Here is a 72,089-nt window from a genome sequence, read left to right as displayed (position 1 = left end):
ACTTTGTTCGGGATGGGCAAAGAAATGCATTCCAACTGTGGCTCTTTAAAAGTGTTATATTTTGAAGCAAAATAGTCCAAGAGGACTTGGGAGGCACACAGTTCCAATCCTAGATTAGGAATTTTCAGAAAAATCGGTTTGACAATATGGGTACAAACCAAATCTAGGTTGGGTGGAAGGCCATCAGATTGTGACTTAGGTAGAATAATAGGCATATCATTATCAATCAAATCAAAATCTTCTAACTCATCTACACATGTCACATCATGCTCACAATCATCAATCAAATTGGCAAGATCACAATCAGAATTATCAACATCATCAACAGATTGAATTTCATGCATCGGCAAATCAGGGGAAACATCACATGGAATACTAGAAGAAATATCATGCATTAAGGTCGGGGCAGAGAAGCCTAATGTATTTGAACCCAAAGGTTCCATAACATTTTCAGTATAGACATTTTCTTCTAACATAACATCATAATCATCGTCATCATCATGATAGGAATTTTGCAATCTAGGATAATTTTCAATCCTAAGGTCGGAGCTATTACAAGAATAAAACTCTAATTCATGGGGGTGACTCATATCATGTGGTGTTGTTCCTGTTTCCCTAACGGATTCCCATTGATGGGTTTTCTCTGCAATCTCGGCTAAAAAATTCCATGCATCATCCACAGATTTATCAATAAACTCACCATTACACATAGACTCAACCATGGTTCGAGATTTAAAGTCTAGTCCCTCATAGAGGATGACGACAAGTCTCCACTTCTCAATTCCATGGTGCGTACATTCACTCAACAAATCATTAAAACGTTCAAAATAGTGAAAAACAGTTTCCTCATCCAATTGGACAAAACAATTGATACTTTGACGAATAGCGATGGTCCTATGATGTGGAAAAAATCTTTGGAAAAATTGATTAGTGAGTTGTTCCCAAGTGGTGATTGATTGTGGTCTCAAACCGTAAAACCATGTTTTGGCCCTTTCCTTTAAAGAAAATGTAAACAAACGCAATTTCAGAGAGTCTTCGGACATATGATCAGGTTGCATAGTCCGACAAATTTGTTCAAACTCTCTTACATGAGTATAGGGGTTCTCAGAATCGAACCCTCGAAATATAGGAAGTATTTGTATCATGTTTGCATTTATTTTAAAAGGGTTATTGGTTTGAGGTAATACAATACATGATAATGGAATTTGTATTGATGGATACATGTATTCATAGAGAGCACGAGGTTGGCCCATTTTGAAATGACACAAAGCCCACTATTTGGTTTTAATGGGTTTTCAAAAAATTTGGTTTTTTTATGGGAAAATTTTGGTTTTTGATGGGAGACATTTGAAAAAGAAAATTTGGTTTTGAAATGGGAGTAAAATAAAACTTTTGGATTAAGATGGGATAAAGAAGAAAAAATTTGGTTTAAAATGGGAGCAAGTAAAATTTTTTTTTTTTTTTTTTTTTTTTTTTTTTTTTTTTTTTAAAAAGAATAAAATTAAGAAAATAAAATTGTTTTTTTTTTTTTGAAATGGGAGCAAGCCCACTGTGCAAGCCTCTAATGAAATGGAAGGAAGGCTGCGGCCTACGAAAATCCAAGTTTTAATTTTGAAAGTTTAATTTGGCCCAGTTGGTTAAGGCCCGACGTTTGTTTTAAAACTTTGGTTTCGAGGTCCACTTTCGAGTGGAATATAAGTCCACAATCAGTTATAAGCTCAGCTGGGTTTAAAAACCCAGAATACAAATTACAAGTCCAAATTAAACAAGCTCACAAAAATTAAATACAAGCCCACAAATTAAACAAACAAGCCCACAAATAAATTAATACAAACCCAACAGAAAATAAGAGAAGCCCAAAAATTGGCTTTAATATTACATGCCCACAATTAAAAAAAATTGGAAGCCCACAATTCGGGTTCTCTTAAATGGGTTACCTTTTAAGCACAGCCCAGCTGCTCTGATATTGTTGCAAAAACCCAGTTGGGTTTTGGTTCTTTTCCTTGGTGGCGTCCCAGCAAAGGAAAAACAGGTTCAGAACAGCAGGTCCAACAGCAAATGAAGTGAAGCAGATGCAGATGCAAATGCTATGCAGTGAAATGCAAAAATAGCTAACAAAACAACAAGAAAAACACAGCACCAATCCCCGGCAGCGGCGCCAAAAACTTGGCAGGCCTTGAAAGGGTATAAAATTATGCGCAGAAAAACGGGGGCCTACAGTAATACCGCAAGTGCACGGTCGTCAGTTGTAGCTCGTGCAAGTACGGGTCGATCCACAGAGATCGGGTGTGTTTGGAGTTTTCTAGCTAATTGGGTTCCTAAATTTGCTATTGTTGGGCTTTGGGTACCAATGGATTTTGGTAACCAATGGGTTATGATTGTGCTTTGGGCCTTTGAATGATTTTGAATTGGATTGAACTGAGCTTGGGCTCAGAAATGTGGACTATGGGCTTTGGTTTCAGTGAACTGATTTGAGCTTTGGGCTCAACAGTTCAACTGTGAATTGGGCTTAACAGTTCACTTGTGACTTGGGTTTGGTAGTGAACTAGGCTTTGGCCTTAACTGGGCTTCAGAGGCTTTTGGAAGTGAACTGAGCTTTGGGCTCAGCAGCAGCAGGCAGGAAAAGGAAGGCAGCAGCAGGGGAAGCAAAGCAGCACAAGTGCTGCAGCAGCAATTGCAGCAGTAGTAGAAGAAAAAGGCAGCAATGCAGCAAGGGTTACAGCAGCAGTACTGCAGCTGCTCAAGCAGTGAAGAAAATGCAAAACAGAAAAGCAACAGAGTTGCAGGGCAGGGAAGAAACAACAAGGCAAAAGCAATACAAAACAAGAAAACAAAGCTAAACAGTTGAAGATGGAATTGTGGATGAGAATGAAGTAGATTATGGATGGGAACTAGGGTTTGAATTCACTCTAACTTCTACTATGTATTCTCCTATAGAAAGTTAAACTCAACTATGTTCTATTATTTCCAAAGCACTAATTGTCTTTCTACAGCACAACTAGTCAAAGGATTATGAATTCAGCTTGAGTTGCAGCTTATCAACAGCTCATGAACCTAACTACAAAGTATACTTGGCATACATTGTGAAAGTGAGGTGATGATGAACTAAGTTCAAGTCTTTCCTAAACTTGTTTAACCTTCTAAAGCAATATGATCAATGTACTACACAATAAGAATTTAGGGATTCATCAAGTCCCTAGCATGATGGTTTAGAACATGACAAACATTACACTAACATTACATGGCAGTGAGCATGACAGTGAACAACATGGTGAACTAACATGACAACAACAGTGAACAATATGGTGAACTAACAGTGAACATTCATATAAACAGAGAATTAAAACCAAGAACAAGAACAAGTGCAATTAAAAGTAAAAGTGCAACTAACAGGAGCAATTAAAAGTGCAGGAACAATTGAGATTAACCTAACCCAAATTGGGTGGAAACTTGGCTAGTCCAAGAACCAGTTTTAACAGTGATACCCAACCCTCAATTTATACCCAGACAATAACATTAGGGTTTCCCCCAAATTACAAATTAGGGTTTTCTTAAATTAAACAAAATTTAACTTACAAACTCCCAAAATCTGCTCGACCCATGCCTCCTCTAGTCCTTGATGCTCTTCCTCTGCTCCTATTGTCCCCTAATTTCGAGTTATTTTACTCACCCCAAAACCTAGGGTTTCAGAGGTTGTGAGATGAAGAAAATAACTAGGCTAGGGATATGGGGGTGTTGTCGGTATGGAGGTAGTAGTGGCAGTGATGGAACTGGTGGTGGTGACGGAAGTGACAGCGGCAGAGAGGGGAGGTGGTGGAGTTGCAGAGCTCTGCAACTGTCGGGTGAAGGAGATGAAGTTTTGGGGCGATGGGTTGTTTGGGTGGATAATAGGATTCGGTGCTAGGGTGTGAAGCGGGAGCATCTGGTTCGATGTTTGGCGAGCTGAGACGCTGGATATGGAGATGGTAGGTAGATCGGACGGCTAAGAGAGAAGCAGTTTGTAGCGACCGTTGGATGTGGAACACAACGAAGTCAACGGTGCTAGATTAGGTTAGGTGTTGTAGTGTTGGGCGGAATCATCGGGATTTGATGCACAGTGATGAGGTGACCGTTGGATGACAAGATGGATCCAATCTGACGGCTCTCATGGAAATGGGTATGGATAAAGGAAATGGATTTGGGTAAGGGTTTTGGGCCTTGGGTATGCCAAGCCCATATCTTCTTTAAGAACAATTCTTCCTTCTTGAGCCCATTCCTAGCTTTTTGGTCTTGTGCGCAACATTCTTCGCGGCTTCCTTGCGTAATTCCTCCCGGCTTTTCACTACTTTTCTGCTCTTTTTGCTCCGCAATTCATCCAGACTTTATTTATTACCTAAAAATGCAAAATTAAGTAAGAAAAAATATTTATTCTTGAAAACAATGAAAATACAGAATATGGGATAAAATGTAGAATTAATGCGCAAAAGATGAGTTAAATGCCAACAAAAATATATATAAATATGCACTATTTAGCACTCATCACTTATCGGTTCACACTTCGTGTGATCGTCTATGGATACGAGATCGAGACAATACAACAACGAAGTATGTTACTTGATAAAAAGGTTCGGACTTAACCGAACACAATAGGATTCACTTATCAAGTAAATAGGAATTAAGGTTTGTGTAATTTAATTTAATTATAATAAAACAATTATAATGCGGAAAATAAAAGTAAATGACACAGCAAGATTTTGTTAACGAGGAAACCGCAAATGCAGAAAAACCCCGGGACCTTGTCTATAATTGAATACTCTCAGGATTAAGCCACTACACAAAATTACACCTAACTTCGTATAACTGAGACCAAGCAACTAAACCTATAGTTCACCTAGTTCCGTCTGTATTCCCACGCCTCCAACTTATAAATAAGTCATGTACTTGGAACAATTCCTTTGGTTCGTATTCCAAGCAGTAAAGGAACAACAAATATGTTTGGTATCAACTCTCTTCAACCAAGTGATATGAGTCAAACAAAGGCTCTTCCGTTTATCTTAACATAAACTCCTTCGTCAGGTCCTTAGATCTATCTTATGTTCAATTACCGAAATAATCGTTTAAGATTAAGCCAACAACACTCTTAATCCAAAGAATTGTGTTGATGCCGATCTACTCAATTAATCAATCCAATCTACCACAAGGATAAACCGATTATTAATTGGATCCTATTTTACCAAAAGAAGTATTGTGCACACCAAAGATTATAAAACCCAAGGCAGATCTTCAATATTTTTTTTTTGTCTTCAAATCTTCTTAAATCTTCAATAAAAACCTGCACACAATCACTTAAATCTCTTGTGATCAATCACGCACAGAACGGAGTCTGTTAACAATGGATTATCACAAGATCGTCTTTAGAACTCACAACAGTCTAAAGATCCATGTCGAAACTCTGAACTAGTTTGAGTAAATCTTATATCAGAAGAGAAGATTCTTAAGAATAAACAAACTAGGTGCAATCATATTTCAACCACCGTTAGTCAATCAAATCAATCGAAAACAAAAGATAAACCACAATTATCTAGTTTCCCACCAACGGTACGCGCTAGAGCTTCTCAATCACAAAGAAGACTTTAAACTGAGCGACCGTAAGAGATTTCACCTAATTAGGTTACTCTCCTCTCCGAATAGGCGGCTACACCGGTAACAACAACAAAATAGGAAGTCTGTTGTTACGAAGGATTAGTTTGCTAGAAAGGAAAACTTCAATTATTTATAAACAGGGAAGTTTGGACACCAAGGAATTTCCAAAATCGAAAATATTCTCAAGATATTCATTAAAGTACAAATTCAATTTTCATAATTCGTGGAAATGCTCTGTCCAAAAATAATGATCGAAATCTCTCGGAAAATCTAATTAGTAAATGCACATTACTAATTCTGGAATTTCCCTACAAAATGAAATTAATAACCTTAATTAAAAGATTCTTAACTTACTTATGTTTCGATCCTGGGATTCTCTTCCCTTAGCCGTTAAGGAATATCTTTGAACAATTAAAGAAATAAACATTTATAACACGTGTTCAAAGTATGTCGACATCCTTACTTTTTAAGTTCTCTTTCACACTTACAACCTTGAAACCGATTTGCCACATTTCCAAACAACTTTAGAATTGGTTCATCTGACTTTCAAGAACTATGTGATTGATCAAACCAACATTCAATCACAATCATGGGTTTAACGGTTTTACCAAAACAAGTTTCGGTTATACCTCAATGTGAGTATTGTGCATAGTCACACTAGCTTTCCAAAATTCGGTTGACTAGGTACTAGGATCGGTTCCACACATATATATGGTATCTAACTTATATGTGTTGCACATGTCCATAGGATCGGTTCCCCTCTGCCTAAAAACGTGTTGCACATGTCCATAAGATCGCTTCCCCTTTCTGCTATAAACCTTGATGCACCCCATACAAGGATCGGTTCCCCTTTGTAATGTACTGCACCTATCCTGGATCTTCCCGGATTATGTAAAACTTGGCTTCAGTACAAACCGAGTTTTCTCTGACCTTAAGAGTGATGTAGCCATACGCATCTCTGAGTGTCCCTTCGTGATCCCTGATTGACATGGGAGAATGAGTAGCTTACTTGTCGAGTAATGCCAGCGGCTCTGAGAGTTTTCAAAGGAATGATGTTGATGGAAGTGCCAACATCAACAAATGTTCTCTTGAATTTGTTTCCTTTAATATGCACTATGGTGAGCAGTCCCCAGTCATACATTTCTTTGTCAGTGGCTGGAGGTTCAGGAGGTACTTTTTGAATTGGTAGACGCTTCCCAGATACTATGTGGCTCAAAGACATGAACATGTCTCCCCTTTGTGCCTTTGACAGATAGAGCAATTCGCAGACATGCTCGATCAATGATTGAACTGCTTCTTTGACTGGTTGCTCAGAGATGAAGAAAGTTCTGACTGGGAGAGGATCTCTGTGTACTCATTCAGTCCCCAGGTTAAGCTCCCCAGATTTAACCTTTTCTCTGAATATACATTTCAGAACTCTGCAGTTGCTTGTGGGATGGTTGACGAACCTGTGGAAGCGACAGTAACGAGAACTCTCCATGTCTTCTTCAGTTGGTTCTTTCTTGATATATGGCAACTTGATTGCACCATCTTGTATCCAGGCATCCAGGAGTTCAATCACCTCTTTAATGGGAAAGGGAAAGTCAGGTGCATCTTGATCAAGAGCCTCTGTGCGTTGGTCAGGATCTTGCGCATCTTGCTTATCTTTCCTTTGTGTTTTTGCAGGAGCTGAGGTATGTTTGCATGGAGGTTCAGCTTTCCGTTTGCTCCCTTCTGCAACAGCGTTTTTGGAAGGATGAAGGTTGTACTGCTTGTTGATCAGACGTCTGCTACCTCGAGTGTCTTTAGGTTCTTCAGCCTTTGTAGTTTTTTCTCTTTCTAATAGAGCAGGCGCAGTAGTTGTCGATCTCTTCGCCGCTTCATGAAGCTCTGAGAAAGTCTGGAAACGAAGATTTTCCAATATAGCTCTGTATACCGGGATCATGTCGTTGATGCACAAGTCCACCAGTTGTTGCTCCGTGACATTTGGGTCATGGCAGTCCAGGGCTTGAACTCTGAATATTTTCACGTAGTCATTGGAATGTTCATTGACCCTCTGAAACATTCTTCTAAGATCAGAGAGAGTACTTTCTCTGACACAAAGAAGTACTTTCTGTAGAAGGCATTGATCATTTCTCCCCAATTGCTGATAGTTCCTGCTGCGATGTTGTTGTACAAGGTGTATGCCTTGCCTTTCAAGGATTTTGAAAATTCCTTGAGGCGACAACATGGTTGTGTTCATGTTCTCCCAAGGCCTTCAAAAAACGAGAGACGTGTTCTCGAGCATTGCCTGTTCCATCGTACAACGTGAAGGTTGGAGAGATATACCCTTTTGGGAGGGGAATCTTTTGCGTAGTAGCAGGGTATGGAGGCTGGTGACGATGGACATGTGTTATCTTGTCTTTTCCATGATTCTCCAAGAGGCGTTCCAAATCTTCTCGAGTAATAAAATTTGATGATTCTTTCGCTGATGGGTCGTTTGCAGCTTTGCGGACTTCACTGTCATCCACTGTATAAATTGGAACTACTTCAGGATCAGCATCTGAGGATGTTTCTTTTTCTTTTCCTTTTCCTTGAGTCATCTCTGACATGTTGTCAATGAGAGTCTTGAGATAATTGAATAGCTCTTTCTGTGTTGCAGCCATGTCAGTTTGATTCTTTGCAAGAGTCTCTTGCACTGAGATCATCCATGGTAGGTGGTGTATTTCCCCTGACTTCCTCAGGGTGTCGGCCGAACAGGGGATGACCTTCCATGTTAGCGTGAGGAGGAATAACATCACCACCATCAGTGTTAGAGGCCAGAATGGTTTCCGGGATATCCTCATTGTTGTTGTTGCTAGTGCTAGCGTCGTTTGTGTTGGAACCTGTAACTAACCCAGACCTAAGACCAGCTATCTTGTGAAATTGTGAGATTGCAACCGAGAGATTAATCTCCCACTGTGGTCGCCAATCTGTAGATGGGGAAAAACGATTTTCTGGTTTTACGGAATTGAGGAGACGTCCGTGTGGAGACTCCTTGAACCGAGCGAAATATTGAACCTCACATAGATGCACTGCAAGAAGGGAGTGCTTTAAGTTCGAAAGATCAATCTGTAAGACCCTGGACTAAATCAAGAACAATGGTCGTTCCAGAGTCAATTTGTTCACAAGAGAGGATGGGTTGATCTATAGGAGGGAAGCTGAGAAATGTGTGGGATCAATGGTGATCTGAGATTGTAGGTGCATTGTGAATTCAGCGTAAGAACGCTCTGAAGGATTGAATTTTACTCAATTGAGAGTGATTGCTCAGACGATGAGTTCATGTAGACGAAAGATTGTCTGTATGAACTTTCCGAGAAATTCCTTTTCCTTTTCAATCATGATTCAGAGGTCTTTTGTATTGCTAAGTTGAAAACACCATGATCCCATGAAGTGTGACAGTTGCTGAAATCAGAGAGCGGAGAAGTGGGAAATCATGTCAAAACCAGTTGCTCATCGTGCGGAGACTTGGTTAACTTTCCACCCACTACTTTGCTGAATCTTCCAACTGATTGCATGACTTGCTCACATTCTCGTCGTGTGTATGAACACACGTGTCATAGACCGCCAGACCAAAACCCTAGTTAATATCCCCCCCATGTGACACGATTGATGTCTCGTGATTGTGGAGTCAGTTGCTGACTTTATGGGACGATGAGTCCATGTATTGCTGAATTGAACATGATTTTCAAATGTTCTGAAACTCATGAATTAAATGTCTGCTGAGACGAGGTATTATTATGTTGATAACCTAAGACGATCAAGTGTTGCTGAATTTTTGAATATTGATAGTTGAACCAATATTCTTTAATCTGAGCAAATATTGCTGGTTTGAGCAAATATTGCTAGTCTGAGCAAATATTGCCGGTTTGAGAAAATATTGCTCGTTTGATGAATTGTTGGTAGCATGACCAAATAAGATATTAATTTAAGATACTGACTGCTAGGTCGAGTATAATAAATAAAAGTGTTGATCATGGGATCAACATAAAATTATCAGTATTTAAATATGCTCAGAATCACGTTTTTGCAGAGCTCTGGATTCAAAAATCCTAATTTTAATTAAATTGATGATTTATTGAAAATCAACTGCACAGAGCGAAGGGACCGACTACCTGGGATGATAAGTCCACCATGTAATGCCCAGATGCTCGAATGAGCAAAATACCCAAGTCTCTTGGGGACCAGTTGGTGAAAGAATGATTAAATGCTGGTTTAATCATTTATTGAAATAGTGCTCGTGTGAGCGTCAGATAATAAAACCTAGTCATGAAAAGATGAGGGACCAACCAAGAGGTCATGAGACCGGCTCTTGGTGGTCGTGGGACCAATTGATAGTCGTTTGAGCAAACCCTCAATTGTTTGAAAAGAGTTTGAACCTAATATGAGCAATTGAGCAAATTAGGTTTAAATCATTAAAACGTGTAGGACCGGATGTTTGCAAGCCTTAGGGCCACCCTTGGTCGGTTAAGGGGATGTGCCCGTGTCACCATAGTGTCCGTGTCTCAGTCCTGAGAGTTTTAATATTTTACGATGCGCGTTTGAGCAACATTTTGAGAAAATATGCAGAATCCAGAGTTTTGCTGAAACTAGGAAAATACATGAGATGATGAAAAATAATAAATAAAACAGGGAATTGCAAGGTGTGGGACCGTCCACGTCTAGGGCATGGCCAGCTGACAACACAGTCCCACACATTTTTCTTAGTTTTATGTAATTTTATGTATTTTCTCTGAATTGGAGAAAATTCCATGAAACTAGAGAGTTTTATGAAATTAGGGAACTTCCATGAGATGAGAGAAATAAAATAATAATAAAATAGGGAATGATGGAGTATGGGACCGGAAATGGCCAAGGGCATGGCCGGCCGGTCAACGGGCACGGTCCCGGGGCACTCTTCCCAATTTTATGTAATTTTCATGATTTTAGGGAATTTTCATAAAATCAAAGAGATTTGTTGAAACCAAGGTATTTTGTTGAAACCAGGGAGTTTTCATGGAATGAGGAAAACAAAACTAGTAAAAATAATAAAATAAGGGGTGCGTGGGACCGGCTAGGGCATGATCGGTCGGCTAGAGCCCAGTCCCACGGTTTCCCTAATTTTACAATAATTTTCATGGGTTTAGGGAAAATTCATGAAATCAGAGAATTTTCATGGGATGACGGAAATAATAAAATAATAAGGAACCGTGAGGTGTGGGACCGGCCACGGCCAGAGCATGGTCGGCCGGCTAGTGGGCTTGGTCCTGCGACACCTTTCCTAATTTTATTATTTCTTTGACATAAGGAAATATCATGAGATTAGGGAATTTCCTTGAAACGAAGGAGATTTGCTCAAATGAAAGGATTTTCATGAGATCAGAGACAAATAATAAAATATGATAAAATATAAAATTGGGCGCGGGACTAGTCACGGTATGACTGGTCGGCTGGTGAGCCCAGTTCCCTGGCGCCTTTGCAAATATTTTATTATTATTATTTTTCTTCCTATTTTGCATAGGTTCATCATTCCTTCGTATTCTGAAATGCTCGTTCGCATTCAGATGTTGGTCTGTGCATTATTGCTAAACACACTTGCACCATTTTAGTTAGGGCTTCTTCGATGCTCAGATGCCCGTACGTTGAATATCTATTACTAACCCGTAGAATTCTGCTGGGAAAACCATAAATTGAAGTAACGAAACATTCGAAGAACCGTAGAATATAGTTGAATATTCAGCTATGATTAGAGATAATTAATTGAGGGATCTATACTAGCAGGGCTTCCTATCTAGGAGCATTAATTATCTGAGAGTTGAGCAATATGAACTTGTTGGAGTGCCATATTTCTCCTGTATAGTCAGGGAAAACCTGGTTGCATCCTGAATATGTTGTTGCTCTATAATAGCAGGCATGCTGTATAGGAGCCATCCAATCTTTTGATTCTATACAGAAATAATTACTGAAATTGCTCAGTATTCATGAGATGTGCCGTGGCCTCAGCTGGGAGACTACAAATCTACATATACTCTGAGAGACGGCCTTCTCAGTCAGAAGTTTTATGGCATGAACTTTCACGCTTTATTGAGAGACATGAGTCTCAATACTCATCCGATTGCCGGATCCGGAGTATGTATAATTATGGTTTTACGATTTTTCCGTTGTCGAAAATCCACCATCTACAATTCTTTCTAGAGAATAAACTAGACAGTCAGACTCAATCTAGAGTAAAGTATATCAAAGAGTTTAATATCTCTAACTCTTAATTCAATTTGCAATCAACAAATAGAAATATGCAAGCCCGATTGAATATAAGAGGAGTTACTTGAACGGTACCAAAGACCAATGTTCAAGTGTAAATCAATGTAAATCAAAAACAAAAGGCTGGATATTCTAATTGATTGATCTTAACGCACAACTTGTGATATTTCAATTATATAACAAAATATAATGCGGAAAAAGAAATAACACAAACACCATAATTTTGTTAACAAGGAAACCACAAATGCAGAAAAACCCCGGGACCTAGTCCAGATTGAACACCACACTCTATTAAGCCGCTACAGACTCTAGCGCACTACATATTAACTTCGGACTGGACTATAGTTGAACCCTAATCACTCTCACACTGATTCAAGGTATAGTTGTGTTCCTTACGGCTATGATCCCAGCAGGATACTACGCACTTGATTCTCTTAGTTGATCTCACCCATAACCAAGAGTTCCTACGACCCAAAGTCGAAGACTTGATAAACAAATCTGTCTCACACAGAAAAGTCTATAGGATTGAATAAATATGTCTCCCACAGAAATACCCAAGAGTTTTTGTTCTGTCTTTTGATAAATCAAGGTGAACAAGAACCAATTGATAAACCGGGCTTATATTCCCGAAGAACAACCTAGTATTATCAATCACCTCACAATAATATTAATCGACTAGCGAAACAAGATATTGTGGAATCACAAACGATGAGATGAAGGTGTTTGTGACTAATTTTATATCTTGCCTATCGAAGATATAAATCTCAAGCTAATCTCACGATTGTACTCAATCACGATAGAAACGGCAAAATCAGATCACACAACTATAGAGAAAATAGTTAGGTCTGGATTCACAATCCCAATGAAGTCTTTCAAGTCGTTAACCTACAGGGTCTCGATAAGAAACCTAAGGTTAAATGAGATTCGACTCTAGTTATGCAACTAGTAACACACAGGAGGTGTGGTGATTAGTTTTCCCAGTTGCTAGAGTTCTCCTTTATATAGTTTTCAAATCAGGGTTTTCAATCCAAGTTACCTTGGTAACAAAGCATCCAATATTCACCGTTAGATGAAAAACCTGATTCAACCAAGCTAATATCTTTCAACTGTTAGATCGAACTTAACTTGTTACACACAAATGAAATGCACGCTCATTTAGGTTTATGTAACTGTACCTAAACGTGTACACCATGTTGGTTCAAAAATAGTTAACCGAGGTTAGCCATATGATTACTATCATATCAACCTTATTCATCTTAACCATAACTAGTTCAAATGACTCAAATGAAACTAGTTAAAGAGTTGTTCAATTGTTATACTCTCATAGAATTATACAAGAACACAATTGAAGCAAAATCGGTTTGATTCACTCGAATTAATACATGAATATTATAGCCGCGGTTTGCAAAGATTGCATTCCTTATTTTATAAATGTTCAAGTTCATGTACACAACCAATTTTAAAAAGCAACGACTTAAGTATGCGTACGGGTATGCGTACTTAAGTAACAGGATTTGAGTTTGGTTTGGTTTTCAAACTCAACAGAAATTCATGGACGTGAACTTTCCGCCAGTACGCATACGGGTACGCGTACTTAGGTGACTGGTTGAGTTGGTTTTGATTTCCAAACTCAGCAGAAGTTCACGTCCCCTTCAACCATTTTGTATACACACAAGTATGCTTACATTTGGTTTCCGGTTTTGGACTTATACACAAATGTGAGAACACACTTATGCTCATATCCAAAGATGGTTACAAGATTCTAAACTCTTTATTTCAATCATTGTAACATTCTTAGAGGATGACAATAGCCGTTTTCACACACTATTAGCATCAAAGCAATTTTCAAGATATTCAAATAATCATTATCGAAACATTCCAAGTCTACACCAAATGATTATATCCCACACAAACCATGTAAGATGTTACTCAGAAATTTTCACATGATATAAGATGAACTTGGTCGAAGCGAAATCTTGCCAACACATATTTCGAGAAATATGTAAGCGAGATATACTCAGCTGGAAATCTCAAATGTGTATATAGAAAACTATATCATAATACGACTTTTGTCTCAATATAGGAGATAGAGTAGAAATAGACTTTCCAAGTGATAGATGAGTTTGAGTCTTCACATACCTTTTGTTGATGAAGTTCCACAAGCTCCCCTTAGTAGTTCTTCGTCTTCAAATGATGAACGCCGTGAAGTCTAAGCTCAACTACACAATCTATGTCCTAGTCCGAGACATCTATAAATAGGCTAGAAATCATGACTTATAGTTTTGATCACTAATATTGACAAACATGCTTGAGATAGCAACGCATGCGAGTTCGACCGAGCAGTACTCTAAAAATCTCCCCCTTTGTCAATTTTAGTGACAAAACTATCAATACATATGGATTACAAAATAACAAAAAAATTATAGCTTCTCATCCACATGCTTGATCTCCTTGGTATCTTCAACACGACTCGAAATCTTCGTCACTTCCAAGTACTCCAATGATTCCAAAGGTTGTAAGTTTAGCATCATCATTGTTGAAGATCTGTGGCGATAACAATGAGAAAACAAATGCTCTCAATCATTGTCATACAATGTCATAGTATTATTACACAGCATCAAAGTTCAATTATATCACAACTCTGACAACAATACTATGGTGATATGTATCACTCCTCCTTAGTCAATACTCCATCTCAACATGAAAATCACTCCTCCTTACATAATGGTTCGTAAACCATATGTTTTTGTAGTATGAAACTACACATTAATTCTCCCCCTTTTTGTCAATATAAATTGGCAAAGGTACGAAAACTAGTGGGATCCTCATGAAATTTTCATAGAGATACTTCACGACCAAAAGAGAATACCATACCAACTTATTTAAATGCCATCTTAAAGCCGAAGCCAAATGCATTCATCAAGGAGTTTATAAAGATACAAGATAACCCCTATAATATTCCACAACAACACTCCCCAAAAAGATTTGGCAATTAAGCACAAGCTCAAAAAGAACTAATCCCCCATTAAATGTCATTCCCGAAAGAAAAACAAAGGCGACCTTACTTTCACAAGAAAAGAAGAATTTCTTTGGACATAATCAAATCACATGAAAACATGAATTTGTATCCAAAATATTCAATTGAATTAACCACAAGAGAACCCATAATTAATTCAATCAGAATACACAACTAAATTAACCACAAGAGAGTGATCAATTCAATTGGTCATGCTCGTCATAAGATAACTTACAGAGCAACACAGTATATGCACAAAAATGTGGATCGGAGAAGACCAATACTGCGGAATAAACAAGGATTCATTCTATTTTTCATCACTATTTGCACAATGACATATAATAGACTTAATCCTTGTACACAAAAGTTCATCCTTTCTTCCATCAAAATAATGACATAAAAGGCTTTAACTTTTGTATGTCAAAATTTCATTCTATCTTTTATCAACACATTCATATCGACATAATAGAGAAAACTTTTGAACAAGTATGGGACAGTCACAGGTTCACGGACGTGAACAATATATCCCATAGCAATTTACAATGTATAAATCATAAAGATTAAAATTGCAAAAATCATCTTCAAAATAACTTAGAATTTAAATAAATAAATCTAAAAAACATGAAGATGAAAACGTTGGACATAGCTATGTGTACTCACAATAATGGCTATTCCAAACCCTAGTTATTCTTCTAAAAACATAAGAAATAAATTCTCATAAGAAGATTTACTAGATAAAATCAAAAACAAATCTAAAAACAAAGAACAACCACAAGCGATAATCAGAGTTCTGGTATGGAAGCTTTGTTGGTTCCAAGACCTTCAAGCTTGTGACTAACTGAATTGGCAGTATCTTCAGACATGGTATTGAGACGATCCCTAAGTCGTGTCTTCATTAGAACAGGTTGGTGTTGAATTTTATCAAATCAGTTCTTAACCCGTCTAGCTCTTTTAGAGTGTTAACAAGAAATAGTTTTGCATCATTAAACTTGTTAATAAAGTTTTGAACAACTTCATTAGAAATCTCTTCATCATCCTCAAAATCTGACAAGTTATTAGGAGATTGAGAAGACGTGTCATCAGTTTCCTCGGGAGTTCCTTTCTTCTTCTCTTCGAGTGAGAGACCAAAACCCTTATCAAGAAAACCTCTTGGAAAATAACAAGTTCCTGAAGGTGATGTCATTTTTGACAGAAAAAGTAGCCTGCAGTATGCGTACTTTTCCACCGATGGGTTTGGTATTTAAATGGTTTCACAGAAACCCTGAAGTAAGGGTTTCCAAGGTCGGTTCGTGACAAGCAACAAGGATACCCGTACGAACACGATCTTGACCCATTATACAAAAAACAACTCGAAAAGAGAAGCACTTAATTACAATACAAAGATAATGTATGCCTATGTGAGAAAACTTAAAGATCTTATCTCAATAAAAATTGTATACATACAGGAGCACAATTTTTAGAGTAAGAGTCGCAATTTTTTGACAAGGAAAAGTAAGAAACCACAATTTGTCAAAAACAAGGTACAAATACTTAAGCAGAAATGTTTATGAATGATCATCTAGCTAAGAACGATAAGAGGATAGCATAGAAAATCAGAAAAACATTTTTGCCATCAAGTATAACTGGAAAAAAAATCTCACTCTATCAGGATTTTTATTGAGAGTGAGGTTTCAACCTTGTGATTAATTAGCACAAGTATGAGCTTTGAGCTCATCAAATGAATGTTGTTTCTGGTTAACCCTCTTTTTCATGATCGTTGGAAGAAAACCAATATGATGTGAAAAGTTATCATAAAACTTTCTATCATCAAGATATGACGCCTAGTTTTGATTCTTACCTGAAGAATTTCTCCCAGAGGGAATTGATAGCTAGTTGATAATTTATTTATATCCTTCAATTATCCTTTTTAGGTTGTCTTGCAGATTTTCCTTGTTATTTTCTTCTGATATCTTCTTCACATCATTAACAACGTAATCTCCCTTCTTAATTGAAGAATAATCGTGAGTTCTTCTTCGACGAACTGGTTTAGGAAGACTGTTGCGTGTTTGAACATTTGAAGAACACATTGAACTGACTTTCTTGGTGGGGTACACAGGGTGAGTAATAAAACCAATTGGTTTAGACATACAAACTCAGTTACACATTTGAGAATTAAATCTAAGGTGTGTTGAAGACGAATAATAAAATTGTCATTCAACCTAGAATTCCTCTTTTGTTCACCAATCTCTTTTGAATCACAAAAAAGACACACTTTCTGATCACCTGAGTGATTAGACTGGACAGTCTTAACACCATTGTTGGGAGAATTCTTTCTTCCGTGTGATGTGACATTCCTTGATTAGAGGAAGAAACAGGTACATCTTTTTCAACAGGAAGGGTTTTCGATTTTGCTTCTGGAATTGATTCCTTTTACAGTTAAATCAGAAGTAATTGGTATGGTGGACTCTTTTGAACACTCTTTAAAGGAGAGTTTACTTAAGAGATGTTCAATTTTCAAAGCATCATTTTTGAGATTTTCCTCTTGAAGGATCTTTAAACGAGAGTCACGCTCAGTTACCATACCAACAAGGACATTGACTTTGTATTTCAAATGGTTGACATTATCAACCTGTTTTCTAACAAGTTTTAGAATCACTTCACTCTCTTTGGATGCATTCCTTTCAACTTCAGAGTCAGACTCATCGGTAAGGCCGTAAGGTAGTCAGGAAAACACTGGTCAATGTACATCTGTTTCCTTTGAACACAAGGTTCTTCTATATTTGAGATCGACAAATCTTTCTCTTTAATAGACTTTAAGGAAACATAACTTTTATTTATGGCGATGCGTTTATCAGAGACAATATCGTCCATCCTCATATCGCTACAAACACAGACTTATGAGCTCTTTAATGTGTTTGCTTGCTCTGATACCAATTGAAAATGCGGGGGTCTAACAACCACACCCAACAATTCGTTTGACAATCTGAGAGGACTTACTCAAATATACTTTCTAGAGAATCAACTAGACAATCAGACTCAATCTAGAGTAAAGTATATCAAAGAGTTTAATATCTTTAACTCTTAATTCAATCCGCAATCAGCAAATAGAAACCTGCAAGCCCGATTGAATATAAGAGGAGTTACTTGAACGGTACCAAAGACCAATGTTCAAGTGTCAATCAATATAAATCAACAACCAAAGGTTTGTATTCTAATTGATTGATCTTAACGCACAACCTGTGATATTTAAATTATATAAAAAATATAATGCGAAAAAAGAAATAACACAGACACCAGAATTTTGTTAACGAGGAAACCGCAAATGCATAAAAACCCTGGGTGCTAGTCCAGATTCAACACCACACTGTATTAAGCGGCTACAGAGTCAAGCCTACTATAAGTTAGCATCATACTGGACTGTAGTTGAACCCTAATCAATGTCACACTGATTCAAGGTACAGTTGCATTCCTTACATCTCTGATCCCAACAGGATACTACGCACTTGATTCCCTTAACTGATCTCACCCACAACCAAGAGTTTCTATGACCCAAAGTCGAAGACTTGATAAACAAATTTGTCTCACACAGAAAAGTCTATAGGATTAAATAAATCTGTCTCCCACAAAAATACCCAAGAGTTTTTGTTTCGTCTTTTGATAAATCAAGGTGAACAAGAACCAATTGATAAACCAGACTTATATTCCCGAATAACATCCTAGTATTGTCAATCACCTCACAATAATCTTAATCGAATAGCGAAATGAAATATTGTGGAATCACAAACGACGAGACAAAGGTGCTTGTGACTATTTTTTTTATCTTTCCTATCGGAGATATAAATATCAAGCCAATCTTACGATTGCACTCAATCATGATAGAAACATCAAGATCGGATCACGTAACTTCAAGAGAATAGATGGGTCTGGATTCACAATCCCAATGAAGTTTTCAAGTCGTTAACCTATAAGGTCTCGATAAAAAAACCTAAAGTTAAAGGAGAATCGACTCTAATTATGCAACTAGTAACACACATGAGGTGTGGGGATTAGTTTTTCCAGTTGATAGAGTTCTCCTTTATATAGTTTTCAAATCAGGGTTTGCAATCCAAGTTACCTTGGTAACAAAACATTCAATATTCACTGTTAGATGAAAAACCTGATTCAACCAAGCTAATATCTTTCAACCGTTAGATCGAACTTAGCTTGTTACACACAAATGAAATTTAACCTCATTTAGGTTTATGTAACCGTACCTAAACGTGTACACCATGTTGGTTCACACATAGTTAACCGAGGTTAGCCATATGATTATTCTCATATCAACCTTATTCATCTCAACCATAACTAGTTCAAATGACTCGAATGAAAATTGTTAAAGAGTTGTTCAATTGCTATATTCTCATAGAATTATACAAAAACACAATTGAAGCAAAATCGGTTTGATTCACTCGAATCAATACATGAAAATTATAGCCACGGTTTGCAAAGATTGCATTCTTTATTTTATAAATGTTCAAGTTCATGTACATAACCGATTTTAGAAAGTAACGACTTAAGTATGTGTAATTAAGTAACCGTATTTGAGTTTAGTTTGGTTTTCAAACTCAACATAAATTCACGGACGTGAACTTTCCGCCAGTACGCGTACTTAGGTGACTGTTTGAGTTGGTTTTGATTTCCAAACTCAGCAAAAATTCACGGACGTGAACTTCTGCTAGTATGCGTACGAGTACGCATACTTACCCAGTCTCCTTCAACCATTTTGTATACACACAAGTATGCATACATTTGGTTCCCGGTTTTGGAATTATACACAAATGTGCGAACACACTAATGCTGGTATCCAAAGATGGTTACAAGATTCTAAACTTTTTATTTCAATCATTGTTACATTCTTAGAGGATGACAATAGCCATTTTCATACACTATTAGCATCAAAGCAATTTTCAAGATATTCAAATAATCATTATCGAAACATTCCAAGTCTACACCAAATGATTATATCACACAAACCATGTAAGATGTTACTCGGTAATTTTCACATGATATAAGATGACTTTGGTCGAATCGAAAGCTTGCCAACACATATTTCGAGAAATATGTAAGCGAGATATACTCAGCTGGAAATCTCAAATGTGTATATAGAAAACTATATCATAATACGACTTATGTCTCAATATAGGAGATAGAGTAGAAATAGACTTTCCAAGTGATAGATGAGTTGAAGTCTCCACATACCTTTTGCTGATGAAGTTCCACAAGATCCCCTTAGTAGTTCTTCGTCTTCAAATGATGAACGTCGTGAAGTCTAAGCTCGACTACGCAATCTATGTCCTAGTCCGAGACATCTGTAAATAGGCTAGAAATCAAGACTTATAGTTTTGATCACTAACATTGACAAACATGCTTGAGATAGCAACACATGCGAGTTCGACCGAGCAGTGCTCTAACAGAGTAAGATTACGCGAAACATGCTTGAGATAGAAACCTATCAGACATGAGTCAAAGTAAGATTAAGCGAAAGCGAAAATTAATGAAACACTCAGTTAACGTATCGCAAGAGGTTGCTAGACCACTCTCAGAATCAGAGGTTAATTACAAACATTGATAATGGTTCTTCCTCATCTGAATCAAGTTTGGAATGTTCTTCTGATATCGTCTCGAATGAGTCTAAAGGATCTCATGATGAGATAAAACTAAGTCCAGTAGGCTTGTCTGATGACTCAAACAAAAATCCTTTTAGGAATGATACAAATCGTGTGGATACAATAACTTATAAGCTGGAACATGTCTGTGAGAAATTGCTTACTTATAGAAATCGCCTAAATCTCTCTAACGAGATAATAGAGAAACTTCAGGTTGCTTTATAATAAAAAAAACTGTTGAATGTGAAAGGCATCATCTAGACTACGAAAATTTGTAGGAAAATGATTCTCAACAAATACAGAGTCTTGAAGACAAAGTAAGGGCTAGTCTTTCTCGAACGAAACTATTAGAAAAAGATTGTGATACTGCTCTTGAAAAGGTCTATTTGTTGGAAAAGAACTTGTTGAATCTGAAGCAAGGATTAACTCTCAACAAGTGAGCTTTGAAGACAAACAAGGTGCATATCTCTCTAGAAAAAAAACGCATTGAGGCTGATCTAACTAGTGCTCTTGATAAAATCAAGACGTTGGAAAAAGAAAAATTAAATTTGAGAAAATTCAATGATAAAAAATTAACCTCAATGTTAGAATTAAGTAAAAATCATCGTGATACACGAGGATTGTTCTATAAAGAAATAAATGCTTCAAATATTAGCAAAGAGGTAAAATTTGTCAAAGTTATAAATTCTTCTCAACCAGAGGCTTCTACTGATGAGAAGGATGCTCCTAACTCTTGTAAAGAAATAAAGTTTGTCAATCCTAAGAATTATGTTCGGCCAATCTCTTTAAGTACAACTATCAAAGAAAGCGACTCAGCCAATGTCAAGAAAGCAACAACGTTGAACGAAGACAAGAAAAACATATCTCATCGAGCTCTAATGCAAGTGGATACAAAAAGGTAATATTAAAACTCACATTCCTTATGTTAATAAGCACTGCTATTATTGTGGTAATAAATGACACTTGAAATGGGGATGCAAAGTTCGTAAGATGCAAGATTGTTGATGGTGGATTTTTGACGAAGACTAAAATTGTAAGATCATAATTCCACACATTTCTTTAAGCATGAAAGATCATGCCATAATAATCTTTGACTGAGTGTACTTCCTCTCAGAGCATGCATAAATATACAATCATTAAAGCCTCTCAGCTGAGCTTTCAATATTTCGCATATTTCATCAATACTGGCGACTTCAATATTCACATCTATATAGAATCTAGAATGATTGGACGGCTCCTAGACGGATTAATAACTAGTATAGAGCAATAACATCTTGAGGATTTCACAATGTTCCCTTAATATACATAATAAATATTCAGAATGAGTAAGATGCTTCCACTAGCTCATATCTCGACTCTCTAATAAATATAATGCTCATAGACAGATTTCCTGCTAGTATAGAGCCATCAATTAATTAATTCTAGTCGCAAAATTCATCAATTGAATTCCTAGAAAATATTATACTTTCATCATAATATTTCATTACTTCAATTTATGGATTTTCCCACCAGAATTCGATGGGTTAGTAATAAATATTCAACGTACAGGAGTTTGGGCCACCTCAGAGTAAGCCCCGATAAAACGGTGCAAGTGTACTAAACAATAATGCATAAACTAGCACTCAAATGCATAAACGAGCATTTAAAACTACGGACAAACAAGGAAGTATGGAAACCTATGCAAAATAGGAAAATGAAGCAAAATAAAAATAAATGAGCCCACGACACCAGGACCGCTGGTCGTCCGGCCATGTCGCAGCTGTGGCCGGTTCCACGCCTCCCCATCTTTTTATTTTATTTTTATTATTTCCCCCATCTCTTGAAATTCTCTCATTTGAGAAAACTTCCCCGTTTGAGCAAAACTCTTAGTTTTCCATATTCCTTCACACGAGCTAGAAAAATAGTAAATAAAAATAGGGAGGAGCGTCTCAGGACCGTGCTCACCGGCCAGTCGTGGACGGTACCACACCACACCTCTCCAATTCTTTATTTTATTATTATTTTTTCTCTCATCTCATGAAACTCCCTCCTTTGAGCAAATTTCTCCAATATTGCTCAAATCTCCAAAAATCCAAAAAGTCAAATGGTCTCATGACCATCCGGGATTCTCATGGAAAACATTAAAATACCATTATTTTAATATTCTTAAAATATTGGTCACACGAGCAAAGTCCTACTTGTTCATTCAAGCAAAATCGAGTGTTTCAGTCAAGATCAAACTCTTCTGAAAATCCAAAATATTCCTAGAACGCACGTCAGAAAAGATCAAAATTCTCAGCATTGATCCACGAGCAACATGGTGACACAAGCATGCTCCCTTGGTCGTCCCCTTGGCTTGCAAAAGCCGGTTTCACCCATTTTGATGATTTTTCCCTAATTAATCTTCTACAATTCATATCGGGTTCAAACTCTTTCCAAACAACTTGGAATTTGATCCATCGACCATCAGCTGGTCCCACGACCACCAAGACCTGGTTCCACAACCGTTATTTGGTCCATCTTCTCTCCATAATTAGGTTTTACCACCTAATGCTTAGACAAGCACTATTTTAATAATGATTAAACGAGCATTTAATCATTCTTTCACCAACTGGTCTACAAAAGACTTTAGTGCATGCTCATTCGAGCACCTGGGGGCTACATGGTCGTCCCACCATCTCATGTAGCCGGTCTATCTCACACTAATTGGTTGATTTTAAGTAAGTCATCCATTAATCAACAATCAATCAAAAATTAGGGTTTCAAACCAAATGCTCTGCAAAGCATAATTCTGAACAGGTTCAAACACTATTAATTTTTTGTCGATTCAACAATCGACATTTTAATTAATTATACAATATTCCGTCCAACTACTAGTATTTTTAATTAGTATTTTATTTGGTCCCGCTACCAATAATAGCAGACTAGCAAAATTGATTAAAATATCAATATTTAATTGCTCGAACGAGCAATATTTCTCATGTTGATTCATCTATCAATATTCCTCATGCTGATTCAACTATCAACATTTGACAATTCTACACTGATCCAACTATTAATATTTCATTGGTTCATCAACCAATATTTGGTTCGCCAGTCGATCATTATAATCTTTATTCGTCATTCGACAACTCATGACGCAGAAGAGTGCTCAAAAGCATTTCCTTTCAACAAGTCCATGATCGAGCAATCTCATTGGACGCTCGTCGATTCAAATTATCAAAAATCATTACCTCAACTGGTAAAATTATGTATCATAATCCATTAAGACTCAACATCTGCACATTATTCTACCTCAACTGGTAATATAATATATCACAATTCATCAAGACTCAACATATGTACATTATTCTACCTCAACTGGTAAAATAATATATCACAATTCATCAAGACTCAACGTCTTTTCATTATTTTGTCTCTGCATACACCTTGTGTTTAATCCATCAGTCTCAGAGCATACCACATTCGTTTATTATGCTCGACTATAAGGCTAAGACTCATGTCTAGTCAAGTCAACAACTGACCAATTAAATACATGTCTGCCTTGCAGAATCCACATTCATGAGACATCAATCATGTCAGATGGGGGGATATTCGCCAATGTTTTGGTCTGGAGGCCTACGACACGTGTGTACACCCACTACACCATTTTTCCCGATTAGCAACAGAATTTGCAACAGCTCTTACGCAGTTGCGAATTGACTTCAGTTGCAAAATTTGTAACCGCAGCAAGCAATTGCGAATTTTGTAGCGGTGTTGCAATTCGCCACGGCTGACCATAACACATGTGCGTCCTGCTTGTGTGCAAGGTAACACCAACATTATACGCGTGTGAACCGGTTGCGTGGGTGGGAACACTAGTCTTATTTTTTAGCCCAGATATGTAAAATCGTTTTACATGATAAAGATTATTCCACCCTTTTTCCTTGTCATATATCCAAAATCCAACCCTACCTTATCTTCTTCTGTATCTACCAGGACCAGCGCCTCCCTCTCTCTCTCATTTGACCTCATCTCTATTCTCTTCATAAACACAAACGAAATCGAAGATCCATCGAAAAAATCAATCAATAACATCAGCTCTTCCCTATTCTCTTCATCAATACCAGCTGAAAACGAAGATTCATCAGCTCTTCTCGTTGCTCATCATTAACAAAATCCATCAGCAGATCAGTTCTTGAGGATTTGTTGTGAATCGATGAAGAACAGTCAATGAGGAGCACCAACAATATTTGAGAGTAATTATGTGTTGTCTAAAGCAATTAGTAATTGTACCGAAATTCAAGATTATACCTCTTCGATGGTATGTTGTTGGTAAGGGAAACCCTAATTTTGTTTTTGCTTTGATTGATGCTGGTGTGAATTTTAGGGATTTATCAAATGGGATTTTTTTTTGTTTGAGATTGATGGTTCAATTGATGGTTGTTTGCAGTTGTTAATTCCAAAAATTTGTATGAATGGGTGTGTATACTTAGCTCAGCAATGGATTTACTTATAATGGTATAGAAGTTGATTAATCTAAACACCAAACCTGCAGTTTGAGGTATATAGAAATAGCAGTTCATCAACTACGTATATTTCAGTTTCGTTATACTACAATTTTTGATGAACACATCTTTTGTTTGCTTGCTTATAGTGTTTTTGTCATTGAATGGGACACACCAACATATTTGAATAACAAGTTCCACTTTTGGGCTTACCAAAAACAAAAAAATCTTCATATATTTTAAGCTATGAGGTGGTTCAATACATGCTAGGATTTATTTTATCATAAGATTGAGTATCGATCATACCCCTATTACACTTGAGGTCAGTTTATTTGGCTTCGGCACAGGCTCTTGCTTGTAGATTTGTTTATGTTCATGGAGATGTACGTGAGAAATACTAGAAATGCTCAGTTCGTAGAACCTGTTCACCTTCTCTAAGAAGGCACATCTCATGTCCTGCTGGTGCCTCCTCATGATCTTCCAGAGTAACAAACCTCATGATTTTCCAGAGTTCCTTTGTAATTATCATTTCAGTTGTACATCTTAGTCTGGCAGTGCTCATGGAGATGTATTTGAGTTGTACATCTTAGTCTTGTTAACTACATTTTTGATTACTATACTTCGATTGATTATTGTTTGAAAGCTGACACAACATTTAATGGTATAGGTGCTCCAGCTTGACTGTCAGTTCTCATGTTTTTAAATTCAACCATCCATCCGTTGATCCCACTAACTCTCTGTTGGTTCTTACTTGACAGATAACACTATTATCTGCTCATACAGCTGATGGAATCGTTGCTTGGCGAGGTTAGAGAGGAGTTCAAACATCGGTTGGCGACCCAGAATGAACCGATAAGCTTCTCTTTGCTTTGTTAGTAATAAAGAAACAAGAGATTTATAGTAATAAAGAAACATAAGTATTGTGGATTGTCTGGCAGGTGGTGGTGGTGGATACCAAGGAGGAGGAGATCAGGGAGGGTGTCTTGGTGATGGATATCAAGGTGGGGGAGATCAAAAAGAAACAAGAGATTTCTTAGTAACAAAGTAACATGTTTGGCATGTGGTGGTGGTGGATACCAAGGAGGAGATTGGAGAAGGTGTCTTGGTGGATGAGATCATGGAGGTAGTGGTAGCTGAAGAGATGGTGATTGGATGTGCCCTAATTCAAGGTATGTTGAGTTTATCTTCCTAATGTATGATATGAGCCACAATATTGTTTACGGAGAAGTAGGATTACAATTGATTTTGGTTTTTTATTTTCAACTTCAAAGTCTTAATGTTAGTATCTTGGAATGCAATAATTTACATTAGGTATTTTTCCATGTACTGAACACGGAGGATATGGAAAATGTTTGCGGATATACCTGCCATTTGATCAGGATCCATTGATAGTTTGTTTCTAAATCATGCTGATTTTGTGCATTGAACGGATGACATCTGCTGAATCATCTAGAATGACACTTGTGTCTCATTTAAAAGAGGCTCTCCAGGGGCAGGTTACTGTTTTTTTTTTGTATCTCTTTCCCCCACCCTCACCAGCAACAAAAAAAACAAATATTTCTTTTTTGTATCAATATTCTATATTCATTTACTTTTACTATTTATTTTATTTTCCTAATTTAGATTATGTTGTTCTTGTAGGAATTTGAGCTGGAACAAGTACGCATTCTGCTTCAGGTAATAATTAATGAGATGACTTATGGGGATACTTTTTCCTTCAAGGTTGTCTAATGTCTATGAATTATAAGTTGAATTGGCCTTCAGAATTCTGTGTTATGTGTTAAAGTTGTGGGAACCTGAACTTCGTTATTGCGAACTGAGTGTGATAAATGTGGTACTGCGAACTAAGTGTAATAAATGTAGTACTCAATTTTGTTGTAGTGTACGGTGTTCGCACTATGTTTACCTTATGTCTCACTTATTGGACTTTGTGAAATTCAGTGGTGAGTGTAACTAACCCTTTGAAGAACCTGCTAAGTAAATTTTTGTTTGTTAGCTTACTTGTGTTAACTTCATAATTAAGGATAGATTGTATACTTCTACTAGCAATGAACACTGTGAACATGCTTTAGAAACTACAAAATAGAAGCTTGAAAGGTCACCTTATGGTTGTGTTCACAATGTATACATGATGACTATCTTTCAGTTGTGTTTTTCTAGGAGTTTGGAGAAGGAGCATACTTGGAAGTGTACAAGGAACTTAAAGCATGGCAACTTGAAGGCTATAAGTGTGGGGGAGTGATGCTTAGATGTCTTGGAGGGTAAAGTGCGATAATGTGCAACTGAGCAAACGTGAGTAAAGAAGACACTTCGTTTAAGTTTGTGGTATTATGTCGTTGAATGATTAAGAGCTTTTGTGGTGTCCGTTAAAGAAAAACACAACATTTTTTGTTGTTTATTGATGGTAGCTTATAGCCTATGTAGGGCTATGCTAAATCTATAGCTGTCTACTGAACCTCATCAGTTGTTCAAAAAACACAACAACTTATGTTCAAAAGTAGTGCAGTTGTATCCTCATAAGCAAATGAATCTATAGATGTCTACTGAACCTTTTCACTACACAAACATTGAAATATGAAATCCTGTGAAAATTAATAGTTATTGTCATATGGTTACCCTGAAACTCGCTTGAATATACTGTTTAGATGGAAGGCTTCTTTATTCAATGTGCACTTCATAGCTGAGAGGACAATGATGAAGATGCTGATGCACAAGAGGGTGGGGGAAGTTTACCTAGTGCAGAACCATAATTTGTAAGTCAACTTATTTTCCATTTGTATCATTTCTGAAATTATACATATACTATTTATCGTGATTTTTAAATCCAAAATTTTATACTCGGTACCGCAGGCTGAGGTTCAGAAGAAGCAAAAACTGATCAAAGATTTGCAAGATGCGGGTACTCCCGCAACAAACACAGATGCATAAATTGAAGCATTCAGAAAGGATTCTGCTCGTGCTAAAGTGTATGAGTTTAGAAACTAAATTTCATTGGGTATATTGATTGTATGTTATTGGCCTGAATAAATTGTTCAAGTGGAAGACTTTGTTGTTTAGTGGGCATTCAGTGTGTCTCTCAGTAGCCTGGATTTGTCCTGAAAACGTTACAGGGAACTCTTGACTGAGTCAATGACAAGTTGACTTGACTTCTTTTTTCATGTTGCAAAAATTTAGCAATGGTCGGAAACTGTTGCTAAATTTAGAACCAGAATAATAAATCCCGGTCCGGCTAAGTCTAGCCGTTCTAAGTTTTTTTGGGTTTAAATTTCGCAATTGCTTCAGGCTGTTGCGACAATAATATAGCAACAGCATTCAGCTGTTGCTAAACCTTTTCGCAACAGCATTAAGCTATTGCTAAACCTTTTCGCAACATCCAAAACAGTTGCAAAGCCAGGGAAAACACTTGGATGAACCGAAAACCGTTGCGAAAAAATATGCAACGCCACGTTCGCAACGGCTTACAACTGTTGTAAGTCCCTTTTGCAATTGGACGCAACTGTTGCTATTCTGGAAAAAATGGTGTAGTGACCCATGATGAGAAATGTGAGTAAGTCGTGCAAGCAGTTGAAGGAGTTAGCAAAGTAGTGTATGGAAAATCAACCAAGTCTTTCGCATGATGATGAACATGGTTAAAACACGATCTTCATTTCCCCACTCTTTCACTCCAGCAACCGTCACACTTACTGGGGATCAATGTCTCTACTATTCTTGCAATATAAATAAGTCTCTGAATCCACGATTGAAAACACAAGAATTCTCATCTGAACAAGAACTTTCAACATAGCGGAATTCAATGAATCAAAACTTATCTTGTTCGAACTCAACAATTCACAAAACTTACAAAGTCTACAACACATTCACAATCTCTGATCATTATTGATCTCACACAATTCTCTGCTTCCCTCCTACATATCGACCCTCATCCCTTTTTGTGACCGAATTGACTCTGGAACGACCATTTTCTTGGTTTAGGCCGGAGTCTTACATATTGATCTCTCGAACTCAAAGCACTCACGTACAGTGCATCTGTTTGCAAAAGGTTTAAGTAATTTGCTCGTTCGAGGAATCGTTCGTCTCTCCACTTTTCCTCAAAAACCAGTAAATCGTTTTCACCCATCAACAAAGATGCACTTTCTTTTGTATCAAACGAATTTGTCAAATTAACTCCCCTAAAGAAGAGCTATAGTTCTACCACCGCCACACTGCATGCATTTGGGCTTAAATTTCGTTGCTAAGAAAGATTTATGAACAAGATTTGATAGTGATTTTTGGAACGACTATATCTAGAAGAAGGCTATTATTGGGGCGTCACTATCCAATAGAGGGGATTCACTTGGATATTTAGTGACCAAAAATCTGGTTATGGGGTACTTTTGATTCAATAATAATTGTCCAAACTATCCTTCAATTAAAATTAAAACTTAAAAACAGAAACAAAACCTAATTTATATTCTTCATTCTTCACATTTCAACTGCTATTCTTCTTCCCCTCTTTTTTCTCGTCATCCTCTTCACCGTAAATCCATTTGAATTCATTTCATCGAACAAACCCATGGTGTATGTAAGGTAATAATCGAACAAACCCATCTTTGTTTACTCGTTTTTGTGCTTAAAATAGGTTAGATTGAATGAAATTGAAGTAAAATTAGGATTTCAATAACGTTTCTGCTAGTGTTACGTCTAGGTTCGATGCTTCTTTTCTAGACGTAATTTTAGTTTACGAAGAAATCACGGCCAGGTTTGGATTAATTCCAACTGTATAATTTTATTTGCATGTAGTTTTACGTCCAGGGTCCTTTTAAATCCAACCGTAGAAATTGATTTTACGTCCAGGTTTGGATTGATTCCAACCGTAGAAATTGGTTTTACGTCCAGGTTTGGATTGATTCCAACCGTAGAAATTGGTTTTACGTCCAGGTTTGGATTGATTGCAACCGTAGAAATTGGTTTTACGTCCAGGTTCGGATTGAATTCGATGATGTTAAAAGAGAATTATTGAATCAATGGAAGCTATCTGGTTCGGTCCAATTTATTCCATGGAAGAAGGGATACTTTGTTATTAAGCTTGACAATGAAGATGATCGTAAACGTGTAAGCTATGATGGTCCATGGAAGATTAAATCTCCAAACGGAATTCAACAGCTTAAAATTCATCCATGGACACCTATGTTTGATCCTGGGAAAGATAAGGTTACTAGAGCTGCAGTTTGGGTTCGTTTCACAGCTTTGCCAATGGAGTTTTGGGATGAAGAGACGATTTTTAGGCTGGCAAGAGGGCTTGGTAGACCGGTTTCGGTTGATCCGCGTACTTTGCGCCATGAATATGGTTACTTTGCGGCAGCTTTGGTTGACATAGATTTCTCTCAACCTTTGAGACGAATTTTGATTGATGGTGAAGAGAATGATGAAATTTTTGTTCAAGAATATGAAATTTTAAACAGGCCAAGTTTTTGCGACTATTGTAAATCTATCGGTCATAAAAAATCTGATTGTAGAACAAAAAAGTTTGATGATTTGAAGGACAAGGCTGAAGTTGAAACTGATCCTGAGATTAAAAAAGCAATTGAAGCGGATATGGATGATCTTAAGAATTTTTGGCAAAAAGAACGACTTCCTAAAGGTAAGAAGAATATGCCGTCGGATGCTCCAATCTTGGAAACCGATCAATCTAAACATGGTGATGAACCCATAACGTTGACGAAGAAGAAGTCTATCCTTGAGATGGCAACTGGAACACGTACAATCTTTCCTGAGCACAGTGAGAGTGCTGGTGCTACATTAGAAGATGATGATACTATATCGGAGCACTCCGAAGATGCAGCTTTGTCCGTGCCGCATATTGCTGCAACTCAAATTGCTGAAGCTCGTAGCGAGAGCGATATTCAGTCCGTGCAGCTCATGGAGGATGGTGGCTTATCTAAGCAATACGGAGATGTTGCTAACGCTGGTGATGACGCTTTACCTGGTTTGCATAAAGAAGATGAGGAATCTGTTCGCAATGACGATGCGGAATTGGTTTTGCGAAGTGTTGGTGCAGCACTTGAGGAGCTGGTTCATGGTAATTTAACTAAGGAGGATGATATTGATTTGGAGATGCAAGAGATGGAAGCTTATAGAAATTATGAGGCCATGAAGGAGGCAACTAGGCAACGGGAGGCTGATGCTGAAGCTGCAAAAATTCAACAAGATATTGCTAGAGCAAAGCTAGAGAATTTGAGGAAGCAGGTTTTGGACTTGCATCATTCTCCGGCTAATACTCCAACTATGGATGCTAATGAGGAAGCTAGTTTTAGTGAGGCCACTAAAACTTCAAGAAGATCTTCACCAGCTATATCTTTAGAAAATTTAACACTTTCTAATAGGTTTGAAACTGGGACCGAGGAGATTGATAAGGTGGTTATTGAAGCTGATGATGTGATTGAGGATGTAGTTGCAACTAGCACTTCAAACATAGTTGAGGAGGATGCAAGAAATTTGGAGATTCTTGCTAATAAAGAGTTAGCTGATCATGAGAAGAAGGAGTTGGCGGAAAAGAAGAACAAATCTAAAGCTCATAAGAAGAAGACAGCTGTTGTGGCTACTGTTAGTCAAGTTAAAACTCGAGGTGGAAAATCTTCTAGACAGGGTTCCGCAAGCCCTTCAAAAAGTAGAGTTAATTAATGCGTGTCTTCTATTGGAATGCTCAAGGCTTGGCCAAAGATGGTGCAAGGGACAAGTTGAATGAGCTTTACAACTTGCACAAACCTGATGTTATTTGTATTGCGGAGCCCCAGGTTCGTTGCACTACACGTTTTGTTAGGAAGCTTAATTTGCTTGATTTTTGTGAAGATGTTATTACTAATGAGGTGCATGGCCAGAAAGGTAATATTTGGGTCTTTTGGAGGAATACTCTAGCAAGGCCGATTGTTTTATCTTCGTCTAAGCAGGCTATCACTTTGGATTTTGCTGGGAATTTAATCACGGCTGTGCATGCTTCTTTTGATGCGGTCGAAAGGAGATCTCTTTGGCGGCAATTGGGTATGGGATATATTTCCATTCCATGGTTGGTGTTGGGTGATTTCAATTGTGTTTTGCGTCTTGATGAGAAGAAGGGTGGCAGGCCGCTCAAAGAAATTTATATAAATGAGTTTCGAAGTTGGATCTCTGACAATGGTTTGGTTGAGGCCGATGCTATTGGGAAGAAGTATACTTGGTCTAATTGTCGGAGTGGAATGCATAGAATTGTTTCTAAACATGATAGGGCTGTTATTAATGGTGCGTGGCATGATAAGTTTGATAACTGGAGGTGCAAAGCTTTGCCGAGAATCTGCTCGGACCATTCTCCTCTATTTGGTTTTGCTTTTGATAGTCCTAGACCGAAGAGAGCTCCTTTTAGAATTCAGAAGATGTGGCTTTCTCATCCATCTTTTTTGGATTTCGTCAAGGATAATTGGAGTGTTAGGTTGGATGGTGCTCCTCCTTTTGTTTTTACGTCAAAGTTGAAGCGATTGAAGGATGCTTTGAAGATTTGGAATAGAATGGTGTTTGGAGATGTTCAGTTTCGCTTAAAGAAAGCGGAATTGAATCTTGATAAAGAGAATGATATTCTGGACCATAATGTTAGCTGTGAAGTCCAATTTTTGAAGGTTGCCGATGCCAGGAAGGCTGTTGATGATGTGCGGTCTGAGTTGGCCACTATGCTTAAGCAAAAATCGAGAATTAGTTGGTTGGAGGATGGTGATCAGAATACTCGTTTTTTTCACAATTCAATTAGAATGAGGAGGAGCCAAAACACAATTTCCGAACTGAAGACTTCTACTAACTCTACTTTGTTTTTGCAGGATCAAATAAAAGATTACATTGTTGATCATTATCGTGCAAAGTTCAACGGTGGAGCTGTTCATATTGATCCGAGATTATTTGATTATGAGCATGAGAGCATATCAGCTGCTGAGAGTGCTTGTATGGATGCTATCCCGACCTTGGATGAAGTTAAAGAGGCTGTTTTTGATCTGGGGGCGGATTCTGCACCTGGCCCTGATGGATTTACAGGTTCTTTCTTTCGAACCTGTTGGAACATTATTTCTAGAGATCTTTTTAATGCTATTGCAAACTGTTGGGCGATGAAGAAGATTCCTAATGGCATTAACTCTAGTTTTATTGTTCTCATCCCAAAAGCTAATAAGTCTGATGCTATTAAAGACTATAGGCCAATTGGTTTAAGAAACTTCTTCTTCAAAATCATTACAAAAATTATGGCGACCAGACTTGGTACGGTGTTGAATAAATTGATTTCTGAAGAGCAAGTGGCGTTTATGAAAGGAAGAAACATTCATGAGAACATTGCTTTGGCCTCGGAACTGATCAATGAGCTTAGTGTTGAACGGAAGCATGGTAATGTTGGCCTTAAATTGGATATAGCCCAAGCTTTTGACACGGTTAGTTGGGAGTTTGTTGTTGAAGTTTTTCGTCAATATGGCTTTTCTGATGCATGGTGTTCGTGGCTGCTTAGTATTCTTAACTCTGCCCGTATATCTATTATGATTAATGGTAGCCCTGAAGGTTTTTTCAGTATCACAAGAGGCCTTCGTCAAGGGGATCCTCTTTCACCTTTGATTTTTGTTCTTATTGAGGATGTTTTGAGCCGCAATCTCTCTAAGCTGTTTGCTGCTAGAAGTATGCATCACATGGTGAGTAAGAAAGGTGTGGCCCCAACCCATTTACTTTTTGCGGATGATATTCTTATTTTCTGTAAAGGCAATCTTCATAGTCTGCGGAATTTGAAGGAGATGCTTGGCATGTATCAACGTGCTTCCGGTCAGTATGTTAGTTACGCCAAAAGAAAATTTTATTATGGTGGAGATAGACAGTCTCGTGCTGTTGCTATTGCAAACTTTATGGGCATGGAAAGGGCGCATTTCCCGGATAAATATTTGGGAATCCAATTGAAACCTGGCATTGTGCGTCATATTCATGTTCGTCAGGTAATGGAGAAGATTATGGACAAGCTGGCAGGTTGGAAGGGTAAGCTCTTGTCTTTTCAGGCCAGGTTAGTTTTGATCAAATCAGTAATTTCTAGCTATTTGCTTCATTCAATGGCTGTTTATAAATGGCCATGTACGGCCATCAAGACGGTGGAGAGGGCCATTCGCAATTTTTTATGGTCTGGAGATGCTGAGAAGCGCAAACATTTCACGGTTCTTTATGATGACTTATGCCGTTCTAGGCGTGAAGGTGGGCTTGGGCTCAAGAAGTTGAATGATGTTAATAAGGCCATGCTTATGAAGTTGTGGGTCTCGATTCGCGACTCTAATAAGACTTGGGCAAGATTTTTGAAGGCAAAATATTTCAAGGTTAATGGCAACTTGATTGATTACAAGTTGGGTTCCTCGGTTTTTCCTGGCATTAGATTGGTGCATCACTTTGTTCAAAAACACACACGCTCAATTATAGGTAACGGTGCTAATACTTCCTTATTTTTTGATAATTGGTGTGCTGATTTTTCAATTGCACAACGTCTTGGCATCAAAACAAAGGGCCCTAATGATTTTAAGGCCAAGGTGAGTGATATTATTGTTGATGGCTCTTGGGCTATTCCTCCAAAGACTAAACAATTGATGTTACGATGCAATACTGATGTTGATAATTTGCCTCTTATTGGTGGTGGAGATGATTATAAAATTTGGGACTTGGACAATAAGGGTGTTTTCTCTGTCAAGTCGGCCAAGGCTGCCATCCGTGGGCCAGCCGAAATTTTGCCAGCTGCGGCACTTTTTTCTAGAAGTGTTGTACATCCTACTTTGGGTGTGCAGTACTGGAAGCTATTTTATAAACAATGTTGTGCTACTGATGATAATGTTATGAAGAAGACAGGTAGGGAGATGCCTTCTATGTGTCGTTTATGCAGAGAGGATTGTGAAGATGTTAGCCATATTACTTGGCATTGCAAGATTGCCAAGAGGATTTGGAATTGGGCAGCTGAAATTTTCAATCTGAAGCCGAATGAGGACATCGTGGCCTCCTACAAGGTGGCGAAGGGGCGGAGTCGAATGATTAAGGATCTGTGGCTTGTTGCAAATCTTGCAATAGTTACGGAATTATGGAAGTTGCGTAACAAAGCTTATTTTGAGAACATGCGGGTTCGTTGGCTGGAGTTTAAAGGAAGAGTTCATCAGGTAAGTCGTGATAACTCTATTAGAATGAAGGGCCATATGCATAATACTTTGGATGATTTGCGTATTGTTAACTTCTTTAGAGTGAAGCATAGATATTGCGATCACTCTGATCCAATTGAAGTTACTTGGACTCCACCAAATCCTGGTGAAATTATGATCTGTTGTGATGGTGCATCACTTGGTAACCCGGGGCAGGCTGGTTCTGGTGTTGTCTTTCGTGATTCTAACTCGGTAGTCTTGGGGGGTTTTGTGCGTTGGTCTGGGCTGGCAGATTAACTTCTATGCTGAAGTTTGTGCGGTTATCTATGGTGCTGTCGTTGCTCAAAGATGGAATGTGAAGAACCTAAGTGTCAGATCTGATTCGATGAGTTGTTTATTTGCTCTTCAAAAAGGCGAATTGCCATGGCAGCTAATGCAGAGGTGGAGAATAGCGAAGACTTTTTACAATAATATTAGCTATATTCATGGCTACAGAGAAGCTAATTTTTCAGCTGATGTCTCGGCCAAACAAGCATGTTTGTTGGCTGAGGAACATTATGAGTTTTACGAGGGTAGGCCAGGTTTTATTCAATCTGTTGAATGACCTGGAGAGGTTTACTATCGTTTTTAGATTTTTTAGCGAGCGGCCTTTTGGCTTAGCGCTAACTTAGCCTGATCCCTGTACATTTTCGCTTTTTTATTCATTTTTATTGACCGAGTAAAAAAAAGAGGCCCCAATAACAGCCTTCATCTAGAATTCGAACCAACAATCGACCTCCTCATCTAAATACATAATAACCTCTTGTGGTTGTATAATTTCGTTCACTCAAATTTGTAAGTTATATGTCGATAGTCAAAATACCCTAATCACTCAGCACCACGGCGTTTCTAGAGTCGCAAATGCTACAACACAGTCAACTCCCAACATTAACAATCGCATCCGAATCGAATCGACCACCTGACCACACTAGTAGGACCCAAACCACATCCAACTACCACTACGTGTCGTCCGCCAATAAAAGCCCACACAGCCATCTAATGGTCCAAGTTCCCCAAGTAAAATACAACACACCGGTCCACATAAAATAACAGAAAAATAATTCCACTGCGGTTTATTGATTTTCTAAACCGTTAGATATTTGGCATCTCAAGTCGGTGAAATGTCAGAGTTTTTGCCTTTTAGATGGGCATTTCAGTAATACACCACACAATTTTCAAAATGAAGGGTATTTTGGTCAAAATAATCTTATCGTGAAGCAAATAGAGAATTGTCTGCGACAGAGTCATTGTCCAGTACAATTCTACATTCCAATACCAATTCAGTGAATCACCTTTTATCTCTTCTCTTCCCTTCCCTTCCCTCCTTTCTACACCATTTCCCTCTAAAATAAAGAAAAAGTTTTAATAATAAAACTTTACTTTTCTCTCTCTGTCTGTGGCCAAACTGTAACAAAATTTGTTGTACGAATCTCACTAAGGAACTTCTCAACATCTTCTTCGAATTGGATTCTTCTAGTAACAATTTCCTGGAGTTTTCGATTATTCGTGATTCTCTGCTACCTAATCTGAACTGAGGTTTTTTTAAAACAGTTTGGTTTTGGTTTTGCTGAATTTGATCAAGAAGTTTGATTAATGAGAAGAAGATCTGTTCAACTATCTCTCAATTTTACTGGAAATGGAGAAACGAGCGCATAAATTACGTATCCTTTGATTTGGTAGTACTTTTTTTTTTTTGGTTAGTTTTTGCTTGAGTTTGACTAGGGTTTCGTAGTTGTAATTTGTAAGTTATTTTTTTAGAAATGGAAGTGTAGTTTGTGAGTTCATTTTGAAGAAGTTCATGGTGTTAATTTTTCTTTAACCAAAGTGATTAGAGGAATTTGTAGCGCATTCGTCAAATGTCAACTGTTTAAGTATCGGAAAGAAAACTGGTAAAGTTTTTATAACAGGTGGAGATGATTACAAGGTGAATCTATGGGCGCTTGGGAAATCAACTTCTTTGCTGGTTAGTATTTGAAACTTGCACCTGTATTACTACTGCATTTTGTTAGCTGTTTATACTTCTCGTGTATATGTGATCCTGATCCTGTATAATCAAATTTTTATTTGCATTGAGATATAACCATAAAGTTGTAATGTTCCATGTCTTTCGAAGAACAGTATATGAATTCTAAATACAATAATTTCACAAGCAGATTTGTAAATGATATATACATACATGCAGATTTGTAATTCCACAAGCATTTTACTTTTGAATTGGAAAGCTGAAAAAATTTAACTGCACAAGCGCTCATCATAAATCTTCTGTTCGTTATAAGTTGTTTCTTGTAAATTAGAGATAGAATTCTTTGTACTAACTTCTCTATTTGCAGCATTACATGATCGTGAAAACTTAAGTATCCAAATTTTTTTTTGGATGATTATGCAGAGCCTATCTGGTCACACGAGTTCAATTGAAACTGTAGTTTTTGATTCCGCGGAGGTTTTAGTTCTCTCTGGAGCTTCTACTGGTGCAATAAAGTTGTGGGACTTGGAAGAGGGAAAGAGTGAGTTTGATTTTTTACTTTAGTAAATTTTGTTCTATCTTTAAGGGAAGTGATGAGCACTTCTATTTTCATCTCTTCAATGAATTGACGAAACTCTCATAAACCTGGCTAGTTGACACATACAATATTATTTAGAAAGTTAAGACTGTTAGCAAGTGTGAAGGATTGCATTTGATTCTTTAATCATGATTCTATGTTGTTGGAATATGAGCTACTGTGGCATGATTGGCAAATTCTGATTAGGATTTGTTCTTATTGTTGTTGTTGTTGAAGTGTAGTTGTACGCAATTTAACGGGACACAGGTTGAACTGCACTGCTGTTGAATTCCATCCTTTTGGAGAGTTCTTTGCTTCCGGCTCTTCTGACGCCAATCTTAAGATTTGGGATATCAGAAAGAAGGGATGCCTTCATACTTATAAGGGTCATACCCAAGGAGTTAGTACAATTAAGTTTTCTCCTGATGGTCGTTGGGTTGTTTCTGGTGGAGCTGATAATGTGGTTAAGGTAATACCGGAGCTTGCCTTCAGCTCTAGAAAATGCGCTATTTACATTATGCATTTCTCTGTTGGATAAAAGCAACTTTGCTGATAATCATCTTACATACTATATGCAGATATGGGATCTAACAGCTGGAAAGCTTCTGCAAGAGTTTAAATACCACGTGGGGAAAATTCGGAGCATAGAGTTTCATCCTATGGAGTTCCTTCTAGCCACAGGTATTTTGCTTACCAGTTAGTTTTCTTAATTTTCTGTGTTATCTTCATGAGAGGATGCTATGTCCAATAACACTGAGTATAATGGTCTACAAGCCCCAACATTTTCCCTAGGACATGTTTTGAGATGACTCTATTTCAAATATCTCTTACACTTGGGAAGATAGATTATGTGATATTGAGGCAATTAAGCTTCCTTCCAGCAATATATCGAGTGTTATGGTTGGCTCTGCTTATAATAGGTCATCTCATATATATGGCACCAAGCCCAACTTATTATGTGTTTCTTTTTTTTTTTTCACCATCCCTAATTTCTTTGTTGATAAATTGTAACACATGAACTGGTTTCCAGGCTCTGCAGACCGAACTGTAAAGTTCTGGGATCTAGAAACCTTTGAACTGATTGGATCTGCAGGACCAGAGGTATGTACTTTTTGTTCCCTTTCTAGAAGATATCCGTACGGCTTTATCCGTTTTCGCTTCCATAATTGGTTGCGGTTCGACTTAACTTCTCTGTCCAAGTTGGACTGTCTCTGTGGACACAAACATTGACCAGACGCTGACTAAATTTTCTCTAGAAAGGGACAAACAAGTGGAGCATGATTATGAGCACCAGGTTTCTCATGGTCCCTTGTTGTCTGAGTTCCTAGGAAAAGATTAGATAAGAAATATTTAGTTATAATTTGTTTTAGACATGCTTGAAAAGTAATTTGTAAAGAAGTTCAAAGACAAGGCTGTGGAGCAGTACACTTCCAAAGCAATACCTTAGTAGTATACTTCCACCTGCTTAAAGACCTCTAAACAAATACCGATAACAGCCGCCTATGCATATTGCTTGTTAAAATTCAGTAACTTCCAGCGTAATGATTACAAGGACATGGTCAAAGCCACGAGGTATTTGTAAATGTGGCATGCCTTTCTGGTCCACTCAGATTTTGAATATTCTACATACACTTCACTTACTACATGAAGGGTGAAAAGCACCATATAGGCAACCACTGTGTATGTTACAAGCATAAAATGCTCAGTTAACAGCCAAGGATCATCTTTCAAGCTAGACTTGGAAGGATATCCTAAACACAGCGGGGAACTCATTTGATTGCTAGATCCTAGAAGTATACATCTTTTCTGATAAGCACTATTTTATAAACACCATATATGTCTAGAACTCCTAGACTTGCATAACTGATTTTAACATAGGATATGCTGTTTAGCAACCCGCTGTTCTAGAAGTCTATGCCTGCATGCCTGCTTCAGGCATAAGGACATCTAACTAGGATATGTTTCTGCAACTCTGCATACATAGTGTACAAAATGTATTAGTTACTTTGCATTCCAGAAACTGATTCGTTTGCTCCTTTCCAGGCTTCTGGGCTTCGCTCTATGACATTCCACCCTGATGGGCGTACTCTATTTTGTGGGCTGGACGATAAATTGAAGGTATGGGCATACCCTAGTATTCTGTAATATTACGTCTCAAAAGTACACTACATGACACATTTTCTGTTTGTTCTTGAACCCTAGATTTTCTCATGGGAGCCTATAAAGCATCACGATGTTGTTGATATGGGGTGGTCTACATTGGATGACCTTAGTATTCACGATGGAAAGCTTTTGGCCTGCTCTCACTACCGAAACTCTGTTGACGTGTGGGTTGCAGATATTTCTGTAAGACAAATTTTCCTTCCTCTTGTTCTTTTTATGCATTTGATGTACACTTAGGCTAAAAAATTTACAGACTTGAGATCGTGTTCACTTTTTTGCCAGTTAATTGAGCCACACAGAGTTGGTGGTACACCCCAGTCATTTGGTAACAAGGAGCAGAAATTTAATATTCAGGAGGGCATTGTACAGTCTAGTACCGAGAGGCATACCAGTCCCCGTGCATACGAGGCTACGGAGTACAGAAACATATATGTTGATAGTAAGTCATCTCTTTTCTGATGTTAATCTAGATACAATGCTATACTGTCACGACTTCTGAATTCTTAATCAATCTTTGTGTATATGCTGAAGCTACTATGACAGTTCATGTCTAGTTGTTGATGATTTTAGAGATGGAGACAGTTTTGTTTTCCACCAAATACTAGATGATTTTATTAATGGCTTGTTGTATAGGTCAACTGTAATTCATTTAAAGAGATAGTCTCTCAACACAAGGAGGGGGTTATACTAATTATTAAATGTTGGATACTGTATTTTGTGGCCAACAAGTCGGTCATCTATATGAATATGAGTTTTCCTTTTTTTCTTTGGGCATCACTTGTTTCATGACTCGTACCTGTTTTTGACTTTTAATATTTCAAAGTTGCAACTTGAACGAATGTCCACCTATTCTCTATCTTGATATTCATGGTTAAGAGTTAGGATACATAGTAAAATCATTTCTATTAGCAGAGCTAAAATTCAGATTCTCAAGATCAAATGGTTGAATGAATATTTGATAGAATTTATTTTTTGGTGGTTTGCCTCGCCACCATATTGCGGCGTGTAGAATATGATGACACGTGGTCCCCATGTATTCAGGGGGTAAAAAATCATGATTAGCCAGTCATAAAAAACCTGGATGATGTTGAAATAAAATATCTAGAAATCACATGATCAATGTTGTAGCGTACTGTGTGTTTTGAGTATGTTAAATAATTCAATTATAGTCAATCTTTAATCTTGTTCCTTCATAACTTTGTTCTTGTTTGCTTTCTTTAAAGCCACTGACAGCAGAAAGGTTGCTCCTAAAAGAATTGACCTGGATAATGATCCAAAGGTGGTACGCATGTTGGACCCTGCTGAAAAATACAATTTATCATCTCCGAGAAAAAATATTGAACCCGAGTCTCGTGAGAGAAATAGTAGCCATGCAAAAAGTAGATCTTTCACACCTCCCCTCGTTGTACCTAGAAACAATGTGGAGACTACAGTCCGGCCTAGGAGAGAAGCTATCAGCAGTGAAAGAGGCAGTCCTGGTATCCGGCGTGAGCCAACTCTCACACGTAGTCCATCTAGCCGAAAATCAGACAGTAAGTTGTCAATCGCAGCTGAACCTGGATTTGTTAGCAGCAAGAAAAGTGGTTCAGACATTTCAGAAGAACCAAAGTTCCATTTTAGGTTTCTATCAATAAATGAACCTACAAAAACCAGTGAGGAGGAGAGCAGTATCAGCAGCAAGGTTGCAGAGAAGGCTGAAAGAGCGCCATCACCGGATGTGCCTTTGAGCTCCAGCTGCGAGAATCGTTAAGTTTTAAGTCATTTTACCTAAGTGTTATTATTAATATTGTTTCTGAATTTCGAATTTTAATGGTTGCTAACTTTACTTTCTTGTGCTTTATTCAGGCGTCCAGGCACAAAATTCTAACGGGGAGACTAGCTCTACTAAAATTGTTAGAGGAGGTATGCTAACAGAATGTTTACTTTAATTTCTCAGAGTTACTTGGATAGAACCTGACATTTCTGGATTTGCAGTGGCAGTTCAGCTAGGAAGGACACGGTCTCTAGTTCAGAGATGGGAGAGCAGAGATAAATGTAATAACAGTGAAGATCTGACAAAGAATGCATTATCCGAAGATCTAACTCCCACTTTGGTGGGTAATTTATAACATTCCCACTTTCTAATTTTATGTCGTGTTCAGAGTTTCATCACATATTTTCATGTCAGTGAATAACATTCTCTATGATCTTGCATTAGGAGCATAAAGGACCAGTTCCTCATAGGGAGGCATCAGGTGTTACAGGAAAAGAGACGGAGGCATTACATCTTTTAGAAAAGGAGAGGGAGGCACTGTCTCTTATAGAAAAGGAAAGAGAGGCATCGGCTCTTCTCAGAAAAGAAAGGGAGACATTGGCTCTTCTGCAGAAAGAAAGGGAGGCGTTGGCTCTTCTGAAGAAAGAAAGAGAGGAGTTAGCTTTTCTCAAAAAAGGAAGGGAAGCTTTAGCTAGACTCGAGAAGGAAAAGGATGCACTGGCTCTTCTCGAAAAAGAAAGGGATGCATCGGCTCTTCTTGAAAAGGGAAGGGAGGCATTGGCTCTTATTGAAAAAGAAAAAGAAGCATCCCGACTTATTGAAATAGAGAGGGAATCATTAAGCCACGTAGAATCAGAAAGGGAAGCATCGCGTCGTATGAAAGAGCAGGAAGCATCACGTCTTATTGAAAAAAAACGGGAAGCATCAAAAGAAAGGGAAACATCACGTTCTATTGAAAAAGAAAGGGAGGCATCACGTAGAAACAATGAGGATGTTATTGATGGGATAATGCAAAATCACGATGTATTCTTAAGTGATCTCCGGTCCCGCCTAACTAAACTACAGGTACTCCCAATAATATCTTGAAAATAGTTGTGTAGTTGATTATTTTATCTATATAGTTGGTATAGGCATTCTTGCTTTCTCTTGGATATTACATTTGGAAACTATCTTTTTCTCACCATCTTGGAGAGTAAGAAATTCTGACCAAGTTTTTCAGGTGGTGCGGCATTTTTGGCTGCGGAATGACGTCAAAGGTGGCATTGATGCTGTTGGGAAGTTGCCTGATCACTGTGTATGTGTACTATTCAAGCAATTGATTTATTGCTTGTTTGTCTTGTTTTCTGTTCTAACTGGTAAAAATTGTCCAGTTACTTAGTTTGTGTTCTTTTATGATAATTACTGATAGGTGTTTAAATGCTTTCATGCAGATTCAAGCTGATGTGGCTGCTGTTCTAGTTGACAAAATGGAAATTGTAACCCTGGATCTGTTCACTTGCTTGCTTCCTTTATTTACAAGCTTACTAAATAGCAACATAGACAGGTATTGTTTTGCATGCTGGGGATGTCTTGTGAAGGTCGAGTCATATATGTTTTGGAAGTTTCTGAATCTAGGATTATCACCATACTATTAATTATCACTTTTATTGATGTTATTCAAGTTAAGGATAGAGAGCAGCATTAGATGAATATATCAGAGAAAAGAATATTAAGTAAACTATGTATTATCTTTGTGGATTTGTCCAGCTATGTAAACCATGAAGGACCTTGGTGCTAGTTGGCTTTCACTTGTTAGCTCTTCTACACCTTATTTAAACTTTCGGAAGTTCATTTGGTCTAGTATCTTATTGGTAAACAACAAAAATTAGGAACATAGACAGTAGTAAAGAAACGTAGTGGACTTTTAGGTATCAGCCAAACACTGGAAGTGATTGTGAAGATTCTAACTTGTGCTGTAAATGTACAGGCACACAAATGTATCACTGGAAATGCTACTGAAGCTTGTGGCGATATTTGGACCAGTGATTCGGTCAACCATGTCATCTTCTCCATCTGTACGGGTCGATCTTCAGGCGGAGCGGAGGTGTGTTATTAATCTATTCCATTTCTTTTTTGGCGTGGTTGAGAATTATGTTTCACTTATTTTCTCACTTTTATAACTGTATAACTGAGTTCAGGCGTGGACTGTGCAAGCAATGCTCTATACACCTGCAAAAAATACAACAGCTTCTTCCTTCAGTGACTAGGTTGGTCTTCTAGTCCACCCTCTGATGAGTGTCAGCTAATTCACGTATAGCATTTGTTGTGCTATTTTAAAATTTAGGTTTAATTGGTATATTTATTTTTTTGTTGATTGGGTATAGGAGAGGTGGTTCAGTTGCAAAAGGTGCCCGAGAATTGAATTTAGTTCTTCAATAACTATAGCTTTCAGTTTCTCTGACTAAAAGAAGAAGAATGGTAAAAGAAAAGACTTCCTGACCAGGGGTTTCAGGCTAGCTCCTTTCTCACACTTCTAGCAGAACATACTCTAACTGCATCCCTATTGGCACCTGGTATGTGTACCCTTTCGAACCTTAGTACTTCATTGCTGTGTGATAGCCGTTTTGGCCTCATGATTATTTTGACATTCTACTGCTGCTCTACCCAGCACCCATGAGATCTCCAAGTGAAGCTTGAATTGGCAGCATCAGCTTCAGTTGCTACAGACTGATTAATAGGAAGTATTGGTGTTAGTGATATATGTTTCCAAAATCTCAAGGGTTTCCATGTGTCGTGTCATGTCCTGAACTTAGCCTATTCTTGCTGTTGATGTTAGATCCTGCGGAAATAGATCAGGGAGTCAGGGACTGATTCTCATGTAAATCTTGTATCCATAATATTCTCTAATAAAAAAGATTGTTCTCATTTACCAAGATTGCCTCCAATTTTTATCTTTTAATGTTACACAATTAGAGGATGATGTTTTTCTGCTAGTGAACGCATTATGAATAGAAGAAAACACGAGAAAGTCCTGCGATTTGTAGAACAAATAGGACTATTTCGTCTTCTATTATGTAGTCTGCAATTTTCGTATCTTATACAAAACGTATCCTGTTCTGCTGAAACATTGTATACAGCATTTCTATCCAGCTGGTGTCTGCAGTGGATTGGGAAACAGCTTATCATAGGTTAAGGCTAAAGGTCAAATTCAAGGTTTGAGGGGTCGGGATCACACAATTTGTCAAGGAGTAAGATTAAGTATCAAACAGCCGGGATTAGGTGTGGGCCCTGAGCCAGTGATTCTCAAATCGAAAATGGAAACTGCCTGCACAAAAAATGAACGTTGATTGGTTTAAACGGTAAATCTGGGAAGTGGGAGCATCAATTATTAGTATGTTTAGAAGCAGCAAAGATAAACTCTCCCAACTCGCGCGAAAAGTTAGTGCTTTAGTTTTCCCTAGGTTTTCATTTCTCTTCCTCTCTGCAAAACAATGAAACCAACCTTCATTTTCGGAAGCAAAATAAATTCCCCAGAAATTTCCAATTCTGGATTTCAATTTTATTTTTATTTTCATTTCTCAAATGTCACTTCCTTTGAATCCTACAAATCAATAATAATAATCTTAAAATCAAATTGAGTTTTCATGGCTGGGCGTTACGAAAACAATCCGTTTGAAGATGAGGAAGTAAATCCTTTCGCTGTGAGTTTTTTCACCTTTGATTTTCATTTATTAGATTCTTGTTATCTTTTTCTTCTGTGAATTTTGCATGTTTTTGATTCTGCTTCTAGATTTGTCGCGAAATTTGGTGTAAATTCATGTGTAAATCTTGTGAAATTTAGACAATGTAGGATTCTTTGTTATAAATCTGGAGATCATTTGTGTATTTTGGTTTCAAAATTCTCCAATCGGTATAAATTAACATCAATCGATCATTTTTCTTTTCTGGTTTCTTTGATTCGCTAAAAAGAACATGTACCTCCCATGTGAACCCCTTTATTTTGGCATTTCTGCTAGCATCTAAGACTACAATTGACTTTTTCGGTACTTTCACCTATTTTAAGTATGCTTGGTTGCTTCCTTGACAATAAGTTTTGTTTGTGGATTGCTACTGTTATGCTTATCTCATAATCTGGCATTGATTTCAGAATCCTGGAACTGTTCCCCCTGTTCAGAACTCAAAGCTTTCACCTCTTCCTCATGAACCTGCCGACTATGATCGCGGTGCGACAATTGATATTCCACTTGACTCGACGAAGGTAGGCTAGAAATTCAAGCGGACACGTGTTCTATATTTCATATCATTGTGTTTGTGTATGAATTAAGCTAGGTTTCTGTATTTGTATTTGGTTGTACTGTAGGATTTAAAGAAGAAGGAGAAGGAGCTCCAGGCCAAGGAGGCTGAACTAAATAAAAGGGAACAGGTAATTTTTGGTACTACTGCGAAATGAATGAAGTACGTGCACTATGTCTGACTCTTATTTATTTTAGGCTGTAGCTTTTATAAACTAAAATCCCTGTGAAAATCATTCACATGCATGGTCACAGTATCTCAAAGTGTTGCCGAGATAGTGCTCTAATTTTCCTGCACATTTTCTGGCTCTTGGTTAAATATAGTTTGCCAATTTCGTTTGCTCTGATATGTTCTCCGTAATTCGTGCAGGAGCTAAAACGGAAGGAAGATGCTATTGCACGATGTATTTCTTAGTTTAAACTTATCTGATTTGAAGTATTTATTCTGTTAACTGTCCTTCAAATTTTATAATGAGGGTTTCTCTTGCAGCTGGAATTGTTATAGAGGAGAAAAACTGGCCGCCCTTTTTCCCCCTCATTCATCATGATATTGCAAACGAAATACCTATTCATTTACAGCAGTTGCAGTATGTGGCATTTACGACTTTGTTAGGTAAGACATTGGCTACTGAATTAGTGATTTATATTAAGAGCATTTCAAAGAATGCTGGAAATTACTTGCAGTATCATTGATTAATTTCTAAGTTGTTTCTAACGAGGATTCTTCTATTTACATCATACCCTGTAGTTTTATTGGATGGAGAAATGAGCGGTATTATTAGTATGGGTGCTCAATACTATGCTCCCCTATCATGCCATCTAAAAAGATTCATTTTACGCACTAAAGATGTTTGGAATGCCTTTAGTTTGGTGAACTTTCGTGGATAAAAATTAGTTTCTCACTCACTGTGCTTGAACTGCATTTTAATTTTTATCCCATCTTGGATCTAAATCTTTATGTTGTCCAGGATTATGTATTGCACTCACTTGGAACATCGTTGCAGTTACAACAGCCTGGATCAAAGGAGAAGGTTGGCACCAAAACAAAAAAACACTTTTGCTTACTTTCTGCTTCTTGCTTCATCCAGTCTTTATATGTATCATACAATGACGAGCTTGATGTTTTTACCCATTGCGTGATCTTGTTCTTGCACTTCTTATGCCGTAGGTGTGACGATTTGGTTGCTTGCTTGTATCTACTTCATATCTGGGGTTCCCGGAGGATATGTGTTGTGGTACCGCCCTCTTTATCGTGCAATGAGGTGATATTTTCTTGCAAAGTCATTCAAGTTTTTGGATCTCTAGTATATCCCTGAGGAGAATCTAATAGCCACTTGTAGACAATTAATGATGTCATAGACTGAGGTCCCACAATTCAATTTGCCTCTTCAACTTGAAATTTTATTTACGATGTTCTTTGACCTTATAATTGCATCTTGACATTTTCTTCAGGACTGAAAGTGCCTTGAACTATGGATGGTTTTTCATGTTTTACGCTGTAAGGATTCTTTGCTTCTCATCATTGTTTTCTGTTATCTATTCTCGCAGGATATTAGATTCTTTTTTCTTTAACAATATGCAAGCTTCTACAATTTAAACTTCATAAGCGATCACTTACTTAATTCTGTCATTTCTTATGACAGCTTCACATATGCTTTTGTGTGTTTGCTTCAGTTGCCCCTCCAATTGTTTTCAAAGGAAAATCACTCACGTAAGTGTGTGTAGAAAGATAAGATGAAGAAGGAATAGTAAAACATTTCAACAATATTGCTTCTTTTGCTTTAGGTTTCTTATCTAATTTATGCCTCTAATAATATCTGTGTTTATTGTGTGGAACAGAGGGATTCTGCCCGCCTTAGATGTTATGACAGGGAACGCTCTGGTTGGGGTATGCCATATTTCTCTTACAAGTTGCATAATCTTATTCCCAAATGTGTTGCCTTTCTTATTTTACATAATAGAAGTCTTTACTCTGTCCATGAGGCTTTGAATCTAAGCAGTTTGATTGTTTCTTGTGCATCTTTTCTAGAAATCCCTCATGCCCTCTATGTCTATAATTACTATTTGTTACACTTGTCTGTGATCACATGGAAATGATCTAACAGTCAGCCTCTTGATCTCTTTGGCATGCTGATCAATTAAATTTTTTCTGTTATAATCTCTGGTCCCTAAATGCAACAGATATTCTATGCAAGCTCGTTAACTTACTCTTGTCTGTTGGTAAGGGTGGAAGTTCTGATCTACTGACTGTATTTTTTTCTTCGGTTTCACAGGTTTTCTACTTCATTGGATTTGGAATCTTTGCTATTGAATCCCTTCTTAGCATCTGGGTTATTCAGGTCCGATCCTACACACTTTCTGCACATAAAGTTGCTTAAAACTTTTTTTGTTCCAATCCATACCTCCAAAATTGCCTTTTACAATTAGTTGGTGTTGTTATGCAGCAAGTATACTCATATTTCAGAGGTAGTGGCAAAGCTGCGGAGATGAAGCGTGAAGCAACCAGAGGAGCCGTGAGGGCAGCAATGCAATAATTTGATCTGATGCTGGTATAAACTTTTTTGCCGCTATCAATATCGTACAGGCTAGCTCTCATCTTACATATTACCATAGGCCGGAGGCTTATATCAAGGCGTTTCTTTTTGTTTCTCATAAAAAGAGAGAGACTTTTGATGACTGAACGGGTAGATGGTAGTTAGAAGAAACAAGTTTAAATCTGAGAAGAAATCTCCATTTTTTATGCTTCGTGTAGAGGCTGATTTACCATTCTTTCATTTTGTGATATTCTTTCTGATTTTGAACAAAATGGTTACTTAGAGAATAAAAGTTTAAGAGCTATTTGCATACTTTTTATGTTATTAGCATATATGCCGGGACAGTATTTTCCTGTTATTGTATCGAATACTTTGTACATGCTATGTAGTAACCTTTTAATACATTTTTTTTCTTCCTGATTTCAGCTTCAAGATTATCCTACTCTTTTATGAATTATGTAAATCCTACTTGAAGCCCGACGAAGGCCAATTTTGTTTTTTGTTCGGAAGAGTTGGATATAACATTAAAAACTTATGTGTTCGAAAAATTATGTAGAAAGTGGAAATGCTTGAGGATCTAACTATAGTAACATACACCTAATCACTGAACTCGGGTAAGCCAAAGGCGTCCGGTCCGATAAGTCAGAAAATAATACTATTTCCGTTTCTATAAAAATGATACTATCTCCGTTTCTGAAAGGTGTCCGATAAGCAAAATTGAAAAAGTGAAAGTAACACTTTTCCAGAGATAGTATCGGTCCTTGATACAGTTTCAATCAAGACAATAAAATGGCGGTTTCAGTTCGGTGGCCCTTAACGAAATCCGGATGGACGCGTCAAAGTTCCCCAGCTACACCTCGGGCTGACCTTATTGTTCCCAAAATATCGGGATTTTCATTATCGTAACGTTCAAAAATTCCGCAACCTTTTTTTAACACCACTGGAGCTAAGCAGCTCGATGATGCTACCTGGTTGCAGTTCAGGAGAATTAGGGCACGAAAATTTCTCAATTCCAATCTCATTCCCATGTAAGCTTCAAACTTCTCTTCCTTTCAGGGTTTCTCTATTGCTTCCTAGAGATAATATTCACAATGGTAATAATAAAGCTAGGGTTTTTCAAGGGTTTAATTTACATGAAAAAAAATCAAGAAAATTAAATGTTAGTTTTCTGAGTTCAGTTCCTCCCCATTCTGAAACTAAAGATAATTTCAGTAAACCCTTAGCTCAAATTGTTAGGAAGCAAAACCAAAACCCTAAGGTGTTAGAGCAAAAGAGTGTTGTCCCTCCTCGAAGAACATTTAATGATAAAATTAATGGAAAAAAGAAGAGATATGGTGGTTCTTTGCCTTCTGTTTTACACTCCTTAGAAAATGAAGATGATATTGATAAAGCCTTAAGTTTGTGGGTGGGAAAGCTTAGTCCAAAAGAACAGACGGTGATTCTGAAGGAGCAAAGTAACTGGGAACGGTTACTCGGAGTTTTCCGATGGATGAAATCTCAGAATGATTACATACCTAATGTTATTCATTACAATGTTGTGCTTCGAGTTTTAGGGAGAGCTAAAAAGTGGGATGAATTACGTCTCTGTTGGATTGAAATGGCAAGGGATGGTGTTTTCCCGACTAATAATACTTATGGTATGCTTATAGATGTGTACGCAAAAGCGGGGCTTTTAAATGAAGCTCTTTTGTGGCTTAAACATATGAGACAAAGAAGTGTTTTCCCTGATGAAGTCACCATGACAACCGTTGTTCGAGTTCTGAAAGAAGCTGGAAAATTTGATAGAGCGGATAAAATTTATAAAGATTGGTGTGTTGGAAGGGTTGAACTCGATGACCTTGATTTGGAGTCTGGTGATGATTCTAAACCAGGTTTGGGTCCTATGAGCCCAAAGCATTTCTTATTGACTGAGCTATTCAAAGCAGGGGGGAGAATCTCGCCTTCAAAAATTGTTTCTCCAATGGATATGGAGAATACGGTGCAGAAACCTCGGCTTGCTGCCACTTATAATGGGTTGATCGATATGTATGGGAAAGCAGGTCGCCTTAAGGATGCTTCATATGCGTTTTCAGAGATGCTGAAATCTGGTGTGGCTCCTGATACATTCACTTTTAATACCATGATTTTTACTTGCGGAACTCATGGGCAATTGTTAGAAGCAGAGACTTTACTTGCTAAGATGGAGGAAAGGGGAATCTGTCCAGATACCAAAACTTATAACATTTTCCTATCATTGTATGCCAATACTGGGAATATTGATGCGGCTCTGGCGTGGTATAGAAAGATCAGAGAGGTGGGGCTTTTCCCGGATACTGTATCTCACCGAGCTATTCTTAAGATATTATGTGAGAAGAACAGGATTACAGAAGTAGAGGCTGTAATGGAAGAAATGGAGAAGTTTGGTATACGTATCGATCTGCAATCTATTCCTGTTGTTATGAAGATGTATATTGGTGAAAGATTACTAGACAAGGCAAAGATCCTTCTCGAAAAGTGTCAATTGGCTGGAGGGATGTCGTCAAGAACTTATGCTGCAATTATTGATGCATATGCAGATAAAGGGCTTTCAACTGAAGCTGAGGCTATCTTTTTTCGTAGAAGGAATTTAGTCACAGATAAGAAAGATGTGGTAGAATATAATGTCATGATCAAAGCATACGGGAAATCGAAGTTGTACGATAAAGCTCTTTCACTCTTTCAAAGCATGAGAAGCAACGGGACTTGGCCAGACGAGTGCACTTATAATTCTCTTATCCAAATGCTTTCGGGTGCTGATCAAGTGGCTCCTGCAAGAGATCTTTTGGTTGAAATGCAAGAAGTTGGATTTAAACCACGCTGTGAAACTTTCTCTGCTGTTATTGCTAGCAATATCCGGTTAGGTCGGGCTTCTGATGCAGTTGATATGTATAGAGAAATGACAAAAGCAAGGGTTGAACCAAATGAGGTTGTATTCGGGTCTTTAATAAATGGTTTTGCAGAAGATGGCAAGGTAGAAGAAGCTCTCCATTATTTCCACATTATGGAGAAACTCGGGATTTCCCCCAATCAGATAGTCTTGACCTCTCTAATCAAGGCTTATGGTAAACTAGGTTCTATGGAGGGAGCAAAGGAGATTTATGGGAAGATGAAGGATCTGGAAGGTGGTCCTGATATTGTGGCGTCTAACAGTATGATTAGTCTTTATGCAGAACTTGGGATGGTTTCTGAAGCAAAGTTGATTTTTGATAAATTAAGAGAAAATGGACGAGCTGATGGGGTTTCATTTGCCACAATGATGTATCTCTACAAGAACATGGGAATGCTCGATGAAGCGATTGATGTTGCTCAGGAAATGCAAGAGTCGGGTTTGTTAAGGGACTGTGCTTCATTTAATTCAGTAATGGCATCCTACGCCACAAATGGACAGTTAAGGGAGTGCGGTGAACTGTTGAACCAGATGGTAACACGTAAAATCTTGCCCAGTTTTGGTACCTTCAAAGTAATGCTAACTGTGTTAAAGAAAGCGGATTTTCCTGTAGAGGCTGTCACACAGTTAGATTCTTGTTACAGGGAGGGAAAACCTTACGCAAGACAGGCCATAATCACCTCTGTGTTTTCGGTTCTGGGTATGCATGATTATGCATTACAAGCTTGCGAGGTTTTGACACAAGCTGAAGTTGGCCTTGATTCCCACGCTTACAATGTTGCAATTTATGCATACGGGACTTGTGGGGAAGTTGTTAAAGCTTTAAATCTTTTCATGAAAATGCAAGATGAAGGGTTGGAACCGGACCTAGTAACTTGTATCAATTTGTTATGTTGTTATGGAAAAGCTGGAATGGTGGAAGGTGTGAAGCGGATCCACAGCCAATTGAAATACGGGGAGATTGAGCCAAACGAATCTCTTTTCGAAGCTGTTATAGATGCTTATAGAATTGTCAAAAGGAATGATTTGGCTGAATTGGTTAGACAAGAAATGAAGTTCGCTTTTGAGGCGCAAGGGCAATCAGATTTTGAAAGTGACGAATACTCTGAAGACATAGACAATTGGAGTGAAGATGAATAAAAAGAAATTTAAGTGTTGAAATTATAAGGAACTAGGCACCCAAGTAATTTGTTAAATGACAGCGGGAAGGCACCAAAAAGACCTGAAGGCAATTAGTATACATGTCTCCACCCCTCATTTGGAGCCACGGTATTTGCGTGGTAATTTCGGCTGCTTATGGTATACAATTGTGCCGCATCTGTGAATGCTGATGTATCTTTTTATGTAAAGCACAAGATGTTCAAATGTACGCTATTTTTCTGTCATATTTACTGAGCAGGATTATATGAAAGTTTAGCACAATATTACTGTAACATGATTCTGATACCAAGAGAAGAAGAAAAATTAAAATATGTTCTACTTCGAATGACATAAAGGATAACTAATGCTAATGAGTGGTGCGCATTGTACAAGAGGATTGCACTGTATCCATTTCTTCACTTATCTTGCAGGTCCTTCTCAAAAAGTTATTTGAGTTTTGTTATTCATATACAGACAGGATTTGATCAAACAGATTTCCCAAAGGAAAATACAAACTATCACCTCGCCAGTAAAGGCCGAAGAAGATCAACAGAAGGCAATACACTTCAATTTGCAATCAACCGTGCATCTGCCACTGCCAGCATCAGCACCATGATGTTTTCCAGAATAACTATAAGAAGTGGAGCACTTGGCTGGGCATATTACTTTCTTGTGAAAGCATGGACCTCTCTGCTTGCACACAAATATTGGTCTTATAACTCCACCCTTGGAATACCCCCCTGTAGGATCCAGCACCGTACCCACTTCCAATGACACCATCACTACCCCATCCCCTACCAAATCCTGGGATTTTAAAATCACCAGCAAGTCCAATAGAAACTCCCTGCCCACCACCATTACTCTTTTCTTGCCCACCACCATTACTCTCTTCTTGATGGAATTTGTTGTTTCTTTTCTGAAGCATGCGGTTCTTTACATCTTCCATGAAGGCTAGGTTTGCTTCTTGGTTTGCAGAAGCGCTAGTAGTAGAGACAGTGGTCGCAGTGATAAACAAAAGATTGAATGCATGGATGATGCTCTTTCTTCTTTGTTTCTTTCTTTCTAGGAGTTGTTGATGTGAAGAGGTGGAGAAGATGTGCAAGAGTTGAGATGAACTTCAGAGAGAAAGAGATTAGCATTTAAAAGATTCATTTATGAGCTGAAAAGTTGGGCTACAGTTGACAGACAGAGGGAGAAAATGAAAATTCAGTAAACACAATAAATTCAGTAAGAGGGAGAAAATGAAAATTTGCTGAATTGGGAAAGTGGGTTTTGCACGTTGCACATTTATACAAACAGAACAATACTCTATCCTGCAATGGCCCTCGTAGTAAGAGCACGATAAGTTTAAGCATGGAAGCACATGTCATATCTGACATCATCCTAAAGCCAAACCAGTGCGACTTGTGGGAAGATCAATAAGCATCATTTCAGTTTATGAGGAGGATCCTGCCAGCATTTCTTAGATACTTTTAGCTGTGTTGCTTGGTGTCACACGCCCATTTAATCGTCTAAAATTTTCGTGGGACATGACCGGCAATGATTGTGGTTCAGTGAATCAACTTCACCCAAAATCATTCAGCCTTGCATACTTGCATCAAACTACGTATCTGCCTTCACTCATATGGCATTGCACAACAAAAGTCTTTTTTTCTTTCTCTCTAACTCTTTATGCCCCCATAAGCATAAGAGGTTCTGCCATGTACTTGAACAATTCTCACACAAATCAGCAACACAATGAACACAAAGAATACTGCAACAAACTCATTTTATTGCACTAGAGGAAGATTACAAAACTCGTCTATTACATGGACCAAAACAGGCCATTCAGCCTCTTGGTGAATGCCTAAAACACTCTCTACAAATCAGTGGTTCTTCTCCCATTGAACAACCCTATTTTTATTGATCTCTAAGTTATTTATACATGCTCAAGATCAGGCCAAAACTATGTGCAACCGCTTGCACATCCTACAGACAGCCACATGTCCACCGGTAGTTTTCCTAGCCGCCAATCTGCTTTTCAACTTCCACCTTTTGTGTTGTCTTGAAGATTGAAGCCACACTTGTCTTGAATGGTTAGGGACACTCTAATAAGGTTATGAACTCATTTCATAACCATTCCAACTTGTCTCGCACCTTTGGCACGCTTGTGAAGCCAATAACCAACTTGTAACCGTTACTTGAGCCATATTGCACCACTGTTGTGCTTTGCTGAATTCTGCCTCGCTCCAAAGCTCAGCCATCTTGGCCCTGCATGTTTATCACTCTAAGATAATGCACGGACAATCCTTGTGCTTCAATCATCGAGGCCAACTCCTTAAGATCATTCTGGTTTTTCATGCGGCATATGCTTCACTTAGCCAATTTGCTTGACAATAGTAATGCCACTCTTGCATTACTAGCTTGTTTGCATTATTCAAGCTTTGGCCATCCTTGAACTAATGCCATAGACCAACTCTTGGCCTATTCTTCACTCTTGCATCATCCTTGAGTTTGGACCAACTCAATTCCATGAATATGCCTTAATGCCAACATCGCATGTTGCATGTTGCATCTTGCCACTTTGGCTTTGTCTTGCATTTCCTCAATGAATCTTCATTGTGTCGGCCAATAAGCTTCATTACTTAGCCAAATGTCTTTACTGTGTAGCACTATCTTTGCATTTCACTGGTCCTGCAGGGTTATGCCATTCTTAGCACTTGAAAGTCTACGCAGTGTTGCACCATTCTGGTTGCACACTGACTTGGCCTGCAACTCCGTAACGCGCAATCATTGTGCGCCACTTGCCTGACACGTCATATACCTCCCCCACCTAATCCGTTCAACGCCCTCGTTGAATGCAACCAAGCATAAACTCTATAATGGTCTTAACTTCGCTTCTTGCACTTTCAGAACCTTTTCTGAACTCGACAGTACTCTTTTGGCTAAACCCTAAGAAAATGGTCCTCATCCGATTGCATCCGCATCACTTAGATTTATTGCTTTGTCATTGATCCTACTATTCTTGAACTTTGTTGTTGCGTCGCGACCTCTTTCAGCTCCATTGAAAATCATATATCAACACCCAAATGCAAACTTGAAATTCTTCTTGCCAATTCCCTGAACTAGGCTTGAACTTCGCATGAATCATTTCTGACTAAGTGTACAGAAGTAATGATTCTTCCCAACTGATCACAATGATCATTTCCATAGCCTTATGCCTTCATTCTCCGACTTTAGTTTCACCACACAACATAACAGGACTTATACAAGACTTGGCCCCATTCTTCAATCATATGCACCTGCTCTAAATCATGCCATGCCTTAAGGTATGCATGCTATGATTCCATACTACTCTGGTATGCGCCACAATCCATCGCTTTGTTTCCTTCAACAATGCAACCGAACTTACATTAGATTTGGCCTCCAAATCATATTGTAAATTACACATCTTAGCTTTGCACCATTTGTATGCCAATGAAACACCTTGCTGTTATTTGCTTGAATTGTAGCAACACCTTGATTGAAATGCATGACTTTGGTACAGTCATGATTTAGGATATCCGGGGTTTCACACCACTTCACTGGACAAGGCTCCTCTTCACGCGCCTTTGAAACTAACAAGGCATCACCTGTTCTTTCAAACTGTTACGCTTTATTGTAGCGGAAAAACAACATCATGTTCTTCCTAACTATGAGTTACTCTTGACTCATATACTTGATGGACTTACATCTTCATTATTGATGCATTACTCCATGCTATCTCTGCCATATGCCATCGCACTTCCACATAACTCTCAACAACAAACTCGACTATGCCACCAACTCTATTTGCTTCTTTCACTTTCAGTGTCTCTTATTGCATATTTTGGCTTAATATGCCATGTAATATATTCCACGCGAACTAGCTTTACTTTGAACAAAAGAGGAAAGATCTTTCACTTCAAATACCCTCATTCACGACTACCTTACATAGAGAGACTTCATTCCAACACCAAGGTCCACTCGACCCAAACTGAAAGTATACTCAAACTTGAGCAAATACTCGCGCCAGCTGATTGCAACTTGTAAGACCTAACAAGTCTTCCAATACTAACTTCATCTTCGCTTCTAAGAAACAACGGAAGCGAGACAGTACCTATTGTCCCCAATGCAGAAATTCACTTTGCCACATGCACTCTTCCAACTATCAACGTTCTTACGCAACTCCCATAACGAAGCACAATATAATTGACAATTAGTTGAATACTCCTTCAAACTGATGCCATCATGTTGCTTTAGCTTTCATGAAGATTTCTTCAATAATGGCCACATGCCATCTTTATGCATCACCACTACTGTTTCCTTCTTTCTCCATGCATCTACAATTCGCCTAACTTGCATCTCCAACCGCATCATGCATCTTGGTCATGGCCAAATCTCTTTTGGCGCCTGCTACTGTTGCATTCCTGCTATGCCAATTAGTACCCAAATCTTGAAACAAACTTGTGAACCTTAGAACAACTGGAACAGACTTAACTTGGTGATTCTGAGGATCACCATAGAGCTCAGCAAAGTCATATCACTCAATGACTTCCGCGGATAAACATTTTGGACAGTTACAAACAAGGCCACAACCCTTGTAAATGAGGCGCCACTGCCTACGTTCTGTGAAGCAAGAATGCCACATTCTTCTTCAAACTTGGAACTCATTTTTACTGTCCACGCACATCTGGTTACTCTTGTCTTTCCCCTTCTCCAAAATCAACTTCAGTAGCAACAATTGTTGCTTTGCAGTTGACAAGAACATCCGCTAGTGGTTATCATCAAATGCAGGTCTTTGGACACCCTTGTCCAAGCATACTGATCCCACTCATAAACCAGGTGCAAGCACACTCCTTGTGCACATCTAGCATCAACGAAGAACTTTTTGCAAACTTAAGACCGTGGTGTATCGGTTTTCCCCTAACTTGCGCTTATTGCTTGAGCCTTTCAATATGCTTTATGCTAGATAAGAATTGGCCATCCAATTCTTCTTTTATGGTATCACATTTCCACAAAAATGCTGGTTCACAACCAGACTTTGCATTACCACCAAGGTACATGCATTCAAGAGAGATAACATTAATCTTCCATCAACTGGCTACGATAAAAACACCTTCAATCTATCGCATAGACATGTTCTTCATCTACTTTGTCACCACAAAGGCCATCAACTTCTTTGAGTTCAGGAAATTTCGCAAAATACCCATTACAACCGACATTACATGTGGTAATATTCTCGTTACTGATAACACTACGAAGGCATGCATTCCAAATGCTTAATCTTCGCATACTTGTGAGAAACATGGAATTTAACACCTGACTTGCACCATAGAAGTCAGCATACTCCTTAGTTTTGTCATGCAATCACTTGAAAACCCGGTTTCCAATGATTCTCGCATGTCCGTCTAACACTTTGAGCTGGAATTTTGACACATTTGTCATAAACTTTCATGGCATGTTTCTACTTCAAGCTTCAAGTTCATTCCAATTAGTCTTTCCACACAAGACCAACTTATTTTAGTCTCCATACTAGTGAAACCCAAACAACTCACCACTGAATTTAATAAACAAATGACACCAACTTGAGTAAAAAGAGAGAAAAACAGCAATTGTGTCCCCTAACACAGCTCTGATACCTGTTGTCACACGCTCATTTAATCGCCTAAAATTTTCATGGGAAATGACCGGCAATGATTGTGGTTCAGTGAATCAACTTTACCCAAAATCATTCAGCCTTGCATACTTGCATCAAAGTACGCATCTGCCTTCACTCATAAGGCATTGCACGACGGAAGTCTTTTCTTCTTTCTCTCTAACTCTCCATGCCCCCATAAGCATAAGAGGTTCTGCCATGTACTTGAACAATTCTCACATAAATCAGCAATATAATAAACACAAAGAATAATGCAAAAAACTCATTTTATTGCACTAGAGGAAGATTACAAAACTCGTCCATCAAATGGACCAAAACAGGTCATTCAGCCTCTTGGTGAATGCCTAAAACACTCTCCAAAAATCAGTGGTTCTTCTCCCATTGAACAACCCTATTCTTATTGATCTCTAAGTTATTTATACATGCTCAAGATCATGCCAAAACTTTGTGCAACCGCTTTCACATCCTACAGACAGCCACATGTCCACCAGTAGTTTTCCTAACCGCCAATATGCTTTTCAACTGCCACCTTTTGTGTTGTCTTTCAGATTCAAGCCACACTTGTCTTGAATGGTTAGGGACACTCTAATAAGGTTATGAACTCATTTCATAACCATTCCAACTTGTCTCGCACCTTTGGCACGCTTGTGAAGCCAACAACCAACTTGTAATCGTCACTTGGGCCATATTGTACCACTATTATGCTTTACTGAATTTTCTGCCTCGCTCCAAAGCTCAGCCATATTGGCATTGCATGCTTATCACTCTAAGATAATGCACGGACAATCCTTGTTCTTCAATCATCGAGGACAGCTCCTTAAGCTCATTCTGGTTGCTCATGCGTCATATGCTTCACTTAGCCAATTTGCTTAATAATAGTAATGCCACTCTTGCATTACTAGCTTGTTTGAATTATTCAAGCTTTGGACAGCCTTGAACTAATTCCATAGACCAAGTCTTGGCATATTCTTCACTCTTGCATCATCCTTGAGTTTGGTCCAACTCAATTCCATGGATATGCCTTAATGCCAACATCGCATGTTGCATCTTGCCACTTTGGCTTTGTCTTGCCTTTCCTCAATGAAGCTTCATTGTGTCGGAAAATAAGCTTAATTACTTAGACAAATGTCTTTAAAGTGTAGTACTACATTTGCGCTTCACTGGCCCTGCAGGGTTATGCCATTCTTAGCACTTGAAAGTCTACGCAGTGTTGTGCCATTCTGGATGCACACTGACTTGTCCTGCAATTCTGTAACGCGCAATCACTGTGCGCCACTTTCTTGACATGTCATACTTGGCCACAATATATTTCGATAATATACCAGTTAACCAATACATACCCTGTTAAAAAAAACAATGATGGACTAGTAGTGTAGCTTTTGATTTTCGATTGTGTATTTTGTTGACACATTTGGGGTATCAATTGAACTTTGATCTAAATATGATAGAAAAAGAGAAATGTAAACACCTGAAATATAGTCAATGGTTTATATGTGACAAAATTTCTAACCATGTCACGAGGAGAAAGGTCTCATCCCTTGATCTGCAATAACCACTTCTAGAGGAGGAAGCACATGATTTAGCCTGAAGCTCATACCCTTGTCGGAATTTGGTCTTGGGTGATCATCCCGAGCCCATGTCCAATTGAATGATAAGAGTGTAAGTTGAAACATGCAGGGGAAGGAAGATAGAATGGTACTAAATGAGTGTCTGTAAAGGAGAATTCTACTACATCATTTTGTGTTTGGTGTTCATCCAAATGTTGTTGAAGAACGTCGAATGTATTTGTTGAATGCTAAAGACATATGCAATTACATGTAACAACATCTAGGACAGGACTCTAAAAGTCTTGTAGGCATCACTGTAGTACAGTGGTAAAAATCACTGGGTGATGATACCAGTGAATTGAGTTCAAAACTCGCCAGCACCAAATCAATTAAAAGACTTTAAATGTCTTAAATAAAGAGACTAATTGCCTCAGTGTATCCCAGTAAGTTTGATTGAGATATTTTGGATTGATCATCTTTTTTTTTCCTTCTTGTTATTTTCTTGTTTGGTAACCAAGTATTAAACGCGTTGTAATGCGGAAAAAAAAGACCAATATTACAAAGTTGTAATAAATTTGCAGAAATAATATATAACTTGTACATTGTTGAAATCGCTAACGAAGACTTTCTAATAATTTTACGACATTTAAACACTTTTAATCGCACTACTAGTCTTTGTTATTGATTTTCATGTTTTATGGAAGCAATAAAACCGTTACTGGATTGGTGTGTTGTGATGGACCGGAAAATTACACCCCCGTGCCAAATCACGCAGGAAGAAATTTCCCATGCGACATTCGTAACACCGTGATCAGGTCATAAAGCTTCACTTATCGCCGGGTAGATGCATGTCGATTTGTCATTGCAAGCATGATGCATTAAATGTATATTCCACACCATTCCATATTTCCATTGTTCTGCAAAGGGTGCAAGGCCATAAAGGATGAAGCTGATGCATATTGCATGTATTACTGACTTCTGAGCACCGTGTCCAGCATAGTGTATTACCTTAGACTTGCACATAGGTCATTGGAAGCCTATTTTCAGACTCCTTAATTAGCTTTCCAAATTGAGCTAAAAGCATGCACTATCCTTGCTTGTGCCAATGGTGCATCAGTCAGGATCATGTCATCGTTGCCTTACATCATCCTATTGGTGTAACTGGTTTATCAAACTCCCCTAACTGCATACGTGTTAGATTCTTTTCCTAGCCACGCCGAATTTGAAATCGGTGCATGCCTACATCACGTTGCTTGATAGGCAATATGAGCACCCAAGGAATGAACTGCAACTACCTCATCAAGTATGGAAACAATCACCTATTTCCTCATATTTCCAATCCTAGATGATATGAGTTACCAAAATATTTGGAACACCTTGCAATTAGATGATATAATCGACAAAGTACTGTACCATAAACGTTGTAACTTATTGTGGTTGCTTACGCACCCTACTCCGTGGCTCGAAGAGATCAAGCGCACATCATCGTTCGTCCTTGTCGGGACTAGCAACTAAATCCAACTTATACTGCGAGGCTAGAGCCAAGCAAAATTTAATACGTGTGGGCCAAAGGGTCCAAATGATGTTAAAGAGTGTGCATCATTTTCCTTTACCTAGGAATGCATTATGGTGGTGCATTTTTAGTTTAGCAACATAATAACGATGAGGCCCACCCATTATAAATCTCTCTCGAGTAAGTATAGACATCATGATGCTTTCGTATCATGTATTATTTATCGGACAAGCTTTGTAGATTAAGGATGCACCTCCACTTAATGCGCCTTTAACCAACAACCCTATATATATATGTCTTACTGACATTTGTACAACTATAAAAGGGGAAGAGGATGAACATGTACCAAGTTCACTTGTTTCTATGACAACGAGTTTCGCATGATGCACCATGGTGGTGCAATTTCAGTTACGGGCCAATGCTTAAACTATTATATTGCACCATAATGCTGAAATTTTTGTCTTGGTTAGGATCCTACATTCTTGATGCACTATGATGGTGAAATTTCTGATCTAGGTCAATATTACCCTGCATTCGCAACACAAGTTTGAGAGGAAGCTTCATCACAATAAATGAAGCATATTTGCGCATGCACCATGCGAAGGTGCAGGTGTTACATGTATTCTAGAATGTATTCAACTTGTATTATTCTCTTCGTACTTGTCTGCTTCTTGTATTGATCGACGTACGACCTTTCACTATTGAAATTAATAAGAGCACGCCAATGATGGAAAACACTACCATTCACGTCGAGGTTAAAGCAAAAGTTGAGATCAAATGTAGTTGGGGAAAATAAATTTAAACTCTATGTTCCACCATCACAAGAAGACTAATTTAATTTTTTGGTAGTAAAAACGCAGGGATACCAAATAAACTCAACTTTTTTGTTCGGCAACATGTATAAACAAAACTTAATATAATTGCAAGAAGACTAACTTAATGATCCTTGAAAATAAGTATATAGAGTTATACCTTAATCTATACTCAATAAGTATATATATATATATACATAAGGTCCGTGAACCTGATTGTTAATCAGAGTACTTGGACGATCTCAAAACTCAATATCCAAGATCAATCTAGTCATATACAAATAATTTGATCGAAATTCTTCCAAGTGATTAAACTCGTTATCTATATTTCAAGATATGAATTCTATAAGAAACTACTCTCGTAATCAATTAAAATTAATCGGATGTATCTATTCAGATTGAATATGTACAAACCTGTGTAAATCCAATTATAAAGATAAACAATAATGCGGGGAAAAAACACACAAGACAACAGAATTTTTTTTAACGAGGAAATCGCAATAGTAGAAAAACCCTGGGACCTCGTCCAGATTGAACACCACTATATTAAACCGCTACAGACACTAGCCTAATATCATACTTCGAACTGGAATGTAGTTGAGACCGAATCCACCCTCCAAGCGATTCAATTACAGTCGCGCTCTTTACGTCTGTTGAACCTCACAGGGTTCTATGCACTTGATTCCCTTAGCTGATGTCCTTTACATCCTAAGAGTTGCTTCAGCTGAAGTGAAGACTTTTTATACCAATCGTCCTCTAATAAATAAGCCTGTTTGATTTCCGTTAGATCAAATATCAATGTGCGAAAGTATGTGTACGATAGAAAAAGCTAGCAAACCTCACAAATCCGGAACTTACGACTCCCGGAGAGTATCCTAGATTCTTAACCACCCCTTAAGAACAATCGTCAAAAGATCAATTAAGATCAGTCTTTAGATATCTATCTTGAGGAATCACAGAGTCTGAGACGAAAAGAACTTTGTGATTACTATCTATCTTTCCTGAAAGAGATTACGAAAACCTCGATAACATAAAAGCAAGATTAGGATTCATGAACTATCATGGTAAAGATAGTCGGACCTGGCTTCACTAATCCGCAAGCGAAGTCTTTTTAGTCGTAGACCTAAAAGGTCAATAGAAACGACTCTAGAATCCACTAGGACACAAAGTTCAATGATTAATTTTCCCAGTTGACAAAGATGCTCTATTTATATTTTTCAAAGACCATGGTTGGCTTAGAATTCAACCTACGATAACTTGAGAATCAAGTGTATGCATTAAAGTTATTTGTTGACGATATCGTTCATGTGGGGATTGTCGAAATTTGGCTAGTGGCCACCTAAGTCATGTCCAATTGAGTGATAACATTTTAAAGTGAAAATAGTGAAAAAGAGAAAAACAAGACAGTTATTTCGGTACTAGCTTTGCGAGTCCGTAAAAGAGAGTTATGCCACGTTAATTCGTGTTCGTTTTGGTGCTCATCAAAGTACTATTGATTATTAAAGAACATCAAAGATATTGTTGTATGAAGGAGACATACGTCATTACCTGAAACAACATCTAGGGCGGGAATTTAATACCTTAAGTAAAGAGATTACTCATCTTAATACACAACAGTAAGTTTATTTAAGATATCTTAGATTGATCAACTCTTTTTTATTTTTGTTATTCTTTTTATTTTTTCAAATTGGTTTTTGATAACCAAGTATTACAGGAGTTCTAATATATTGAAGAAGACTAATATTATAAAGTTTAACGAAATGACGAAAATAATATACAAGTTGTATTACTTTTATATAGGTTTGAAAACTTTCCAACATCCTTTAATGTAGATCTCTCGCAATCCAAACATAATTGTTTGTACCGTCTATTAAATAGACGGATAGAACCCCCTAATCAAGCCCGTCTAGCTCGTGAAAGAAGATTCCAGAAGTTTCGAGAAGTCTTGATGCCCAAGTTGCTTGCATACATGTACCCTAAACCCTAAGAACTTGATTCCCTTAGATGATGTATTTTACAACCTAAGAGTTGTGTCAGCCGAAGTGAATACTTTTTATACCAATCTGCCTCTAATAGATAAGCTTATTTGATCTCTATTAGATCAAAGATCAATGTGCGAAAATATGTTTATAATAGACAAAGCTAGCAAACCTCATAAATCCGGAACTTACAACTCCTGAAGAGTACCCTAGATTCTTGACCACCCCTCAAGAACAATCATCGAAAGATCAACTAAGATCAATCTTTAGATATCTATCTTGAGGAATCACATAGTCTGAGACGAAAAGAACTCTGTGATTACTATCTATCTTGCCTGAAAGAGATTACAAAAACCTCGATAACATAAAAGCAAGATTAGGGTTCATGAAATATCATGGTAAAGATAGTCGGACCTGGCTTCACTAATCCTCAAGCAAAGTCTTTTTAGTCGTAGACCTAAAAGGTCAACAAAGACGACTCTAGAATCAACTAGGAAACAAAGTTCAATGATTAATTTTCCCAGTTGACAAAGATGCTCTATTTATATTTTTCAAAGACCAGGGTTAGCTTAGAATTCAAACTGCGATAACTTGAGAATCAAACAAACAAATTAGGTCTTCAAACTACAATAGAAGACTATACACATAGGTTCAATTACTGAACCATGTACACTGACTGTTCAATTTGGAAAGTTAGAAAAAGAACTAAAATCTATTTGATGTTCATATAAACACCTAAGAAATTAATCATGATTCACACACATAAGTGTTTAAGTGATCAACGAGGTCTTAGAATTGTTTAAATGAGTTCTAGCTTTAAACTTGTCGGGTTCGTACAACGGTTCGCCAACTGTAGGGCTTGTTCACAATTCAGGGTGCTACGGTTCGTGAACCAGTTTTTCCAACCCCGCTAGACTATCGAACTCATATGACCACGGTTTTCCAACCGGGTTCACCAACTGCTAGACAATTTATCTAACTTATAAAATCAGTTCAACACGGTTCTCCAACCGGGTTCGTGAACTGTTCCCAACTGAACTTAAGGTTCACGAACTGGTTCGCCAACCTTCTGGTAATTCTACATCTCAGATATATATGGTTTGTGAATAATATTATAGCATTGCTCGATTGAACTCACAAGTGTTTCTTTAAGAAGCGGGGGTACAACAACCACACACAATATTTCGATTAGCAATCTGTATGGACTAACTCCAATATACTTTCAAGAGAATCAATTAGACTCAATCTTAATAAAGTATATCAAAGAGTTCTAATATCTCTATTTATCGATTCAATTCTTACTCAAGCAAATAGAAATTTGGGAGTCTAATTGAATACAAGAGAAATCACTTGAACGTAGCCAAAGACCAATGTTCAAGTGTCAATCAATGTAAATCAACAACCAAAGGTTGGATATTCTAATTGATTGATCTTAACGCACAACCTGTGATATTTAAATTATATAACAAAATATAATGCGAAAAAGAAATAACACATACACCAGAATTTTGTTAACGAGGAAACCGCAAATGCAGAACAACCCCGGGACGTAGTCCAGATTGAACACACACTGCATTAAGCTGCTACAGACACTAGCCTATTACAAACTAACTTCGGTCTGGAATGTAGTTGAACCCCAATCAATCTCACACTGATCCAAGGTACAGTTTTGCTCTTTACGTCTCATATCCCAGCAGGATACTACGTACTTGATTCCCTTAGATGATCTCACCCACAACTAAGAGTTTCTAAGACCCAAAGTCGAAGATTTTAATAAATAAATCTGTATCACACAGAAATGTCTACGATAATAGATAAATCTGTCTCCCATAGAAATACCTACAAGTTTTGTTCTGTCTTTTGATAAATCAAGGTGAACATGAACCAACTGATAACCCGGACTTATATTCCCGAAGAACAACCTAGTATTATCAATCGCCTCACAATAATCTTAATCGACGCGGCGAAAGAAGATATTGTGGAATCACAAATGATGAGACGAAGTTGTGACTACTTTTATGTCTTACCTACCAGAGATAACAATCTCAAGCCAATCGTTATGATTGTGCTCAACACGATAGAATCAGCAAGATCAGATCACACAACTACAATAAAGTAGTATCGGTCTGGCTTCACAATCCCAATGAAGTCTTCAAGTCGTTAACCTACAGGGTATCGAGAAGAAACCTAAGGTTAAAGAAGAATCGACTCTAGCTAATACAACTAGTATCACACATGAGGTGTGGGGATTAGGTTTCCCAGTTTCTAGAGTTCTCCCTTATATAGTCTTTAAAATCAGGGTTTGCAATCAATGTTAGCTTAGTAACAAAGCATTCAATATTCATCGTTAGATGAAAACTTGATTAGATTCAAGCTAATATCTTTCAACCGTTGGATCGAAAACTTAGCTTGTTACAGACAAATGAAATGCACGATTTTAAGTTTGTGTAACCGAACCCAAGCATGTACATTTGTTGGTTAAACAGTAGTTAACCAAATGGTTAGCCATATGAGCACTTTCATATCAGCCATAATATTCTTCACCATAACTAGTTCAAATGACTCAAATGAACTAGTTGGAGAGTTTTTCAATTGTATAAATCTTATATAACTATACAATACACAATCGAAGCAAAAACGATTTGATTCACTCGAATCGATTCATGAACTTTATAGCCACGGTTTGCAACTTGCATTCCTTAGTTAATATAAATATAAGTTCACAAATAATCGTCTTTAGATATAACACACTCAAATACGCAGACTTAGTTCGCGGACTTAAGTTCCCGGAAGGAGTTCACAAACTCCAGCAGATATTCTCGGGATGAGAACCTCCGCCAGTTCGCGCGGACTGAGTTCACAGCTCTTGTTCCGGTTTTCCTGATCAACAAAGTACGCATACTTTGGTTCAAGGAATAAGGACTTGTACATATATGTGTTGCCACACAATGTTTATATCCAATAATGGTTATATAATCTAAACTCTCATTTCAATCATTGAAAATTCTTAGAGGACGTTATATAGTTATTATTCACAAACCATTTTTCGTCAGAGCCATTTTCAAAGTGATTGGAACATAACATGACTTTCGTCACTAGGTAAAGATGAACTTGGCCAAAGCGAAAGCTTACCAACACATATTTCGAGAAATAGATAGGCGAGAAAAACTAGCAAAACGGCTTTTGTCTCAAGATAGGAGATAGAGTAGATAGACTATTGAATGATAGATAAGTTCAAGTCTCCACATACCTTTTAGTCGATGAAGATACACCAGTTCCTTGAATAGTCCTTCGTCTTGTATGATGATCGCCATGGAGTTCTTGAGCTCCACTATACTTTCTATCCTAGTCCGATACTTAGCTATAGTAGACTAGAAATCAAGACTTATAGTTTTGATCACTAACATTGACAAACGTGCTTGGGATAGCAACGCATGAGAGTTCGACCGAGTAGTGATCTAACATTTCTATCTTAATCTTGTTGTAAAATTTAGTTGATCAAAACTATGTATTAATTTCTAGTCTACAATTAGTCAAGTCTCGGATTATGATAGAAGTGTGTAGTTTAGAATCAGACATCACTGTGTTCTACCGTTTGAAGGAGAATATCAATCGAAGCTTTTGGAGAACTTCTTCAACAAAATGTACGTGAAGAGTGAACCACCTATTTCTCAAGTTTTTACCTTTCTATCTATAAGACTATGTCGCATGACTAATTAGACTATTTCATGCATATCAAGAATTTCGAGTCAAGTTTATCTTGTTAATCGTTCTCGAAATATATATGACTAAGCTTATGAAAATTTGTTCATACTTGATGAATTTTCGTTAAGAAAAATTTATTGTTCATAATCTAAATCGTGATTCAAGATTATCATTCGAAAATAGCCTGGAATAGTGATATGTGTCATTGATGTTATTCGGGAATGTTTAGAATTGATTTAGGGAGAAAAATAGAACTATTGTAAATCTGGATACATGACAATATGCATACAAGTTTACATACTGGAACAACTGTTATAGGTTCGAGGCCGCAGTACATGTACCCAGTACACATACTGGCGTAGCTGTTGTTCGGCAACAACTTTTTGGTACGCCCCGGTATCCATACCATAAAAAGTCTGTTGACTCGTGAACCGGGAAGGTAACCTAGTATGCAAACCGGAATGGTATGCATACCCGGCATGCAAACCGGAAAAGATCTTTGCATTCCTGAACTTGTTTTTGTCTTAAGGGTAAACATACCCGGTACATGTACCATGACAAAAAATAGTCATGAAAAGGAAGCACGTACCCGGAACACGTACTTGCCATGTCGAATATTTTCATATGCATCAGTATTATTTCTGTGAGATAATCGACATTTGAATAACTCTCTAAAAACACTATCTAGAGATATTTGATCACATTATAACCTATGTTTGTGACTCAAGATTAAAGTCTTAAGTGTTATATGAAAATGATTAATCTTATAGTTCGTTTGGCTAGTTTCTTATAACATTTCACGAACAAGTCTTTGTACACGGTTTGGTTACGGTTCATCCTAACCAGAGTGTATATATTGGTATACTAATCTCAAATCAAAGATTTATCTAACAATGGATATTGATTGCTTGGTTCCAAAGCTATATTAGCTTAAACCTAAAGCAACCTTTGTTTTGAAAGTCTATAAAAGGTGAACCTCAAGCAACTGGGATTTTTGAATCACCGAAACTATTATTGTGTGTCCTAGTTGTAAAATAGGGTCGTCCTCTCCTTTTAACCAATCTAGAGTTTGGCGACTAAAAATACTTCACATAGGGATTCGTGAATCCAGTTCCAAGTATCCGTATCTTGATAGTTCATGTATCATGATCTTGTTTTAATTGTTGATCCATTATCTCCATCAAACAAGAAAGATAGAAATCGAAAAAAAAAATCGTCCCAGAATTTGTGATTCTACAAGTTTTATACTTGTGGTGTGAATAAGAATCTAGGATGCTAATTGATTTGGAATTTCCAGATTTTAGGTTTGCTATACTTTGTCTATTGCAATCGATTTTCAGTGTCCCCTGGATCTTTGATCAAAAAGGAAACACATATAGGCTTATCTATGGGAGGCAGATTGGTTTAAAGTCTTCAATTGAGTTGAAGCAACTCTTAGGATGTAAAGAACGCTATCTAAGGGAATCAACTGGGAAGAGTCCTGCTGTGATTCAAGAGGCGTAAGGAGCGTGACTGTAACTGAATTGTCGTGAGGGTTTAATTCGGTCTCAACTATTTTCCAATCCGAAGTATTGATAGTAGGCTAGAGTCTGTAATGTCTTAATACAATTTGGTGGTCAAATATGGACTAGGTCCCGAGGTTTTTCTACATTTGCGGTTTCCTCATAACATAATTTCTGGTGTCTATGTTATTTCTTTCCGCATTATATTATATATCCTTATAATTGAAATATCACAAGTTGTACGTAAATCAATCAAAGTAGATTCGTCAATCGTAATTAATTGGATACGACTTGATTTATTCTTGGATATTGATCTTCGGAATCATCCAAGTACTCTCACACATAAATCGGGTTCACAGACTAGTCTCTGTTAACATTCATATTCTGAGATAAAGAAATATAAATATTATTCATTCATTGAAATTCATTAAGTTGAGATCTCATAATTGTATTTAGGTTTAGACCATACAGGTTTCCTAGGAAAAAGTTGGTTATTGTATTTTGGTACCCCCCGCATTTTCAAACAGGTTCGCCAAAACATTCCCAAGTGATATAATCATTTGCATGGGAAATCTTCAATTGATCCACAAATTAATTCATATAACTAATATTGTTAATGACCTTTGAACATCTAATTGCTAAATCATATTTCCAGATTTTTCACAAGACAAGCTTTACTCGAAACATCTTCTTTGTAAATCTACTATAAGTCATACTGCATAGCCTTAATAGATAGTGAAAATACGGGGGTACCAAAATACACCACCAACTTTTTCTAAAGCAACCTTTATGGACTAAACCAAAATGATATTCCGAGAGTTAGACTCAATCCAAGAATAATTCTCAGAGTTATATCTATAACTCTTACAATTAGAATGTTACAGAACCAAATCCGTGAACCTGATATAAAGTGAGAGAAATTATAAAATCTCAAAAATCAATATCCAAGTAACAATCAAGTCGTATCCAACAAATAAGGTTGGATTATCTACTTTGATTGATTAATGTACAACCTGTTGTATATGGGGGAAAACGATTTGCTGATTTTTTGGGAAAGTGAAGAGACGACCGTGCGGACGAGACTCCTCAACCAAGCAAACTGCTTAACCTCACACAGATGCACTGCACGAGAGTGCTTTGAGTTCGAGAGATCAATCTATAGGACTCCAGCCTAAACCAATTCAATGGCCATTCCAGAGTCAATTCGGTCACAAATAGGGAGATGTTGTTGTCCTTTCAGTCATCGATTTTTGACTTATTTATATTATCAGAATCGTAAACACATTGATACCAGTAAGTATGACGGTTTCTTGAGTGAAAGAGTGGGAAAGTGGGATGTCGTGGTAAATCAGTTCCACGTCGTGTGGAGACTTGATTGATCGTCCACCCACTACTTTGCTAACTCCCTCAACCGCTTGCACGACTTACTCACATTTCTCATCGTGGATGAACACACATGATGTAGGCCGCCAGACCAAAAACCTAATTGATATCCCCCATGTGACGTGATTGATGTCTCATGAACATGGAGTATGCAAAACAGACGTGTATTTGATTAATCGGTCATTGACTTGATTAGACAGTGAGTATAAGTTTTGTTAAATTGAGCACGATCGACGAATGCTCAGTGATTCATGGATTGAACATGTCATATAGTTCTTGAATGAATGATGTTGATATTGCTCGTCTGCGCAAATATTATAAATTCGATGAATTGTTGAATATTGAGTTAATCACAGTAATTACTCATAGTTATATCAATATGCGAGCAACTGAGCAAGTATTGCTCAATTCGATAAATTACTGAATATTGATAAATATTGATAGTTGAATCAATATTCAAGCAAGTATTGCTCAATTCGATAAATTACTGAATATTGATAGTTGAATCAATATTCGAGCAACCGAGCAAGTATTGCTCAATTCGATGAATTATTGGTAATGTGAACCAATAAAATATTAATTAAAATATTGGTAGCCTACCAAATATTATATAATTAATCCAGATATTGATTGATGGGTCAACATAAATTTATTAGCGTTTGAAATTGCTCAATATCATGATTTTCCGAGCATTTGTTCGAAACCCTAATTTTGATCAATTGTTCATCAATTGATGATTTATTGAAAATAGGCCACTGAGTGAAGGAGTGACCGGCTTCATGGGATGATGAACAACCATGTAGCGCCCAAGTGCTCGAGTGAGCGTGCACCAAAGTCCTTTGTTGACTGGTTGGTGAAAGGATGATTAAATGCTGGTTTGATCACTTATTAGAATAGTGCTCATATGATCATTAGGTGATAAAACCTTATTATGGAGAAGCGAAGGACCGACCAAGGGGTCATGGGACCGGCCTTGGTGGCCGTGGGACCAGCTGATGGTCGTTTGAGCAAATTCCAAGTTGTTTGGAAAGAGTTTGGACCGCCCAATTATGTCTAGAGAACCTCCCAATCATTTGATTCTACATAGAGGTCATGATGAAATGTGCAACATCGAACGCTCAGCTGGGAGGCCTATCGAGAAACATTTTCATCATGGCTCTCTTAGAGGAACGCTCACTCAGTCATAGATCGTGAATGGTTCAGATCGTAAAATATAAATCGTCACATGCGTTCCTGAAGCCGGGTCAGAAACATGCAATATCATGATTTTACGATTTTTACCTTTGTCAAAAATCCACCATCAACATTAAGCCCCTTCTTAGTGAGGAACAGTCATGTTCCGCAGTAAGCATTAGATGGTGATTTTCCAGTTGACGAGACAACCAGTTACTCAGTCGTACAAAGGTATTTTCAGAATCCTCGATTTGCTCCAATGTTGTCATGTACGAGCAAATTCCCAGGTAAGGACCCTGATAGTATGATAGAGTATCATTCTGTGAGTATGGATAAATGAGGCACCGCTGATTTGGATGATTAGACGCCCGGTTTT

The 72,089-nt window shown here is 37.7% G+C and overlaps 3 protein-coding genes and 1 long non-coding RNA gene across 8 annotated transcripts; all 4 read left to right on the top strand.

The window, feature by feature from the left end:
• The first annotated feature begins 24,462 nt into the window (after nt 1-24,462).
• On the top strand, nt 24,463-28,070 carry LOC113348696. 4 transcript variants are annotated; one of them, XR_003359770.1, is made up of 7 exons: nt 24,463-25,021; nt 25,724-26,134; nt 26,277-26,461; nt 26,607-26,642; nt 27,126-27,257; nt 27,611-27,718; nt 27,816-28,070. It is a non-coding gene; the product is annotated as an uncharacterized LOC113348696 (long non-coding RNA). The 4 variants fall into 4 exon arrangements; XR_003359772.1 differs by having other exon boundaries at nt 27,112-27,257; XR_003359769.1 differs by lacking the exon at nt 26,277-26,461.
• Nucleotides 28,071-36,402: 8,332 nt separating this feature from the next.
• LOC113348695 (katanin p80 WD40 repeat-containing subunit B1 homolog) lies at nt 36,403-44,505 on the top strand. Of its 2 annotated transcripts, XR_003359768.1 has the most exons (19): nt 36,403-36,798; nt 36,970-37,100; nt 37,524-37,641; nt 37,920-38,146; nt 38,256-38,358; nt 38,708-38,778; nt 39,721-39,795; nt 39,880-40,023; nt 40,123-40,279; nt 41,064-41,585; nt 41,686-41,742; nt 41,815-41,933; nt 42,038-42,658; nt 42,813-42,887; nt 43,024-43,136; nt 43,560-43,676; nt 43,771-43,839; nt 43,957-44,145; nt 44,241-44,505. XR_003359768.1 is itself a non-coding variant. In XM_026592538.1 (18 exons), the coding sequence occupies exons 1-18, from the start codon at nt 36,774-36,776 to the stop codon at nt 44,009-44,011; spliced, it is 2,799 nt and encodes a 932-aa protein (XP_026448323.1). In that variant the 5' UTR covers nt 36,403-36,773; the 3' UTR covers nt 44,012-44,505. The 2 variants fall into 2 exon arrangements, 1 of the variants encoding a protein (XP_026448323.1); XM_026592538.1 differs by having other exon boundaries at nt 43,957-44,505.
• A 508-nt stretch (nt 44,506-45,013) lies between these two features.
• On the top strand, nt 45,014-48,823 carry LOC113348694 (secretory carrier-associated membrane protein 1-like). Its single transcript, XM_026592537.1, has 12 exons — nt 45,014-45,273; nt 45,720-45,830; nt 45,933-45,995; nt 46,235-46,268; nt 46,355-46,477; nt 46,833-46,895; nt 47,033-47,126; nt 47,317-47,362; nt 47,508-47,575; nt 47,704-47,752; nt 48,138-48,203; nt 48,309-48,823. The coding sequence occupies exons 1-12, from the start codon at nt 45,217-45,219 to the stop codon at nt 48,396-48,398; spliced, it is 864 nt and encodes a 287-aa protein (XP_026448322.1). The 5' UTR covers nt 45,014-45,216; the 3' UTR covers nt 48,399-48,823.
• Nucleotides 48,824-49,314: 491 nt separating this feature from the next.
• LOC113348693 (pentatricopeptide repeat-containing protein At1g73710) lies at nt 49,315-52,775 on the top strand. The gene has a single exon (XM_026592536.1). It carries the CDS (start codon nt 49,357-49,359, stop codon nt 52,441-52,443), a length of 3,087 nt encoding a protein of 1,028 aa, XP_026448321.1. The 5' UTR covers nt 49,315-49,356; the 3' UTR covers nt 52,444-52,775.
• Nucleotides 52,776-72,089: the final 19,314 nt, after the last annotated feature.

Source organism: Papaver somniferum, chromosome 2 (genome assembly GCF_003573695.1).
Source record: "Papaver somniferum cultivar HN1 chromosome 2, ASM357369v1, whole genome shotgun sequence".
In the NCBI taxonomy this organism is placed as follows: domain Eukaryota; kingdom Viridiplantae; phylum Streptophyta; class Magnoliopsida; order Ranunculales; family Papaveraceae; genus Papaver; species Papaver somniferum.
The sequence above is the reverse complement of the archived record's forward strand: the minus strand, read 5'-3'. Positions and strand labels throughout refer to the sequence as shown.

What these genes read in the sequence shown, in the direction of transcription:
- LOC113348695 (XM_026592538.1), top strand. Translation starts at nt 36,774, where the DNA reads ATGGAGAAACGAGCGCATAAATTAC. An exon ending in GAAACGAGCGCATAAATTAC is followed by an intron (nt 36,799 to 36,969) that starts GTATCCTTTGAT and finishes CAAAGTGATTAG; the next exon opens with AGGAATTTGTAGCGCATTCG. An exon ending in CTAAATAGCAACATAGACAG is followed by an intron (nt 43,137 to 43,559) that starts GTATTGTTTTGC and finishes GTAAATGTACAG; the next exon opens with GCACACAAATGTATCACTGG.
- LOC113348694 (XM_026592537.1), top strand. Translation starts at nt 45,217, where the DNA reads ATGGCTGGGCGTTACGAAAACAATCCGTTTGAAGATGAGGAAGTAAAT. An exon ending in AACTAAATAAAAGGGAACAG is followed by an intron (nt 45,996 to 46,234) that starts GTAATTTTTGGT and finishes TAATTCGTGCAG; the next exon opens with GAGCTAAAACGGAAGGAAGA. An exon ending in CAGGGAACGCTCTGGTTGGG is followed by an intron (nt 47,753 to 48,137) that starts GTATGCCATATT and finishes TCGGTTTCACAG; the next exon opens with GTTTTCTACTTCATTGGATT.
- LOC113348693 (XM_026592536.1), top strand. Translation starts at nt 49,357, where the DNA reads ATGATGCTACCTGGTTGCAGTTCAGGAGAATTAGGGCACGAAAATTTC.